At 43.1% G+C, this 72,089-nt stretch overlaps 1 protein-coding gene across 1 annotated transcript; it reads left to right on the forward strand.

The window, feature by feature from the left end:
* Nucleotides 1-454: 454 nt before the first annotated feature.
* Nucleotides 455-48,042, forward strand: KDR (kinase insert domain receptor). The gene is made up of 30 exons (XM_053402338.1): nucleotides 455-801; nucleotides 7,498-7,588; nucleotides 8,126-8,322; nucleotides 9,568-9,710; nucleotides 10,097-10,265; nucleotides 11,975-12,129; nucleotides 13,361-13,535; nucleotides 14,591-14,702; nucleotides 15,378-15,541; nucleotides 17,670-17,826; nucleotides 21,681-21,804; nucleotides 23,102-23,210; nucleotides 24,816-25,160; nucleotides 25,505-25,651; nucleotides 27,001-27,132; nucleotides 29,891-29,997; nucleotides 30,437-30,572; nucleotides 32,107-32,211; nucleotides 33,936-34,049; nucleotides 35,178-35,266; nucleotides 36,201-36,345; nucleotides 36,756-36,856; nucleotides 38,479-38,601; nucleotides 38,717-38,828; nucleotides 40,126-40,225; nucleotides 41,170-41,275; nucleotides 41,397-41,548; nucleotides 45,134-45,233; nucleotides 45,315-45,403; nucleotides 46,200-48,042. The coding sequence occupies exons 1-30, from the start codon at nucleotides 729-731 to the stop codon at nucleotides 46,411-46,413; spliced, it is 4,086 nt and encodes a 1,361-aa protein (XP_053258313.1). The 5' UTR covers nucleotides 455-728; the 3' UTR covers nucleotides 46,414-48,042.
* The last annotated feature ends 24,047 nt before the right edge of the window (nucleotides 48,043-72,089 follow it).

The following is a 72,089-nucleotide window of genomic DNA, read 5'->3' on the forward strand; positions in this document are numbered from 1 at the left end:
AAAGGTATCAAAACTGCCAGGGTACAACCTATCAACAGGACTTTGGCCCACAGTTGCTTGAAAACTTTAAAAATAGGTCAGTTTCACACCTCTCTATCCATCACAACGGGGAATATGTTTGCAGAAACATGTGGTTGAACTGCAAGCCAATAACTTTCGATTTAGTTAGAAAGCAGAACTCTGACACACATGTAGTCCCAGTGGGAGCTAGAAAAGCGTGGAAATGAATCTCAGAAGTACACCTCCCAAAAAGGATTTTTATTGTATTTTATTTTTGCCTCTGGGTCTTGTGGCTGAAGCTCCAAGAAATGCACCCCAGAAGAAGAGGGGCGGCATTGGGGAGATACATCAGGGTCGGAGGCGGGGCTAGCGTGTCAAGCCCCTCCTCCGAAGGAGCGCTGGGCCCGGGGATTGGTCGGCACTGATTTGCAAAACCCCGCCTGGGGGGGAAGACTCTGGCCAGGCTGCTGGGGCATCGGAGCGCCTCGAAGAGAATCCGCAGAAATATTGTTTCTCTGCCCCGCCTAAGGAAGTGCGCTTGTCGCGCCTGCTCCGCGGATCTTCTGGCTGGCTGAAGCGGTCGGATCGAAGGCAAAGCGGCTGAGGCTTTGGCCCCGCAGCTGATGTCTGGGCTATAATAGAGATCACCCGGGGTTGGGTAGCTTCCCCTGGACTTGACCTGCTCTGCCACCCGCGTTTTGTTGTGGTTCTTGTTGCTCCGAGGAGACATGGAGCTGGCGGCGGGAGTGGGACTGATCCTGGCGCTGTGGGCTGCCGCGGAGCCCGGGCTGGTTGAGGCGGGTAAGAGGAGCGCACGAGTGTGTGTGTGTGTGTGTGTTGTTGTTGTTGTCGTTTATTGTTGGGTTGTTTGGTGGATAACTTAGCCGATCTCCTAGGGGCTCCCCTTCCCCAGGATCCAGGGAATCAGCTCAGCCAAGCTAGATTGGCACAGATCACACTCACACACACCCCACCCGCCGCCTCCCCAGGTGCCGAGGAATTCCCTGGGTTGGGGGAAGAAATAGTCTGCCGTAGGATAGATGAATTTGGCGCGCGCGGGGGGGGGGCGGGCTTTTTGCACAAAGAAAGGTGGAAAGAACCAGCTGGAAACGTAGCCCCTTTCACTGGAACGAAGCCCCACCGAATTCAGCTGCACTTACTTCCGAGTAGCCGTGGCTAGGATTGCTCTGCTGAGCACCGATGTTCCGCGTTGTCTTGCGCAGCACCTGGCGCACGGATCACCAAAATGCGCAGGTGATCTTGGCGACGCGGCACGCGACCCTTCCGCAACATGTTGGCTTCTGGTCATAGAATTGGAAGGGGTCCCGAGGATCGTCTAGTCCAAACACCTGCAATGCAGGAATATGCCGCTGTCCCTGACGCGGGGATCGAACCTGCAACCTTGGCGTTGTCAGCACTGCGCTCTAGCCAACGACGACCAAGGCCCCATTGAATTCAGGACGAGTGATTTCCGAGCAGGCAAGGCTTAGCCTTGTACCGTATGCACCGGCCTGATACAGCTGACCTGAAGCTACTTTGGTTATCCGGATGAGCTGGAGTGGCCCAGCCTTGGGGGCTTTCTCTGTCTCGTTCTCTCCCTCCTCCCCTCCGCATTTCAGCTGAGCAAGGATGTGGCTGGCTGAAGGGCTCAAACTTCTTCTTGGGTCTTTTTTAGCAGCAGGGAGAGAGGCTGAGGTTGGAGAGTAAGGAAGAGAGGATTTAGGGCCCAGGCTCCAAATCTCCTCCTGTCCCTCCAGAAGGATCACCATGGGTTCTCCAAGAATCCCACTTTCAGGTCCATTTCACACAAGTGTCCCCACCCCCAATCCTTTTTTTGTGTAAGGGTTAAAAAAAATTGTAATCTGTGTTTAGATTCGGTGAACCGCCCTGAGACCTGCAGGTATAGGCCAGTATATAAATTCAATAGATAAATAAATCTATTTTAATATTTTAAATAGATTTTAACTTTTCTGGGACAGGAGCCCGCCCTCTTTGTCCTCCCTAAAGTACCACTCACACTGATGGTGCAATATTGACCATGGCACTACGCCATCATTTGCAAATAATGTGCATGTCTGCACATGTTCGTGTTGGTCTGTTAAAAAAAAAACGGACCACAGGGAAGCACTGACAATTACAGGGGCAGGGATGGACATGCATGCAGTCTTCACATCATCCTTAATAATATTAATATTGATGCTGTTATCACAGGGTTGCCAAATTTCAAAAAGTGAAAATCCAGACACAAACGTTGTTGGCAGTTTTTTTGGCTAAGTTGTTGAGCTTTTTCGGGGGAGGAGGGGGCCAAAGTTGGTGAGCTTTATCGTTGTTATTATTATCATCAGTGTGTATGATGTGCTGCTTTTTATACATCTTTTCCCTGGCTCAGAGGTGACATTCATTTTGTGAAATACCCCCTAAAGTCCTTGCCAGTCTTGCTTTACCTAACCCTTTGGGATTATTAACCCATTGACGCTGCAACCAGTGATACCAGTAGTGACACCACTAGGACCGAGGGCGGGGAGCGTGCAAAAGGCAGGGAGCCCATCTGTAGTAGAGCAAACGATGCAATGATAAATGGAGCCGGAACCAACGACAGGATGAGACAATAAATTATAGATTCACCACCATCCATCTCCCATCTTTAGTTCCACAAAGGGCATCACTGAGACTAAGAATGACAGCAACTAAAACTGATGGAATACGCAGAGATGGCGAAACTTACCGGAAGAATAAGTAATCAAGTTGAGAGACTTTTTTTAAAAAAAAACAGAAAATGTGTTGAATATAAGAAGACAAATGGTAAACAATTAAAAGCAATAGCAGGATTGACATAAGCCAAAGCAGTAAGAAATAACTTAGAGGAAGTATAAAGGATACATTTGTGAACAGGTTTGAATTGGTGATGCAGTAAAAAATAGGATATAAAATAAGCAACTGCAGAGAGGGAGGGAAGCCGCAGAAAAGGTAAGGGAATAATTTCTATAGTTGAAACATTGTAAAATGCAAAAATGCAAAATAAAATTTAAGAAGAGACTTAAGGATGAGAATGCTGACAGGTTGTGCCAATCTCTGGGCTGGTAAGAAGGCAGACAGGTGGGGCAGGCTCAGGGCAGGCAGAGGTTTGTGGCACAACACCCCATTTGCCCTAATGGGCCAGTCTCCACTGAGCGCTACATCCTATGGCAGCAAAGTCCATGACAAAGGCACGCATTTGCATGTTCTAAATAAACCATTAGCGCCGTGCACATGCAAAGGTGACAATGGTGTGAGTTAAAAAACAAAAGAGAATGCAACAAGGGAAAAATCCAGCCAAACAGCAGTACACTACCTGGGATAGCTCAGTCGGCAGAGCATGAGACTCATAATTTGAAGATCGTGGGTTCAAGCCCCATGTTGGGTGAAAGATTCCTGCACTGCAAGGGGGGTTGACTATAGAAGACCCTTGTGGTCAGGGCTGGATTTATGGGGCCCTTTATATAGCAGGCAGAGCCCATTACTTACACATAGGAGCCTACACAATACAAAACACTGTTGCTGTATGTAGGTTTTATTTTATTTGTTTTTTATCTTATATTTTGGAAACGTACATCCAGTTTTATCCCCCTTAAATTTGTTGGAGGTCCCCAAGAGAGTGGGGCCCTAAGCTATAGCTTGTTTAGCTTATACATAAATCGGGCACTGCTTGTGGTCCCTTCCAACTCTATGATACCACTGACCAAATGCTAACCCATCAAGGTGGGTTGGCGGAAGGAGATTCTTGGGAGATTTGAACTAATCGTTCGAACTGCAATGAGGTTTGTACAACAACAAAGGAAAGCAGCAGCAAAACAGAAGGACCGTGATTATTTGAAGGAGGTCCCCAGGACACAGCTTCTGTGGCCATAGGTAGATTGAGGTCTACCAAGTGGCATCTAGTTTTATGTTGTTGGTGCTAATGATGAGGTGGTGAGCATCGCAGGTAAGGAGCAAACCACTCGTGCTGCTAATGGTCTGAAGGGCTAAAGGCAGTGGCAAACCTCGGCTCCTCAAATTTCAGTGACACCTTGTGCAACACCAAAATCTAGCACCCCTGCCTCTCACCTTCCTTAGGGTGTCATAGTTGTGGTGTCTGCTGCAAAGCCCCAAGAGTTCAGCACTTGGTGCGAACCGACCAATCACGCTCCCCTTGATCTGCCTTTGCTAAAGGACTCTTTTGGCTTGCTTATGGTGCTTTCTTATTGAAAGCTGGATAACTGGAGTGTTATTGTTGCAGTGCTGTTCTATGTGCTGCATAAAGTATGGTATGTGCTGTGCATTAAATAGGTGCTTTCTCATATTGGTGAGCAGAGTATCACAGCTCTGGGAATATCAGCCTCCTGATTTTCCCATTAAGCCTGCTTTAAGAAGTTAAGAAAAGACCTACAGAATCATACCAAAGGTCTATCTAGTCCAGGCTTCTGTTTCACACAGGAACCGATCAGATGCCTTTCAGAAGGCCACAAGCAAAACCATTGGGTCTCTCCTCATGGTTATTCACCAGTGACTGGTATTCAGAGCAAGATCAGAAAGGAAGAGCTAGACTTCTTGACTATTTTGAACAACGTTAGGTTTCATATAATTTACTTTTTCTTTTCAAAATCCCCCTCCCCTCCCCCTCCTCCCACACCCATTATTGCTTGTTTGGCTTTCATTGGTGATATCCAACTGGGAAGATACCGGTAAATCTATGCTTGGCACCATTTCTATCTTCTCTGAGCTTTTGTGATCCACATAAATATATGAATTTGGCAGGTTTGCTCCAAGGATACCTGAGATGAGGGATACACTTTGTGCACAATCTTAGCAAATGTTTTGTGGATATCGATGCCAGATAGCAGTGCAGAGTCCTATGCCTGTTTACTCAGAAGTAAATCACAGTAAGTGGGCCTAGGGCTGCAGCTGTACAGTTCTTGCTGGATGGCTGCTGAGTTTTAGGGATCAGTGAAACAACAATTAAATAGTTAAGAAGATAGATGTAGTTTCAGCAGTCGCAATAAAATGGCTTGGAGAAGAGAAATCCAAGCAGATTTCACCACAGAGCAGATGATTTAGAATTACTGTTTATTAATATATTTACTTTAATGCTAGCAAAAAATAAGCAAATATGAGAGAAGTAATTTCATATTAATAATAAATTTAGGATGAAAGGACAATGTGAAGTTGCAATTCTAGCTGTACACTTACCTGGGAGTAAGTCTTTTTGAACTTAGTGCTACTTTTTCTGTGTAGACATGCTAACAATCCTATAGATGTTTTCTAGCGTTCATTTTCCCCTTTGAGCCAGTGGCTGCCAAAACAGAATGTAAAATCTGTCTGAGTGACATACATGCAGATAAAAAGCAACTCATGAATGAAATATTCTGCTGTAGCCTAATAATTATAGAATAATGGTTTGCCAATGGACCTTATGACATTCCATTTTGTCTTTGAATTACAGTCTTTCATAGCAGCATATTTACATTGCATTTTTTCCTTCCTCTCCCTGTATTTGAGTTTTTCTTTGGTATTGCTCATGGAACAGAGTTCCTGTTTCAAGTGACATATCAGATATGAATTACTAAAAGCATCGTTTTGGAATCTCAAGCGTATTTAGAAACCAGGGCTTCTGTTCTGGAAAGCCGTATTCTCGACTTCCATATGTATGAATGTGACTTCCATTATAGGAAGCTGTCTCATCCCTGAGTCAGAAAATTGGCCCGCCTAACTCAACATTGTCTACAATGACTGGCTCACCAGAGACTCAGGCTTTCCTGGACCTACTTAGAGATGTTGAGAATTGAACTGGAGCAAATGAGGTCCTTGACCACTGAGCCATGGCCAGCATTGAACTATGGATGCACTTTCATTCCTGTGGGTCACTAATCTGGCTTGCTGGACTTTGCCATTGCCATGAGAGCTGACTGCGTGCCCTAGAATGTGCCCAGTTATTTTCCACTTTATTGAATATTGTGGGAGAAGGATCAATAGTTGCCTTTTAAAAAAAGCTTGCCTGCCATTCCATTGAGGGGGCATCATTTGAAAACCACTTGTTAACCCACACAATTAGTGCAACGAATGCTTGGAACATCTTACCTAAATGCTTAGAACATCTTCCCTGAAATGGGTCTTGTAGTAAGGTTGCCATATTTCCCAGACATAGCAGAAATACGACATTCGGAACCAGTGACTGGGTGAAAATTGCTTCAGTGTGTGGGAAAATCCAGACATATGGCAACACATGTCGGAATTCTAGCTCAAAAAATGTCATTTGTTTTAGAGTTTTTGCAAAAAAAATAAAAGGAAAAAAGCTCAACTTTTGTGTATGGATTTTCACTTTTTGAAAGATGGCAACCCTATTTTATAGGAACAGATGAATTTTAAGCTCCGTGTAATTCTCAGCTCTTGGGTAGCAAAAGAAGCATCCTCTAAAAATCTGAGCAATAGGATTAAGTTAACTTCGAGAGGAGTTACTACAGCTTCCATCAACTTCTGTTCTGGTCTGCAACCCCTACCAGCCCCCTGCCCATGCTAGCTGGGGCTGATAGGAGTTGCAATCCAAACCACATTCATATACAGTGGTACCTTGGGTTACATATGCTTCAGGTTACATACGCTTCAGGTTACAGACTCCACTAACCCAGAAATAGTGCTTCAGGTTAAGAACTTTGCTTCAGGATGAGAACAGAAATCATGCTCCGGCAGCGCGGCAGCAACAGGAGGCCCCATTAGCTAAAGTGGTGCTTCAGGTTAAGAACAGTTTCAGGTTAAGTATGGACCTCCGGAATGAATTAAGTACTTAACCTGAGGTACCACTGTATGTTCATCTTCACATACACAAACTTTGCTGTTCATAGCTGCAGTGGGATCAGCCAGCTATTTTGCACACCAGACTCTCCCAGTTTAAAGACCCCTTCTTTAAGTCAGTAGTCTAATGCTTATATTGATGTGTTCCTCAGAATAATGTCGAATGAGGCTAATTAATTGGAAGCACTGGCAAATGATGAATTTATAATTAATTGGTTGTTGTTGTTTTTTAAAAGTAAGAAAAGAATCAAGTTGTTCCTGAGAGAATGAGATCATCATGTAGAGTCAAGTTCACTTCGTTTCAATGCCCCACATCCTTTAGTTAGACCTTGAAGTTAGCGGTGCAACAAAACAGGAACTCCACCCTTGCTGTATGAATTGCAGAGCTGAGTTGCTAGCCTCTGACCATCTGCCCATTCTTCCTGTTATGACAGAGCTCATGAATTTCTGTATGATGTGTGAAATCCTTCCTAATTTAACTCTTCAAATGCACAACCCCTATCCCATTGACCTGCGTGGATCAGGCATGGGCGCAGAATTTTCATACGAGTGAGTTATGTATGATACATATAATCACATTTTTGTTGAGTGTGTGTAATTTGGCACGTTCTTTGGTCTGGGACTGGGGCAACCCACTCAGATGGGCAGGGTACAAATAATAAAATTGTTACTTTTATTGTTGTTATTTTGCAGGCTCATCTGTTTCATTGGATCCACCATCCCTTAGCATCCAAAAATCTGTTATTACTGTAACAGCCAATGATACGCTACAAATTAATTGCAGGTAAGGCTGGGGCATCACATTAATGGTTGTGTTTATAAAGTGTGTGTTCTTCTGAATCACTTTCCCCCCTTTTTACTGTGACTTTCTTTGCTATCTTTCCATAATAGATGATAACCAAACGAGAAACATGTAAACAAGGAACCAAGGAAAATCCAAGTGTGTCTAAGCATTCCTGGTTCACCTGTTTAAAGCTTTAGGGCAGAGGTGGGGAACGAGAGGCCTTGGGGCTACATGTAGCCCTCTAGGCATCTCCTTGCAGGCTCTTGAGATTCTCACTTAGCCACACCCTTCCTTGGCCCTGATCTACCCCTTCCTTGAGCACTTTTGCGTGGCTGGAATGTGTCTTTTAACTGATAATGTCTCTTGCTGATCCCCATATTGAGTAGGTCAACACAGCTCCCTGCAGTTTTGGACTCTTCTTTAGGGTGCATGACTATGGACTCCCCTTGGGGGCATTGCTATGGGGTCTGCCATGATCAACTCCTGCATCATGTCAGAGTTTACCATTACTCATACCTCTCATTTTTTCCACCTTAGTGGTGAAAGAGCTTTGGAATGGCTTTGGCCTAACAACCAGACCAGTGCTGAAAACCGAGTGACGGTGACAGACTGTATAGACAATGTCTACTGTAAGATGCTCACTCTTACAAAAGTAACAGGCAATGACACGGGAGCCTACAAGTGCCTTTACCAAGACAACCATACAATGTCAAGTGTGTATGTTTATGTACAAGGTAGGTGCTGACCGGAGTGGTGTTTTCCCCCCTATTTAACTGTTTGGGAAATTGAAGATTAAAGCTGCAGTTCTATACCTTTGCTTGTCCTGTTGGAGAAATGGGACTTAGATCTGAGTAAACATGCATAAAGTTTTAAGGGGCTTCATAGAGCCTCACATACCCACACTCTCTTGTGAGCAAAGAAACTTATTTGTTGACCCTGGCATTTCCTATAGAGAGGACTACAGCTTCCATTCTCAAGGCAGACAATGGGTGCTTGGGGCTTTCTATATTTATGTTTATAATTGATGACAATAGAACTGTAGAGTTGGAAGGAGATCATCTAGTCCAATGCCCTGCAAGGCAGAAATAGGCAGCCATCCCATACAGGGACCAAACCTTGGTGGTCTCAGCACCACACTCTAACCATCTGAGCTATCGAGGCTAAATTTATTAAAAGTTTCTATATATTAAAATAATACCAAGATGGTGTACAATAAAACCACTCAGTAGAAAGCAACAATTCAAAAACGATTCCATACCCAATAAAAACAATTCAATAAAACCTACATATCCCAATCGCAGGAATTATTCGGTATCAAAATTAATTGTTTCCTTGGTGCTTGTAATCAGCAGTTAACACGGTAAGCTGGAAGAGCGGTAGCCGACCAAAATACTGAGGTTGGGTTCAGCAGCAGGGGGTAAACATTCTGGACCTGAAGGCTGCACCACCGGGTGGTAGATGTGGCCAAATCCACAGCATGTGTGCTGCTGCAAAAGCCACACACATCACATGCACACACCAGAGCACGCAAACATGCTGGTGTCTGCATCAACCACACATGGACATAGGCCAGACACAAGGCCTACCTAGGAGTTGGTGCAGGCCCAGTGGGGCACAAAAATCACGCCTCTCCACTCTGGCTCAGCTCCTCTGGCAAGAGAGCAAGGACGCCTCTGGCCAGACAGGATGTAGATCACTCTTTCTCCCATCCTCGGATCAATCATCCGGTTAGCAGGGGAATGAGGTAATCTCAGTCCTAATCATTGTGTTCAGCCGGGCAGAGAGTGCTATGATCAGGATACAGATTTGTTGGGGGTTCCACCTGCCATTAGCTCCCCTGTATTAGAACTCCAACCTCCTAACACGGAATCACTCGTTTGCACTGTTGTATATCATTTTGCTTTTAAAATTAAGAAGTATTTGCAAACTGGTTGTACTGTATTTATCTGATCCCCACCCCCACCCCCTACCCCCTGCAGATGTTACAGACCTTCCCGATGGCCAGTCTCCGTTTGTGACTTCTGTTAGTGATCAGATTGGTGTGGTATATTTAACTGGAAACAAAACTGTGGTGGTACCGTGCCTTGGCTCCACGTCAAATCTGAACGTATCTCTGTATGCGGTAAGACAAAGGAATTGCTGCCTTTTGTCCATTATTTTAGTAGTTCTCACTCATGGCATCTTGAAGGGTACCAGAGCCATTACCATCCTCCCATTGATGCTGAGCTCATTGGAGTGGGGATGGAGTAGGGCAAGGAGGCAGTAGCCCCTTCCTCCTTGACCTGTCCCATCCTTGTTCCAACAAATGCAGTGCTGCCACCAGAAAAGCATCTGCTGTCCCCATGACTAATTGCTACCAACACCTTCACACTTTCTTTACATTTGGAGGAGGGGTTGATGGCAAGAGACTGTGTTGGCGGGGTGGATGAGAATGTGGTGGACAACTTGGACATCCTTTCAATCCTCTGAGACAGTTTAACCGATTGATATATCCTGGTGTCCATGCAGAAGTACCCGGAGAAAATATTTGTTCCTGATGGCAAATCGATTACATGGGACAGTCAGAAAGGCTTCACTATTCCCACCAACTTGATCAACGACGTGAGCATGGTCTACTGCAAAGCGAAGATAGATGGCAAAAGTTACCAATCTGTGATGTACATTGTGGTAGTTGTAGGTAAGCCATTCTGTGGCCATCTTATTTGTTACTTACATTTTGTTTAGCTTAATGGAAGGGGGTTCAGCAGAACAGCATGAAGTTGTGTTGCTTAACGTAACCATCATCTTTCTAAAACTAAAATGGTATGGATTTCAACTAACGTGGGTGTCCGATACTGTCTGGGTGAGAGTCAGAGGAAGAAACATGTCAGGGTACTGCCATCGGAACAGGCTAGGGAAGCAGAGGGGCAGTTGGATTACAGGGAACCTCTGAAAATCTTGCGAAGCACTTCCTCTTCCTGTGTGTGAGGAAAGCCACACCTCCAGTGGGGAAGAGAGGAAAGGACCAGAGGATGCTGCTGGGAGATTCAGCACCGCTCCTGGCCAAGCCGGCCAGGAGGGAAGCACGTCCCTTCCGTCGCCCACCCTGCACAGAGGTGTAAAATGCAAAAAAGGAAGGAAAAGCTGGAGGTGACGAAGCTCTTATGTTGGGGGTGGTCCTGGAAACAACCACTCCCGGATTCTGCTGGTGATTGAGGCAGACATGAACTTGTGGCTCTGCACTGAAAATAGTGCTGCACCAAAATAAAACCTGTAAAAGACAGGTCGGAGTCCCAACTGATTACTCATGAGCAACCACCACTGCCATCTGACTAAACCCAACCAGTGGTGTGCAGTCAGTGGACTAGGCTAGTCCACTAAATGTTCCTCTGGCACCTCATTCCCAAAGCTTGGGAAACTTCTGCCCAGTTTAGGGAGGGAGGTGCAATGCTCACACGTGAAACATTCCCCGCCCCATCACCCTCTCAAGCTGGCGCCTCTAGCCCTAACTATTCCCCTACGAAAATTTCACTGCATATCGCTGAATCCAACCACATTCCTTAAATTAATGTGAAAACCAGCAGAGGAGAATCTCTGGTCTGCCAGGCTTTCCCATTTGGATGAGGCTGTTTTTCCCCAAGCGATGACCACCTGCTGTACGCCTGAGGATCAGCTGTCAGGGCTTGCAAAGGCCTAGGCACTGTTTGAGTGCCTCACTTGTAGTTCTATATATCATTTAATGTGTCAACATGAATAGAAGTTATTAATGTTGCAGTTGTTGTATAAGGGATTATGTATTATGTTGTATAAGGGAATGTAATTGAAATTAATAAGATTTTGGAACGCAGAAATAAAGAAAATATTCAAACCATTAATTCAGTATTTGAGTAATTGGTATTAGTAATTGTATTATAATTTGGTACTGTTATAATGAGGCTATTATTGGATGGTAATTGAAAATTAATAAAAATTATTATCAAAGCAAAAACCTATGCACTCTGTTTTGCAAGTGCAAGTGCACATGGTTTAAAACCATGGAGGCAAAAATGAGTTCCTGGTGTAATTATGACTCCAGGTGTGACTCCAGGTGTGTGGCAGGTGGGCAGAGCGGTAGCTTTGGGAAGTGAGCCATTTTATAGCTGATTATTTTCATTGGATTTGTTGGGTTATATCAAACTTACCATACTCAAAGAAGACCCACTGAAACAAACTTAGTCAAATGCATTTATTTCAGTGTGTCCTCTCTGAGTGTAACTGAAAATATTCATCAGTAAGATCAATCCACACCCCAAACCCCCTCATTTATCTGAAATTTCACTGTTTTGGTTGCCTCCAAGAATGGAGACAATTTTACTATGTGGCTTTGGTTCAACTTGTTATTCCTTCATTTCCCCCTTTTCTACTCAGGATATAAAATTCATGACCTTATTATGAGCCCTCCTCACCAGGTAGAGCTGGCTGCAGGGGAGAAGTTAACGCTAAACTGCACCGCAAGGACCGAGCTGAACGTGGCAATTGTGTTTGAATGGGCCTACCCATCAAGCAAGATGACAGCAAGCAAGGTAACTTCCCTTTAAAGATGGAACTCGTGGATTGAAGCCCAAAGGGTTGTCGGTTCTTTGCGTTGTTGCTGCCTAGCTCTCAGAAATGCATGGATAACAATGATACGCTTGGGCTCATTAGAGTGCCCAACTTTGGGATGATTTGTGTGTAACTTAGCGGCAGTCACTGAAGCATTTTCTAGTAGGAATTGCCTTAGGATTGTGGTGGGAGGAATGACTGCCCTCCTCAATGGAAGCTGCGGAGCACCTCAGCTAGCCCCATGCAAGTGTGCAGTTGGTAAAAGGCTAGCTGCTCTGTTGACATCAGCAGTCTGCACCCATGCCAGAGTCAGCTAGACAGTCGGCAACCACCACACACACATACAGGGATGACTGATTCACGTCCTTCCTCCATTGCTGCCTTCTCAGGGGCACCAGTAATGCTAGGAATTCCTTTCCTTCCTGAGGGTAGCCAATAATTCCTACTAACATAGTGCTCCATCATAGTGCTGGAGAAGATATATTCAGAAAAGCACATGGTGCTAAGAATAAGGGCAACCAAATGCAAAAGAGGACATGTTTCATACAGTGGTACCTCGGGTTACATACGCTTCAGGTTACATACGCTTCAGGTTACAGACTCCGCTAACCCAGAAATAGTGCTTCAGGTTAAGAACTTTGCTTCAGGATGAGAACAGAAATCGTGCTCCGGCGGCGCGGCAGTAGCAGGAGGCCCCATTAGCTATAGTGGTGCTTCAGGTTAAGAACAGTTTCAGGTTAAGTACGGACCTCCGGAACGAATTAAGTACTTAACCCGAGGTACCACTGTAGTTGTTTAATAGCTGTTGAGGCAATTTTCCCCGCCACAAGTGCAGATGTTCAAACATAGGACCTTCTGCAGAAATCTGATCTTCCTTCACAGTTGTCAAATGGTGGTAGCAGTAAGTTCACAAAAGTTACTGGTGTTGCCAATCCACCTGGATATGCATTTCCAATATAAATCATGAGTAGCATGCCAACAGGAAACCCATTTTTATCCAGATTGCAAAAGCTTCCGTACCTACTCCCCTGGGAACAATCTTTGTTCACCCGGGTGAGTAGCTGTTTACAGATCTGTCTATAAAGGCACAGGAGCCCTGTCGTCCACCCCATCTGTTCAACGTAGAAAAAAGTCCCCTACATTTTGTGTTACATGGGTGAGAGGAGGCTAAAGAGGTGATGTTGAAATCAATCCCTTTGAACTCCGTTACAGAAAAGCCATGTTGTAATCAGGGATGCAAAGACTTCATCTGGTAGCGAAGGGAAGAAGACGTTTGTGAGCACTCTCACCATAGACCACGTGACCGTAAATGATGGCGGTCAATACAGCTGCACCGCCTCCAGCAGCAGTATGACTAAGGAAAACAGTGTTTATGTCATCGTCCACGGTAAGGCATCCCCCTGGATTTGATACTTGTGCAAAGAAGATTCTGAGGGAGAAGAGACTCTGATTTAAATAAACCACTAGTAAAATCAAGACCAGTAAAAAATGACATGTTGGGGTGGCAACACTCGCCTGATCTCTAGCTGGTTGAGTCGCTGCTGGCAGGTAGAAGAGGAGGGGATGAGTTGACAGCAAGGTCGATGCGGTGCAAACACGTTGGCGGGAGCACCAGATTGGCTCTGCTGGCGTGTTTGCGCTGTGCTGAACTTGCTAGCCTCCCCTTCTACCTCTTGTAAACAGTAGGTCACACAGCTGACCTGAGGTGAGCAGGACCACTATGCTGATTGAGATAGCTATTAAACCAAAGTCCAAGGATTTCCTCAATCTTTTATAATTACGGGCTTTGTTTTTGGAGGAGAATGAGCTGGAAACAAGGGAGATGTAAAGTACAATCCTATAGGCTCAGCATGGAGAACCCCTGTCCACCGAGTCAAGTTAGTCCACCAGACCATCCCACAGCCATGCACACCTAATGTTTGGCAGGCAAGGCCATAGTTGCAAAGGAACAATCGGGTCGTTTTCCAATTGAAGCCAATCCCTGTTTATTCACCTTTACTCAGCCAACTATTGTTTTCACCGCTGCCATGCATGGTTGAAATGAACAGGAGAAGCAGACCCAAATTTCTGGACGATACTGAGGGTTGTATTTAATAAAGATCAGAATAGCTCTATTAAAATTAATGGGCCTCGGTTAGCTCTGCCATTGAATTTAAGTGGACTTTTTTGAGTAAGATTGAGTAAGGAAATGCATGCTGTGATGTCATGGCACTCCCCCGTGGCTGCCAATGATGCAGAGCAGGTGTTGAGAAAGGTATAGTAGAAGAACAAAGGGACATTGTGTTGGGCTGCCAGAGTACAGAAGGTTCCTCTTGTTCAATAGATGTTGCCATTAGTCTCAATTTGTTTAAAAAAATCTACATACAATAAGAAAACCTCTACTTCTGGAAAAGAAGAAATCTGCTATCTAAAAACTCTTGCTGCCTTCTTAAATTCCGACAGAAAAACCTTTCATTGTTACGGGCAGAATGCAATCTTTGGTGGAGACAAGACTGAACGAGCCAGCTAAGATTCCTGTGATATTCAAAGGGTACCCACCTCCAGATGCAAAATGGTAAGAACTGGAGCAGGTTTTTCTATAACAAGAGAGCCAAAATGGTATAATGCCTCTGGATATACATTGTCCAGAAGAAGACACTGCTTTGCAGAATGCTACTTATACAACTGCTTTGAAGGTTTTTTGTTTGTTTTTACAATCAAGCAATATATAATTTTTATGCAATACATACATACATACATACATACATACATACATACATACATACATCTAAATGTAAAGCTTCTATAAAGTAGGGCACATGGATGGGAGAATCTCCATTGAGCCATGATGAATAATCCTACCTTGCAGGACTACTATAAGAATAGAGTTTCTTTGATACTTTATCCCTGAGATCTCCAGAAAAAAATGTAGGATATCAACAGAGGCTTTTAACCTGACCTGATAGTTAAGATGTTTAGCTTTCTGGGATCCACCTCCTTTTGATGATTCTATACTGTTCGCTTATTATAATGGTTTTATGCAGCTTACTGGTTTTTATAATTGTAAATGTTTCATATGTTTTTATAATTCTATTTAATCATGCTGTAACTCACGCCTGGGACCTTATGAAGGGTGGGCAAGTATTCTTATGATGAAATAATTCAGTAAACCTATTCTGCCTAATTACATTCTATTTTTTAAAGCCCGCCAAGCAAACACTTATGTCTTTGTTTGCTTGTTTGTTTGCAGGTATAAAAATGGAAAACCCATAGCTGCAAATCGAACGCTTAAACTCGGTTACTCCTTGACAATCACCGAAGTGAGCGAGAGAGATGCTGGGAATTATACCATCATTCTGACCAATCCCATTAACAAAGAGCAAGAGAAGCACACCTTTCATCTGGTTGTGAATGGTAAATTCATGTCTCCTAAATCCTTGTTTTCTTCAGAGGGAAAGTCTGCGTCCACTGAAGTCAGTGACAAGCTGCCAATGTGTGGGCATGCTCTGGTTACATCAGCTGCTGTGGGGAGTGGCTTTTATGTGCATGTCTTGATAGGTCAAAAAGTTGGAATGGTGCCCCTCAGAATACAGAGCTATGGCTACCAATCATTATTACCCTAAGGCAGAGATGGATGCAGCTCTTAATTTTGATTTATCTCTGTTTCTCTACCACCCCCAATCAATTGTTTGGCATGCATTTCCCTTAATATACAATTTTTGCATGCAATTTTGCCTAATTCATTTTTTTCCTAAGCAATTTCCTCTAATGCAAAGAATTTTTGTATGCTATTTCCTCAAATATATGCATTTTTTGTGTGCATTAGTAATCCTAATAGGATTTACCTACCTTTTTGGGGGGTGGAGAAGTGTGAATTTCAAAGAATAGTGGCGCTTTGGTTCACACATTGTATTGGGGAAGTGTGAATTAGGTAGATTTGCATTAAAGTGCAGAGCCAACCAATTTCCCCCCCCTTCCCCACCTGGGGGAGGGGGAACAGCAACATACATATATATTAAAACAACCATCCCGTTAAAACATTTTCTAGAGTGGTTCTAAACACCGCAATCCAGTGTCATTTATTTTTTAAACACATTTATAGCCCCACTTCACGGGCTAAAGCTACCAAAGCAGTATACGTGGTGTACAGAACAGAATAAAAACACAGAAACTTAAACTCTAATCTGTTAAACAAACTCTGAAAACAACAAAACAATTTTGTCAGATGTAAAATTGATCTTCTATAAACTACACGGTTTGCACCTCAGAGAAAGCTCTCCTGAACAACAACAAAAAAGTCATCAATGGGTGCCTAAACATCGTGCTAGGCACCTGTCTAATTCTGGCTGGTAACTGATTTTGGAGAGCTGGAACTACTACACAAAATCCCAGTTTCTAGTACAAGCTAAATCATACTTCTGGGGCATCTGGTACTCTCAGCAGTGCCCCATCTGATGAGCACAGTTGCCAGAGATACAGTGGGCAAGTTGGGTTCCAAGTTGCTAAAAGCAGAACCTTGAACTGTGCCCAGTAGAACATTGGCAGTAGTGCTGGGTGCCAAATCATTGACTCAGTAAGCCTTCTGTTATTATATTTTTTTCACCACACCTCTCTTTGTGTTGCCTCAGACAGGCAACAAAAGCTGTTGGTCTCTCAAACCCCAGGTGGGCTGCCATCCATTGCGCTTATTTTGCTTGACTCCAACATCCACCTCAGTTTATTTATTTGGAAGACTTTTGATTATCCAGTTGTTTCACAAAAAGATTATTTTTTCCATCACGCTCTGTGTGTGTATGTAGGAGTTGCCTTTGTGTCCTGCTCTTTTCCTGTCTTCGTTGCTCTCCCTGACTTCCGCACATCGCGTGTCCTTCCCCTGCTGTCCTCCTGCGTCTCGCCCATCCTTCCTGACACCCCCCAACTGCCCCATTCATTCTCACCTCCTCAAATTCCCCCTTCATTTGGCTGCTCAGGAAATATTTCTGCCTGCTGCATCAAAAGTATCCATTTTTTTAAGCACAATAGTATCCCTTGGGTTATAGGGACATGGGTGGCGCTGTGGTCTAAACCACAGAGCCTAGGGCTTGCCGATCAGAAGGTCAGCGGTTCGAGTCCCCGCGATGGGGTGAGCTCCCGTTGCTTGGTCCCTGCTCCTGCCAACCTAGCAGTTCGAAAGCACGTCAAAGTGCAAGTAGATAAATAGGTACCGCTCCGGCGGGAAGGTAAACGGCGTTTCCATGTTCTGCTATGGTTCGCTAGAAGCGGCTTAGTCATACTGGCCACATGACCCAGAAGCTGTACACCAGCTCCCTCGGCCACTAAAGCGAGATGAGTGCCGCAACCCCAGAGTCGGCTACGACTGGACCTAACGGTCAGGGGTCCCTTTATCTTTACCTTTATCCCTTGGGTTATTGTCAAACAGTGATGGTAGTTTTGTGTCCTGTGTTTTGAAGAACACCCTTCTCTTCTTTTGTAACTGCTCACTGTGAATCATTGCTGATTGCCGGAACCCACAAATGTAATTTCCTATCTTTTCCTCCTGCAGTTCCACCTCAAATTGGGGAGAATGCACTTCTAGCTCCTGTGGATTCATATAAGTATGGTTCCACCCAAGCCATAACATGTACAGTATACGCTGTTCCAGCCGTGGCCAGGATTCAGTGGTACTGGCAGTTTGAGGAAGAATGTACTTTCAACCCACAGTAAGTACAACACGACTTGCCATGGATTCAACCCTAAAGTTGGTATTGCTTGGAGACTCTCTAGAAAGGGTCCAACTACTTTAGTATCTAAGGGACGCAGGTGGCGCTGTGGGTTAAACCACAGAGCCTAGGACAGAAGGTTGGCAGTTCGAACCCCTGCGACGGGGTGAGCTCCCGTTGTTTGGTCCTGGCTCCTGCCCACCTAGCAGTTCAAAAGCACAAAGTGCAAGTAGATAAAAAGGTATCGCTCCTGCGGGAAGGTAAACAGCGTTTCCGTGCGCTGCTCTGGTTCGCCAGAAGCAGCTTAGTCATGCTGGCCACATGACCCAGAAGCTGTACGCCGGCTCCCTCGGCCAGTAAAGCGAGATGAGCACTGCAACCTCAGAGTCGGTCACAACTGGACCTAATGGTCAGGGGTCCCTTTACCTTTACTTTAGTATATATTTTTCCTGGTTTGGATCCAGTGTGCCAACGAAGCTGCCTTATCCCTTTATAACAATCCATAAGATCAGCTTAGAGTGCCCTCTCTTGTAATGCTCTCTGTATGCCAAATCAGAAATCTCCGAGAAGCACTGGCAGTGTTATCAGACCCATCTCTGACTTCCCAAATTTCATTGGGCATTATTACCTGTATCAGCTGCCTAACTCAGACATGAGAGGATATCATGGTTTCTAGCTAGGAAAGCAAGTCACAGTGAGTGTTGGGTTGGTGCATTCTTCATTTCTCTTCTTTAGCGAGCCTCTTCTTTCATCTGCTTCAGGTTTCACTCTAACCACAGTGTCTGGTGAAATCCAAACTCTCCCCTCCTATTTATCCTCATCCCTAGAATGCACACAGCACTGAGTTCTGGCCAAAGATGTTTTTTTCAATTTATTTTGCTGTACCTTATTCACTGAAATAGGTCTTTGGTGCAGTGAAGCGGGAAAGTAAAACCTAACTTTGGGCTAGACTGGAGGAAGAGCAGAGGCTGTATAAAAATATTCATTTCCACCCCTTCCTGGCAGTCGACACAACTTCCTCCAGCTCTGTTATGACTCTGTGAATGTGAAGCACTTGGGAATTGGTTCCAGCAACACAGGCAGCTAAACACCCAAATATTTTCACTCTCAAGGGCAAAACGTGCATCATAGGAGTCTCTAAATGTGTATCTATCTATCACACGCTTCTCTGTTAAGATTGGGAAGTATTATTTTTAACGGATGGCTTAGTGCACTGTTAGGGTTATTTGTTTGCTTATTTTAAGCTGAGCTATATATATATATCCCAGGGTTCTGTACAAAGTTGCTCAAGATGGCTGACAGTATAAAACCCACAAAACAATTGTTTTAAAAAGATAAAAAGCTACTAAATATTTAGGAAAGCTGTTTGTTCCCTGTGTGTTTGGACACTTCTTATGATATCATAACCAAATTTTGCATGATGGTTCCTGAGATCAAGGAGTGGATTGTTGTCTGTTTGGATACAATGGGAAACCATTTTGAATCAAGATGGCAGGCTGAACCTTTCAAAACTCTACTATTGTTAAGCATTTATTTCTACACTGATTTTTGTGTGTGGCTTCTTAGAGTTCCTGAGCAATGCTGTTAGCATTTAATAAGCAGAACTCTTACACTTTTACCCACAGTCCTCCTGGGCTATGGCAAACCCTCCAACATTTCTCCGATGAAAATAGGGATGTCCCATTCCATAATTAAAATTTTACTATTTATACCCCACACATCTTACTGGGTTTCCCCAGCCACTCTGGGCCGCTTCCAACATATATAAAAACATTTTAAAAAACCTTCCCTATACAGGATTGCCTTCAGACAGTTCAGAGGTTGGATAACTCCATATCCTCCAACATTTCTCCAATGAAAATAGGGACATCTTAAGGAAAAGTGGGATATTCTGGGATCAAATCATAAACCGGGACGGCTTCTGTAAATCTGGGACATCCCTGGAAAATAGGGACACTTGGAGGGTCTGGCTACAGTAATGCATTCTAGTTAATAGTGTAATCATATATATGTGTGTACTCCGAAGCAATTTAGCTCCCTGGGACTTAGTCCCAGGTAAGTGTCTATAGGATTACTGTCAATTGTATTTATGCAGCATAGGATTTTAACTCTGGACAACAGCCAACTCGCAATTTTGTTGTTGTTGTTTGTACTCGTGACAAATCTGTCTGTTTTCTTTCTCTGATTTCCCTTATGGCGACCCTTTGCTGAATTTGACACTGTGCCTTATCTCTGTGAAAGGGCATCTCAGAGGAAGTGCCTTGATTGATGTTGGGGATGATAGAAAGAGCTTCTGACCAAGGGCCACTCCACTTCCCTTATCTGTGCTTCACACAAGGCCAGACTTCCTTTCGGATTATTATTATTTTTTCAAGAAAGAAAGAAAAAGGAGTCAGCTTTCCTGTTGTTTTAAAAAACGACTTCCACTATCTTCTTCCTTTGGTGCTAGTTATTTCCTGCACAAGGCCCAGAATCCTAAAGAAATACTTTAAGGAATCCAGTAATTTCTCTGCTGCTCTCTGTCTGCCTTTAGAACGGAATCAACTCAAATTGTCAAAGTTATGAATCGACGTTTGTTTCCAGAATAGCTTCTTACCCTCCCATCAGTATCCTGATTGAGTTGACCTAGTTAGTGGTCTCATGTAGGACTTTACCTCTAGTCTAGGCCCTGGGAATTTCTATTCTTATACCAGCAGCAGCATCTTGGGAGGCTGAGTATATAGTTTGAGATCTTCTTTATTACAAATAGGATCTGCAACAAAAAGTTGTGGTGTACCCTCTCCTCCTGAGTAGAAGAAACCTCTGTTCAGGAGGTCGGCCAGCCAGCCTAGGCCCTCCTTCAAGAAATTGTAAGCCAGGTATCTTCAACCTTTTAAGACCCAGGATGCACTTTTAACCCAAACATGCATTTGGGGACCCATTTCTTAATATTCTTCCACAGTAAACTAATGTTCCTGTAAACTAATGTTCCATAGTAAACTAATGTTCCTGCATCAGGCTGTGACTGACTAATGGGTCCCGATCCACCACTTGAAGCTAGATGGGAATCACACTTCCTCCAGTTGGGGGGTTTTCTTGTCAAACAGACACTCAACAGTCCATGGTCCTAGGAAGCCACTGGTCTAGCTAAGGCCTCAGTTGGCTGTTCTTTTTGGGTATGGTACCCCCTTTGTTGGGTGGGATGCGGGTGACGCTGTGGGTTAAACCACGGAGCCTAGGACTTGCCGATTAGAAAGTTGGCGGTTCGAATCCCCGTGACGGGGTGAGCTCCCGTTGCGCGGTCCCTGCTCCTGCCAACCTAGCAGTCTGAAAGCACATCAAAGTGCAAGTAGATAAATAGGTACCACTCCGGCGGGAAGGTGAATGGCATTTCCGTGCACTGCTCTGGTTCGCCAGAAGCGGCTTAGTCATGCTGGCCACATGACCCAGAAGCTGTATGCCGGCTCCCTCGGCCAATAAAGCGAGATGAGCACCGCAACCCCAGAGTCGGTCATGACTGGACCTAATGGTCAGGGGTCCCTTTACCTTTACCTTTTACCCCCTTTCTTGATTACTCCAGAGTTCACCTGCCCATGCTGATCCACCCCTATTATTTCTTATCAGCTCCATTATGGCTCCTGTCTTGTTGAAGCTCAACCACCTGAGTTCAGTATAAGAGGGACTGCTGTTCCTTTCTTACTCCTCCTTCACAGCTTTCATAGGGAGTCTAGTGGCCTGTAATCCAAGTTTGCAGTATGAGAAAGTTCTGTCCCGGTGCCCGATGTCCCTGTCTCTACCTTATGGGCATACATATTGGGCATTTGTTGATACGAAACTTGAAGGTGATGTTTGTTTATGTGTTCTTTTCCACTCAGCCAAGCTGGACTGGGGAACAATCCTTACGCCTGTAAGAAGTGGAAAGACATAAACGACAGAAGAGGTGGAAATCAAATTGAAACAGAAAAAACACAGTTTGTCGCTATTGCTGGGAAAATGAAGGTGAGGCAGTCATTATCTAGCTCCTGTTTGAAACGCAGAATGTGAAGGAGTGTGGTCATGAAACTGAGATCCGTGTGGTCCAGTGAGGGAGACTTGGACAATGGAGCCTTGGTGTAAATCCCAGCCCTGTTATATGTCAAGGTGGCGTCAGGTTTTCTCTTTCAGCCTCAATTTTTCACCTGTAAAATGATAGTGGCATACCTCGTAATCTTGTGTGTATTTACGCCGAAGTACATCCCATTAAGTTCAGTGGAACTTGTTCGCAAGTAAGCATGCACCTGTAATATTTTAATATAAATCCCTAAAATGTGTCGACACAGACACATGCTTTGAAATGCACGATAAAAATGAGCAAACAAATTGGGGGAAGACAAGGTAAATACAATTACGAATTAGAATTAGAATTGCAAATTATAAAAGCCTTCAGAGGTGGAAATGTTTAAATCATGGCAGGAGGGATTTCAAAGTGATTTAACCGCAGCTTACTGCATGTGGAACTATGATAAATGGCATTTGACCCTTCCTTGGAAGACTTAACAGCACAATCCTATGCCTCTTCCCATTGACCAGGCTCACACATGTAATACTAAGACGTAGTGTGAAAGTGGTGGTTCCTGAATAGGAGATTGCAGCTGCTTTGCTCCTTTTCTTTTCCTTCTCTGTCTGTGCTCCTGTGAGTGAATTAAGAACCCTCAAGGAACATAGGAAGCTGCCATATACTGAGTTAGACCATTTGTCTATCTAGCACAGTATTGTCTACATTGATTGGCACAGGCTCTCCAGGATTTCCCTGTCCTATCTGAAGATGCCTGGGATTCACCCTGGGACCTTTTGCATTCAAAGCAGATCCTCTACCAGTGAGCTTACAGACCTCCCCCTAAGTGTGTTTAGGGTTGACGTTTATGGCTGAAATCCTAAGCAGGCAGTACATCCTGTTGAAGACTTTGGTATAAATAAGCTTAGTGATGACCACCATATTACAGAAAGAATGCTGGAGAAAGTTGTCTATTTTCAGTTTTTCTTGATTCAATATCTGTACTGACAACAAGATCTGTGTTGGCCATTGTAGGAAGATGGTTTAGGAAGGTTAAACAGTTTCACTTTTGTTTGCCAAAATGGGTAACCAGCTGGGCAAGGAGGCTTCAGAGACCTAAAACAATGGTTTAGCTGTGTTGCCTTGGGATTTACGATAGCCTATAGCTTCATGGTGATATATTCGGCTGACTTACTGTGTGAGATTTAACCAAATCCTTTAGTCCCTGTGAGGTATGTAATGGCTCGACTTGTTCTCTTGTAGACTGTAAGCACCCTCACAATTCAAGCAGCAAATGTATCTGCTTTGTACAGATGTGTGGCTAGTAACAAAGTTGGAGAAGGCGAGAGGGTCATTTCCTTTCATGTTACCAGTAAGTATAGCTCAATGATTGTGTGGCCATTGGCAAAATGGATATGTGTTTCATTAATGCTGCCCGTATATAAAAATGTCTCCTAAATATATGTAAGACTGCTAGGATATGTGCAGGGAAGTTGAACGTTCGCACTAGATTTTCTTTTGAAACTTGTGCTATTTACCATTTCCTTTAAAAATAATGATATCCTAGAATGGTTCTGTAAAAGTGCTGTTCGTCTTTAGGATCATTTTTACTCTTTTAAGATGGAAACCAAACTTTGAGCATTCACTTCCTATTCTGATTGTGAAATGTGAAATGTCAATTAAAATTACGATTTTGATGTAGCAAAACAGAAAACGGTGCTTTTATATGAGCCATCATGTTAAAGCTGGCGTAACTTCAGTGAGAGTAATCCAGGATTGGAAACAGATTTTTACTCCTAAATTATCCATGGTACAGATGCAGAGGTAGAGCAGGATTGGATCTAACCCAAGCAGTATCTCTGATATACTGCCAAGTCCAGGAATGCTATAGTCAGTGCTGACCATGGATCCAGTTGCCCCTTTCTCCCCAGAGGAATTCAGTCACTGCCCACTTTGGACAGAATGATAAGCCATAGTTTATTGTTATGGAAATGATCAGCAGCAAAACTCATGCTCATGCAATCCCCTTCTCCCCTTTACTCCTCTGGCGTGGCCAGGAAGAGGAGTTTGGAAGCTTTCACATCTGTTTTAAAACAGCCACAGTTAGGTATCATATCCTAACTCAGACAAACTGCAGTTAGTCTTAACTAACCATAGTTAAGGTTTAACACAGTTTAGAGTTCAGAGGCAGAGTGCTATTAACCGTGGTTCATTGAAATGGGAATCAAAAGCTTCCCATCTCCTTGTGGGTTAAAGGAGGAGAGCAGGATGGACGATCCCCAGACATTGCTTATTGTTGCATTCATACCAGGCCTTTGTGTGAGGTAGGAAAGATCTGGTGATTGGAGTTACCAAGGGGTGGAGCCTGATTAGAAGTATGTGGTTGTCTGTCTTTACATGTAGTCTTCTCACAATCACTGTGGTGGAAGGGCAAATCCATTTCGACTGTTTTGGGTACTACACAATTCATTAATGAGTACAGAGGAGAATGTTAGATTTCCTAAGCATTTGATTCAATCAATCAGTCTTTTCCGAATGACAGTCAGTGGGCATTCTGTTAGCAGGTATTTTTTGTTTTGAGTTTGGATTGCTTTGTGTCAGCACCAATACAAACCGATCATATTAGGCAATTAATATTAAGCAGATGCATTCACTGTATTGTTTTCATTGATTGCCATTTTATTTTATTTTGCATATCCTTTAAAAACGGTTGGTTTTCCTTATATTTAGATTATTATTTTTTAGCTCAGCTTCTTTTTAGCATCTGATTTTATTGGTAGTTTAATGTCTATTTTATATTGCTTTAAGAAAACTGCTTAGAGGTTTTGATGACTAAGCAGTATAGACACAATTAAAATAAATATAGTAATGAGCTGGAAATTGAAGTCTAGTTCCAGAATGAAAGTGTTAGCTGCACATCTCAATACAAAATGTTTCTCAGCATGACTGATCCCAGTTCCTCCATTTGTGTTTGCAGGAGGACTTGAAATTAACCTTCAGCCTAAGAGTCAGCCAACTGAGAAGCACAATGTCTCCTTGCAGTGTATGGCAGACAAGTTCACTTTTGAAAACCTGACTTGGTTTAAGCTGAGTCCTCGCGCTTCCATGGTGCGGCTTGGCAGGCTGCCTTTGCCCGTTTGCAAGAACCTGGACGCTCTTCAGAAGCTGAATGCCACAGTTGCGAGAGCCAATGGAGAGAACATCACCATGGAACTCATGCTCCATAATGTTTCTCTCCAGGACAGCGGGGATTACGTGTGCATAGCCCAGGACAAAAAGACCAAAACACGACACTGCCTTGTCAAACACCTCGCTATTCAAGGTAACCCATGGAAACCCTCTTGTGTCATGATTGTGACTAAACTCATAAAAAACTCATTTTTATGAGTTTAGTCATAATAGCTCAATTCCAGATTAATCTATAGGTTTTGAAATCCACGTAAAAATGTTAGTTTAAACATTCAAATGTATTTCCTCCCCCTCAAAATAATTCATTTTAAAATGTATTTTGATAATAGTTGGGAAGTGCAAAAGTCCAATCTGCTATAGATGTTTGGTTTGTACCTCATGCTCCAACAGCACCATGACTTACCAGCTGCTTCAGAATTGTAATTCAAAAGTTGCATTTTTAAATCCTGAATTTTTTATCCCCCACCACCACAACAGAACCAGTGGCACCTGCAATCACCCGAAACCCTGAGAATCAGACAACAAATATTGGTGAAACTATAGAAGTATCTTGTGTAGCAAATGGAATTCCTTCTCCACTCATCACATGGTTTAAAAACAACGTAACCCTTGTTGAAGATTCAGGTGAGGCTGAGAGTTTTGTCCTGTGGCTAACCCTTGTTGCTTACTTTTACATTTCCCTATTGATTTTGTAATTCCTAATTTATTCCTTGACCAAGAAGTACATTTTGCATAATGTGCTTTCTGTGCTCCTCATATTCGGTGGGACACACTATTAGTTTTATCAGCCTTTATTTTTACCATTACCTGTTGCTTTGGTGAATGAGCGTTGGCGTTGTGGCTTTAGGCTCTGCCCCCAATCTACACATATGCGCTGAACCCCTGGACAAAGATCTCCATGCATACAGTTATGTGCACAGAGGCCTCTGTCTGTGTGCTCAGAGGACCCTGAGGAGGACCCTGTACATGCATTCAACTAACCTGCTTAGATTGGTTTTGAAACATCCTGCTTCAATCTGTGCACATTCATTTCAATATTAGTCTCCATGGCCCTGTATTGTTTTGAGGATCAGATGCATCATGCCTCTGCATCCCAGAATAACAGTGGGAGAGGACCATTGCCCTCCTATTCTGCTTTTGGGTTTCCCATGGGCATTTGGTTGGCCATCATAAGAAACAGAGCTGGGCTTGGTAGGTCCAGCAAAGCTTTTCTTTGGTTCTTAGAGAGCTTTATAAGTGCGCTGGATATGGAGAATTCTGCAGGTAGATCGGGGCTGGCACAATACATTTGGCTGCCTGAGGCAAAGGACAACATGCTCCCCACCCCATTTCAGCTGCCTGGACTGTCAGTGGGATAATGCAATTGCATAATGTCCTCCAGTGCACTTGAGGACAGCAGGCTACTTTAGGGGCTGAATGCCCCTGATCAGGGGAATTCGGGAAAGCGGGGAGCTGCCACTGCTGGCCCCCAGCATCTGTCACCTGATGCAGTTGTCTCACTGTCTAATGGTACGGCCGGCCTTGATAATCAAATTCCATCCAGCCATTGTAAAATTAACCAAAGGGAATATATAGAGAGATAGCTTTTGCCTGTGCTGAAGACATGCCCTTTGATCTGAAAGCCCTTTCCTAATGCCAAATGTGTGGTTAGGCTTTCCTTGCTCACATTGTCAGAGGAACTCCCCTCTTTATCATTGGGGTCTTTGGCTAATCTTTATCACTGAAAGCAGGTTCTGGGGCTTAATCCTGGTGAGCTCTGGTTGAGATTAAATGAGGCTCATGGCTGGATGGAAGAGTCAAAGTGGGGGTTTGGAGTGTACAAAATGCAGAGCTTCTGTACAAGCCTCATGAAAGATAAGAAAACTCTTACAAAATTCCACGTTTATCGGCGTCTTTGTCTGAAGAACAAAGACCAAGTCAAATTAACAAAGGCAATGAAAGAAACATTTGTATCTGTGTCTTTTTTTTATAAGGTATTGTTTTGAAAGATGGGAACAGAACTCTCACCATACGGAGGGTGAGGAAGGAAGATGAAGGTCTCTACACTTGCCATGCTTGTAATATCCTAGGCTGTTCAAAAGCAGCTGCGTTTTTTGAAGTAGAAGGTTGGTATGAACCACGGGTCTCTGGGATTTGCAAAGTGTTACTTTCTGCTGCATTTATATTTTACTCTCATAGAAGCATAAAATTTGACAGTACTTCAGAGATCATCTAGTCAGTGCAGAAAATCAATTACTGCAGGGTCTCGATAGTCCTCTCCTTCCTGGTTTAAATGTAAATGCGTGTTGCAAGCTCTTCTTGCAGAAAACCGTTGAGCTCACTGAGACATATATGGTTTGTTGAGTGGAATCAGGGCTAAAGGAAAATGAGTTTGTAAGAACTGTAGACCAGTCAGGGAGACAAGAAACTGTGTGGTAGCCAAGAAACAAATACAGTGGTACCTCGGGTTACAGATGCTTCAGGTTACAGACGCTTCAGGTTACAGATTCTGCTAACCCAGAAATAGTGCTTCAGGTTAAGAACTTTGCTTCAGGATGAGAGCAGAAATCGTGCTCCAGCGGCGCAGCGGCAGCAGGAAGCCCCATTAGCTAAAGTGGTGCTTCAGGTTAAGAACAGTTTCAGGTTAAGAACAGACCTCCGGAACAAATTAAGTACTTAACCCAAGGTACCACTGTAAGCCAAAGTGTCAAAATCCAAACAGAAAAGACTAGGAGGATGCTAGGTAGACCACAACAAGATATCTGAGTGGCTCCTTTGGCTTCATTGAAGTAAATTGCGGGAACAGTCATTTGTGTAAGTGGTCCCCCTAAAATAAATATTTCCACTGAACCACATTCACTCATCAAAGATCTCAACCTTCTGTTAAAATCTCTGATCAAATTTCTTGTTTTGCATATTAACAAGCCACCCCTAGACACAATTTTTTTAAAAAAAGAGTTGTCGGCTAGTGAAAGAAACCTTGCCCCAGCGTGATGGCCTGCTGAGGGTTTTGTTTTTATTTTTATTTTAACCAAGCAATCCAAAGCTATATCCTGTTATTCTTACAGTCCGCAGCAGGATATTGAAGGGATGTGCCATGTGACATATTTTTTTGTGTGGGATGGAAAGTGCCTGTAAATAGACCTCCATGTAAATACGTGCTTTCGGTTATCCAACAAACGTGACTTGCTGGAGCGTAGCCTACTTTGGCTTGTAGAAATTGAAACATGATTGTGAGAGAGTGATTTGAATGAGGGAATTTATCACCCACCTCATCGCAGGCTGTCGATTGATGTTAAAACAATAAACCAATGTGAGGCACAGATTGCGTGATGGAAGAGCTGAAATATACATCCATGGGGTGAAGAGTGAAGTTCATGGTAGAAATGAGTTCTTTTGATGTTGATTGCAGAACCGTTTTTGGTGCTGATAAGCTTAATCAGTGTTTTCCAGGGTAAACTGCCCCATAAGAAGCTGACTTAAATAAGACTGCTGGGCCATCTATCTTAGTTTTGTGTACATTGATAGACACCAGTTTTTAAGTGTTGCAGGCAGGAATCTTCTCAGCTCTACCTGAAGATGGTGGGAATTGGGCCTACATCACCTTCCGTGAGCTATAGCACCTTGTCTATAACAAAATCAAGTTTAGGCACTTTGACATCCTAAGAAAATATTAAGATGGAGTCTCACACTATAACAGATACTGAAACTCTTGGGCATTCTAATCTTTACACCTGGTCAAGTTCCTTTGTAATCTGTATAGAGCCTCCTACATCTGTTTCCTATGCTGGTGAGGTCACCCTTCAACATTCTGGGATCTTGATTCATTTACTCCCAAGGAGCGCTGTCTTCCTCTAGCAATTGAGTCCTCATTTAACAAAATCTCATGCCCAGCCGGGTTTACCTTTCCCAATTGTTTCCACAGATCCTTTACTAGTAGGGATGGGAGATAAATTCACTTCAGTTTGCATTTAAAAAAGCAAACTTAGCCAATTTTCACTTTCCAAAACACAGCCTTCCTTCAATATTTGCATGTTTCTGAATTTTGCCATGCAGTTCTCCAGCCAAGTAATGCTGACAAAAACCACATGTATAAAGTATACACTTAAATGCATATGTTGGTGAAAGCAAATGCATTTTATTGCAAGAGATTCCTTGCAGAAATGTGTGTATAATTGTCAAAAATGTGTTAGGAGAATTCACACTGAAATGTTGAGAAATTCATGGAGAATTTTTCAAAAAAAGAAAATCAAATTGATGTAGAAGTGTGGAAAACTTAATTTTAAGATAATAAAAATGAGAAACTGAGAGACCTGAAATAAACAGATTTGTTCCTCCCTCCTTATTAGTTACCCAACCTTTCTTGATATAATACTGCTTGTTGGCTTCTATCCATTCAGAGCAGTATAAATAAGTAATATTTTGGAAAATTTATCTGGAGACAAAAGGCACAATCCAACAAAATTAAAGCACTTTTTAAATCCCAGGGCTTTCTGTGGGAACATATGATTACATCTAAAAGTGCTTAACTTTGACTGGATCTGCTCAGTTCTTTACTCCCTGCTGGGAGACCAATATTACCACATACCAGTGTGCACAACTTGGTTTATTTCATAGAGTGAGGAGATGAATCAGAGAATGCCTTGACTGACCAGTATTATGGACTGCTCTTCGGTCAATTCACCTCGAGTTCCAGTGGAGGGATTTGTGCTGTGTACTGAAGTGTCCTACATACACTTTCCCTTTAACACATTTTTGTCTTCGTTGACTTGCTACGTGTTGGACTCCTAACATTTTTGTTCTCAGACAAGGAACTCTTTCAGTACTTCGGCTCTGGCCTGCTCTGGGCTACTATCAATGAACTGTTCGATTGTCTCTTCCCAGGCACTGATGAGAAAACGAACCTCGAGCTCATTATTCTGGTTGGAACGGCGGTAATTGCCATGTTCTTCTGGTTGCTCCTCGTAATCATTCTCCGGACCGTTAAGCGGGTAATGAAACCATTCTCCCACTGTCACATCGGCATCAATCTTGCATGGCAAATGAAAACTGATGGGGACTCTTTTGTGTTGTTTCTTGCATTGTCTTTAAATCAACAGCCGCATTTTTCCCTCTTGGTACCATCACATTCTTTCCTGGAATTTGAGGGCACATAATGTGCTTTTTAATTGACCAGGCATTTGGTGGAGGGGAAAAAGAAGAAGAAGACCTTTTCCAGAAATTAATAAAGCAAGTAATTAACAATGATTTGTGGGCACATGCCCTGCGATGTTTCTGGGGGGAAACTGCATACTTGCATTCCTGTGGACAAAAAAACAAAAAAAAGTTCCAGACATCCATAATGCCAGTAAATGTGACCCACCGCTCATTGCCCAAGCAGTAAGGATAATTGTATTTAATTTGCACGACTACTGCTTTTATTTTTTTCAGGCCAATGGAGGAGAACTAAAGACTGGCTACCTATCTATCATCATGGATCCTGATGAAGTCCCTATGGATGAACAATGTGAACGCCTCCCTTACGATGCCAGCACATGGGAATTCCCCAGAGATAGGCTAAAGCTAGGTGGGTCTCGTTACAAATGAGCAAGTGAAATGTCCCTCTAAACTTGAAATCAGAGGCTGCTTTAATTAAGTGCTGGTTTTGGAAATGCGTGATAGAATCATAGAATTGTATAGGAAGAGACCCTGAGGATCATTTAGTCAAACCCCTTGCAATGCAGGAATACAGAACTTGTCCTATACGGGGATCGAACCTGCAACATTGGCACCACACTCTAACACATCTGAGCTATCCTAATATCTAATATGGAGGTCACTGTGTGCTCTGATTGGAGCTTGAAACTCCTGGTTCACTATCCACTGGGGAGCACCATGTTTGCGCTGAAACTTTCAGGTTTGCAAGAAATACCTAGAGTGGAGTTGGAATTTCCCAGGAGACTCCTTAGGCTTTAATTTCATAACCAGACCTCAGCACCGGATTCCAACCAGGTCTTGGGAACACAAGATATTTTTGTAATTTTTTAAAAAAGAAGTAATCATAAGTGTATGCAAAGTAACATTCCATTGTCACAGAGTGTCAACATCGTAGTGGCACACTTCTGGGGTGCTGAAACAGTGCTTACAAATTAGAGGGCCTAGTTTCCCTGATTCTGTTGAACTGTGCTGCCTACTGTTCCCCAGTTCAACAGCCTAGAGACAAAATCACTTGAGCCTAGTGGTGCCCAAACTTTTTTTTTTTATGTATTGGATGTTTTGTGTTATAATTTGAATTCCATGGATTTCAAGTTGTATGCATTAAAATTCAAGAAATAAATGAAGCAATAAAAATACAATTAAAAATCAATAGGAGCAGTGCTCCCCCCCAGGGGGTACTCAAGGGTACGCAGTCTCTCTTTTCGGTTAAAAAGTGTGAAATTTACTGTAGCAACTTCACAGTGAGTACAGGCACCTCCTTTTCTAGGAAACAAAGCACTGAATATAAGCATTTAATTTACTAGGTGTGCCATCTTCTCTCTATAACTGCAAAGCCCTAGACAGGTCAAGGGTCACCTCTAAATGAAGCTTGCAGACCATTGGTGGTGTAGTGGTTAAGAGTGGTAGTCTCGTAATCTGGTGAACCGGGTTCGCGTCTCCGCTCCTCCACAGGCAGCTGCTGGCTGACCTTGGGCTAGTCATACTTCTCTGAAGTCTCTCAGCCCCACTTACCTCACAGAGTGTTTGTTGTGGGGGAGGAAGGGAAAGGAGAATGTTAGCCACTTTGAGACTCCTACGGGTAGTGATAAAGCGGGATATCAAATCCAAACTCTTCTTGGTGGACCACAGACCACAATTAGGAACCCTGTGCTCTAGACTTCTTGTTTTGATGCCATTTCCAGAAACGTTGGTCGACACTGAGGTGTATGTTTTGCTGTAACACAACATGTGAGGAGGCAGGATTCTGCTTTTATGTTTGCTCCCTTTATAGCTGTGGTGCTCTCTGCCTTCATTGTGGCGCGATCCACCAGCCTTGTTTGCTAAAAACGTAGCCAGCTCCCTTCAATTGCTTGGACAGTAGAAATATTTTGAAAGTTTATCTTTTTGTTGAATTTTGTCTCCAGGTAAGCCGCTTGGTCGGGGAGCCTTTGGCCAAGTGATTGAAGCAGATGCATTTGGAATCGATAAAATGACTACCTGCCGGACTGTTGCAGTCAAAATGCTTAAAGGTGAGGCTCGAGAACTAAAATTCACCTATGAAGGATGTTCTGGGCAATCAGCATTTGTTGATGACATTGTAAGACCTCAATTGGTTGTAGCTGTTGGATATAGCTACAAGATATAAATTTGCCAATCTTTTCTCACTTAGTTCAACCTAGGGGGTGAGAGGCTTTCATAACAGTAATAGAATATTGGGAGAATACTGTATATTCATTTTTATTGTATTAATTGTTTCCATTAAGCAATGAGTTTCTTTCTCCAGTTCATTAGATTGTTTTGAACTTGGTTAGAACTCCACACATGCTTTCTGCCCACTGTTTATGCCAGGCTTCCTCAGCCTCAGCCCTCCAGATGTTTTTGGCCTACAACTCCCATGATCCCTAGCTAGCAGGACCAGTGGTCAGGGATGATAGGAATTGTAGTCTCAAAACATCTGGAGGGCCGAGGTTGAGGAAGCCTGGTTTATGCCTATTCTCTGTTAAATTTCCATTAAGCACATTAAATTCACTATGCTTTCTTTGTTAAACTAAGATAAAATACCATCTTGCTCCCTCTTGTGGCTTCCTTCAAGCAACCCTCACAGTAGCTCTGTACAATAGCATCTGCTTTGCATTCAGAAACAGTGGCATAGCATGAGGGAGCGGCAGGGGGGGGTTCATGGGACCGGGTGCAAATTTCTGAGGGGGTACAAACAGGTGCCCTCATGATAGGAACTGGAGCCCTCGAGACTGGAACTGCCTGGAGGCAAGCTGTGCCTGGGCTGGGTCTTTGGGGCTGGGGTGTCTCCTCCTCCTCCTCCTTGTGGCCAGAAAAGGGACGCATGCATGTGACCTGCCCCTAGGCTGGCTGAGAGGGAGGGAGGGAGGAAGAGGAAGGCAGGAAAGCACTGCCAGAGCCACATGCATTGCCCAGAGCACCTTGTGGCAAGGACAGGAGGGTGAGGTGGCACAGTGGCGCTCTTGGCTTCGCATTTCTTTGCCTTACCTCTGCTCCCAGGTTGGGGCTAGTTTGAAAGGAGAAGCGCACTTGTTTAGATGCTGGCTGGCGAAGGGACTGGCCACTGCCTAGTCCACCAGGGTGCAACACTTGCCCTGCCCTGAGGCACCGGTAACCCACACTATGCCCCTCTTCAGGAAGTCCCAGGTTCAGTCCCCTACATCTCCAGTTTGGGCTTTGATAGACTCCTCTCTAAAATTATAGAGCCATTGTTGTTGTTGTTGTTGTTTAGTCATTTAGTCATGTCCGACTCTTCGTGACCCCATGGACCATAGCATGCCAGGCACTCCTGTCTTCCACTGCCTAGCGCAGTTTGGTCAAACTCATGCTGGTAGCTTCGAGAACACTGTCCAACCATCTCATCCTCTGTCATCCCCTTCTCCTTGTGCCCTCCATCTTTCCCAACATCAGGGTCTTTTCCAGGGAAAAGAGGGAATAGAGCCACTATTTTCCAGGGAAATAGAGCCACTAGCAGGCAATATATAAACAACACTGAGCTATGTGGACCAGTGGTCTGATTTGATATAAGGCACCTTCTTAGGTTCTTAGAAATGCTTTCATAAACATAGGCTTTAAGTTCGATCACACAAGATTTTGCTCACTAGTCATAAAGAAGCCACACGGACCTGTTGGATTGTGTGGTCCCTTCCCATCCTACTTGGAAGGAAGATGGCAAGCGGACTTTTATTGCTACTCAATAGACAGGACAATATCTATCTTTCTTTTTCATTTATAGAGGGTGCAACACACAGTGAACATAGGGCACTGATGTCGGAGCTCAAAATCCTCATTCATATTGGTCATCATCTCAACGTGGTCAATTTACTTGGGGCCTGCACAAAACCGGGAGGTAAGTGTTGCTTTTTGCGACTTTGTGGAGAGGGCATAGCTCAGTGGTGCTCACTGCTTTACCCCCCAGAGTCTGCCATTAACGGGTTTCAAGCAGCTAGGCCTGCAGAGACTTCTGTCTACAACCTGGAGGTCAGCAATCAAGAAAAAAAAGCCACAAAAATTGGTGTAACAACAATAGACACAATGTTTCGTAAAACAGAAATGCAAATAACAACAAATCAGAGCTTTCCTTCCTTGGTTGCAATGTGTATGTGGGGTAGCATTATTTGTTCCTTTCTGTGCATTCTTAGAAAGCCACTTCCAGCTGGAGGGGGGAATGCATTCACCCTGCCCATTCCTGGCCTGTTATAGCAAAGCTAGGCCTTATTGCAGCAAATGCATGAACCCAGTTTCTCATTGGCTGAAATAATGGTGAAAGGTCGAAGCCAAGGTTCAGGTTCAGGAGGGGAAGTTTCACTAGGCAAAGAACCTATTGATTCTTTGTGCCTTTGAGGTATTTAACTTTAAAAAGAAGCTCTAGGTTGAGAAAGATACAATGGAGATTTATAGAATCCCGCAGAATTATGCTGGGTCTATTGATTTGCCCTCCCATTTTAATGCTGAATATTTTGCCACTGGGTTGTTGTTTTTTTGCAGTTTTATACCCTTTTCTCACTGTTTTATTATTATTATTAGTTTCTGGTAAACTAATCAGTGTCTTTCTGGTGGGGATAAAATATTTAAAATACTTTCAAAAATGTTGCATGGGAAAGTGAGAGCAACTATATAATAAAACATATACAGAGGAGGCCTGCACAATTGGACACCTACCAGACAAAATGAAAGGCAAGAACAGATATTTTCATTCATCCCTGGTGTGTTTTCAGTGATGGTAAGGAGGGCTTCATTCTGCTTGCTGGACCACACATTTTCCAGGCGTGATGTGGAGCAGGGGTGAGGAACTCCAGATGTTGCAGGACTCCAACTCCCATCTCTCTGAGCATTGACCATCCTGCTTGGAGCCAATGGGATTTAGAGTTCAGCAAGATCTAGAGGGCTACAGGTTAGCTACACTTGATATAGGCAGTTGCTAGAGGAAAGGCTGCGAGAAAGTCCTCTAAATCTTGTTCTCATTTTGTTCCTTTAGGGCCACTCATGGTGATTGTTGAGTACTGCAAGTTTGGAAATCTGTCAGTGTATTTGAGAAGCAAGCGGAGTGATTTTGTTCCATACAAGGTGAGGCCTGCATGAAATGTTTTTCTGTTTTTCAGTTTTAAGATCCTTTTGACTTCTCTACTGTGAGATCTTTTGGATGTGAATAGGAGTTAAAATAACTGGATAAATTCAATGATATATGGAATGCAGTTATGAAAAGGCAGTTATAAAAATTATAATGTCTCATTAGTAATTTTTCATTAGTTGGAAAAACTATTACTTATATACCTATATTTTGTATTGTGTCACAATTTCAAGTATTCTTTTTGTTTGGTTTTGGTTTTTTGCTTTCGTTTTTGTCTGTTGCTTTATTTTCTCACTGAAATTTTTCAATGAAATATACATATTAAAAAATAGGAGTCAAAATAACGATTTAACATTTCTAAGTGAAACCTACACTTCTGTAGGCTGTATCATGGCCGACATGGGTTTATACCTTCCTTAACACTTTCGTTTGCAATTACTGTGTGGACATCTCCATTATTCTCATGGTAGATTACTAAATTATACTCTGTTATATCATTAGGAAACGCTGATGTATACTGTGTTCTAGGAGGCTTAGTTTGGTCAGAATCGAGAATACTGTTCCAGAGTTAACACTCAATACATTACTTCTGGTAAATGAGCTGCCATAGCTGCTAGAGGGCCTTGGAACTTTGTGCTTTGGGTCTACCCGTGTACTATCTGAAACCGAAAAGGCACGTTGGTTGCCAGATGTGAAATATATTGGCATTATTTTCAGCTCTCCTACCCCACTGCTCATTACATTTGTCTCATCAATATTCCCTTTTTAACAAAGTTTGAGTTTTCACTCCTTTATTTAATGTCATGATAGGATAATGCAAGTTCTGTTGTCCCCCTCTCTTCTTCTTCTTCTTCTTCTTCATCATCATCTCCTTCTTCTTCTCCTTCTCCTTTCTTTCTCTTTCTTTCTTTCTTTCAAAAAACTTTGTAGGCCAATCATGCTCGGTACAGGCAGGGAAATGGTGAAGTCTCTGCAGACCCGAAGAAACGCCTGGACAGCATTGCAAGCAGCCAGAGCTCAGCCAGTTCCGGCTTTGGAGAGGAGCGATCTCTCTGCGATTTAGAAGAGGGGGATGGTGGGTTTCCGTCTTACGTCATTATCCATGGCTTTAGAATATTGAGATCAAAGTGTGTTTCCTTGGCTTCCCCATTCTTATAGGATTAGACCTGTACCATTCGCTGATAATTCGCTGACAATTTATGAATGTATTTTAAAATAAAATATGCATTTTGTATCTAAAATACATATGTTATATCCTTCATTGTGCAGCTGTTGGTGCAGTATGGAAGTTTCCTCTAACAATATGACATGCTGAATCACTAAGGGTAACTCCCACTGCACAGCTCCAAGCATCCCTATACCTGGAAGCCAGAAATGAAGGAAGGAATCTGAAGGATGGGGTTTCTGTATACTAAGTGTTACCTGGTGCTAATCAGGATGTGCAGTGTATTACGCATTTATATACATTGACCTTTCTCTTTGCAGCAGCATCTGAAGATCCTTGCAAAAACCCACTAAGCCTGGAGGACCTCATCTGCTACAGCTTCCAGGTGGCCCGGGGGATGGAATTCCTGGCCTCGCGGAAAGTAAGGCATTTCTCTTGGGAGGGGAAATGACATTTGTCGGATGACTGCATGGCACTGGAAACAATTGTGATAAGGATAGTGCCAGAGTTCACTCAGTGTTGCTGTACACTCTGATTTAAAGCAGTTGATATTGCAAAGTTCTTTGGTTAAGATGTCAGCACTTGTAAATTCACCTGTCACCAGGCATACATTGGCCTTTAATTCAGAGTTTTTTAAGTGCCTTACAACAGGGGTTTCCAAACTGTTGTCTGAGGACGTGGTCCATGAGCTTCATTCGTCAGCTCTGCAGCATAATAATAATAATAATAATAATAATAATAATAATAATAATAATTTATTATTTATACCCCGCCCATCTGGCTGGGCCTCCCCAGCCACTCTGGGCGGCTTCCATAGAAACCAAAAATACAGTAAAATATCACACGTTAAAAACTTCCCTGAACAGGGCTGCCTTAAGATGTCTTCTGAATGTCAGGTAGTTGTTTATTGCTTTGTCTGTGGATTTATGGTTAAAGATGGGGAGATGGCAAATCCCTCACTTCAAATACTCATATTGATTTTTGTTGTTGCTGCTGCTTTTATTTCTTTATGTTTTATTGTATTGTGGTTTGAATCCTACGGAATTCAAATTGTAATTCAATAAAGTACAGTATATAAGAAATAAAATTCAGGTTTTTTAAAAAAATCGTACAGCATCTAATGCAGAACATTACAATTGCTAAAACAGTCAGAAAAATCATTACGTTGGACCACCAAGACTCTCAACAATTTTCAAGTGGTCGGTGGGGTGATGTAAGCAATGGTTCTCAAACTCACATCATCTGTAAAATACAGTGGTACCTTGGTTTAAGAACAGCTTAGTTTATGAACAACTTGGATGAAGAATGCTGCAAACCCAGAAGTAGGTGTTTTGGTTTGTGAACTTTGCCTTGGAAGCAGAACATGTTCTGCTTCCTGTTGAGTGTAAATTGAGTTCCCTCTACTATGGGAAAGCACGCCTTGGTTTAAGAACGCTTTGGTTTAAGAACGGACTTCCAGAATGGATTAAGTTCGCAAATCAAGGTACCACTGTATACTGGATTCACCAAGAAACACACCTTCAAAACAAAACAATTGGCCCCACTGCAGCGAGAGCCAGCATCTAATGTTCTACTCCACAGAGCAGTTGTTGGTAGATGTCTCTGTATGTGTGAAGAAGGGAGAGTCCAGGTGGAGCAGGCTCTGAAGTCTTCTTGGTCTGTCTCTCTTGCCATGCCTACCCCATAATTGTGTTGCATGTACTATACCTCCACAGTTGCATGTACTATACCTCCACAGCTGCATGTACTATACCTCCACAGTTGGTACTGCTTGTTTGAAAGCGTTCTCATGTCAAGTCTTCCCACACATGGAAGGTCTATGGATGTGTTTTCAAATATTTATCTTCTCTCATTTATCTTCTAAGGCAGTGAAAAAGACTGTGTCTCAGCATGAACTCTGAGTTTCATTTAAGCCTTATTGGGACATTCATTTTAATAACCCACAAAGTGCTGAGCCTTGCAAGGAAGCTACCAATTAAGACAAGGTTAACAAAGCTCTTTGGAACAACCCAAATAACAGGCCCATTGTTCCTCTCCTTGCAGTGTATCCACAGAGATCTGGCAGCTCGCAATATCCTCTTATCGGAGAAGAACGTGGTCAAAATTTGTGATTTTGGATTGGCCCGAGATATCTACAAAGATCCAGATTATGTCAGGAAGGGAGATGTAAGTTTCTTTCTCCGAAATAGTGGGACATTTACTTGGAAAAGATATTAACAATGACATTGTGGCATATATTTAATGCTTCCTTTTGTCTATGGCTTTGCTAATAAACATTTAGGCTAGACTACCCCTAAAGTGGATGGCACCGGAAACCATTTTTGACAGAGTATACACCATTCAAAGTGATGTTTGGTCCTTTGGTGTACTGCTGTGGGAGATATTTTCCTTAGGTAAGTCACATTACTTTGGGTACCCAGGGTGAAATCCCATGAGGCCTGGGAGGGCATCTTATGGGCCATAGGATGTCCCCAACATCAGAGGCAGAACCCTGACTTCTGAGAGGGAGATCTGGCAAACCAGGTGTCAGAACTCCAGTGTCGGAAGGGCCAAAAAATGTTTGTTGAGGTGGTTCAGGGTCATTCGAAGGAGAGCACATGAAAATGCTTGGATTCAGAGTCATTTCGGTTCCCCAGTAGGCCAGGGAGACATTTAAACCAGCTCAGCAGCTAAGTCTTTTCTGGTAATTTTTCTACCATTGTTCCCAGTGGGAGAGAAACTGCTCAAAGAAAAACAAAGCAAAAACAGAGCAACGTTGGCAAGGCTTTAGATGGCTGCTTAAACTACCTTTGCATCCCTTCCCTCCTTTCCCATAGGATTTCATGGTATACTTCTCACATTTTGATAACAGAGTTAATGAATGCAATCTCCTGTAGATGCCTATCCGTGTCTCCATAACTTGCAGGCAAACTAGTTCATGTTTTTCAGCTACAGAATAGAAAATGTATTTGTAGTCTGCACTCTGTTAGTCCTCAGTGAGAAAGCAAGATGGGGATATAGAGTGGGCTTTAAATGAGCTTTACCAATATTCCATATTCTTTTTAATCAAGATAAATAATTGCTTATAATCTTGCTCTAATAAAACATAAATGTATTCTCTATGGATAAGCAGTTGTATAATTTTCTTGATGTGCCCAATCTATCTCAAGGAAACTTTGCCACTGCAGTTCTTAACAGGTCTCACTTCTGGCAATAAGCATCCTTTTCCTGGTTGGAAATTGGATAGTTTTCATCGATGGTGATTTACTGTTGTTATTAGTAATATGATGATTGATTGAATTTATATACCACTCTATACCCGGAGGTCTCAGGACGGTTCTCTGCTTGATAATGATAAGGATGGTGACACTCTTCAAATTTTACATCATCTCCCCCTCCTTTCTTTTCCTTCTTTTCCTTGCAAATGAAAAATTTCAAATTAATAATAATAATAATAATAATGAAAAATGAGAGCTTGGCAATATGAAACTCAGATCAAATATCTGCACATCTCAGGAATATTCTATGACTGTTGTTCATGCAAATAGTTATTTTATTTCCCTGTCCAATGTAAGTGAGTCTCTCTAGATCCAGTCTAATTGAGCTTCTATCATTTTAGTTAGCTCTTATTTCAGTGAATTGACATATATTCCACTGAAAATCAACAGCAGCATCTTAAGCACCTTACAAAAAGGAAATCTGTCATTTCAGGAGCCTCGCCATACCCTGGTGTCAAGATTGATGAGGAGTTCTGCAGAAGACTGAAAGAGGGAACAAGGATGAGGGCGCCAGACTATACAACACCTGAAATGTAAGAATTTTTACTGATGCAAACATGCCTTGTCTCAGAAATGGATAATTTACTTAGGAGAGGGTCAGAAAAAAAAACCCCCATTCTAATTCAGCCACTAGTGGCCAGTGGACTCTTTTACTAATGGCAGGGAGGAAGGAAGCGCAATAAGTCAAATATTTGGTCACAGTCAGCTCATACATTTAAAGAACATTCAGGGCATATTTATAGCACATGTCTTTGCCCAAAGCATCCTGGGAACTGCGGTTTACTCCTCACAGACCTACAATTCCTAGCACCCTCAACAAACTACAGTTCCCAGGATTCTTTGCGGGAGGCCATGTCCTTTAAATGTGCTTTAATAGTGTAAATGTGACTTTTCTCTTGTTCTGGCAGTACAGTATTGACCAGCTTGTTGCTCTTAGCTATTACCTACCACTATGGGACGCAGGTGGCGCTGTGGGTTAAACCACAGAGCCTAGGACTTGCTGATCAGAAGGTCAGCGGTACGAATCCCTGCGACGGGATGAGCTGCCGTTGCTTGGTCCCAGCTCCTGCCAACCTAGCACTTCGAAAGCACGTCAAAGTGCAAGTAGATAAATAGGTACCGCTCCAGCGGGAAGGTAAACAGCGTTTCCGTGCGCTGCTCTGATTCGCCAGAAGTGGCTTAGTTATGCTGGCCACATGACCCGGAAGCTGTACGCTGACTCCCTCGGCCAATAAAGTGAGATGAGCGCCACAACCCCAGAGTCGGCCATAACTGGACCTAATGGTCAGGGGTCCCCTTACCTTTACCTATGTCCAATAAATGTGCTTTAATTGTGTAAATATGACTTTTCTCTTGTTCTGGCAGTACAGTATTGACCAGCTTGTTGCTCTTACCTACCACTAAGAAGCAGAATACGATCTTGTCCTGGGGCATATTTTGCTTTGTAACACTGCTACCATTCTCTTATATCTCCCAGGTATCAGACAATGTTGGACTGCTGGCATGGGGAACCCAAACAAAGGCCCACTTTTTCAGACTTGGTGGAACATCTGGGAAACGTATTGCAAGCAAATGTCCGCCAGGTAAAGTCATGCTCTAAAAACTACTGTAAACTCCCTGGGGTGGGGATGGGGAAGTGCCTCCAGCCACAAATCCTATATGTATTTTTTTAAAACCCTATTTTTGTCTGTCTTTCTACATCAGGATGGTAAGGACTATATTGTCCTCCCCCAAACTCCGCTGCTGAACATTGAAGAGGATTCTGGGTTGTCCCTGCCAACCTCACCTGTTTCCTGCAGGGAAGAAGAGGAAGTGTGCGATTCTCAATTCCATTATGACAGCACATTAGAACTGAGGTTTGTAGCCTAATGAGAATCCCATAGGGACTGCTAGGCATTTCCCTCTCTGCCAGATTTTTCTTTGAAAGTGGGGATCGTGGTGAGAAAGAGGAAGGAGTTTGTGCTGCTGTGTCTTTATATTTAGCCATGTTCACTAGGCTGCAATATTTGTAGAGCAATTCCATACTCTGATTTCACTGGGACCAGAGGGGTGTGTTGCCGCTATGCCAACGGGGGGTGGTCACTGCATCCGGCTCAGGAGGTGAGGAAGGAAGCACCCAAATTGAAAATGTAAAAATTACAGGCATCCACAGAAATGCTGCCCACGGTTCACCAATGATCCCAGGCAGAGGTTCAGATCCCTTAATGCCTCTCGCAAGGGAAGCTTTTGGAGCAAAACTTGGAAGGAAGAAGGGACACAACAAGGGAGCCATATAGCTCCCCGAGTCTTGCAGCCTCCACAGGCAGCCGTCATGCTCAGCGCAGTAGGTGGATGGAAGAGTATATGTTCTACAAAATGGACGCCCCTGGCTCAAACTCCATACTAGAAAAAAGGGGAAGTTCTACACCTGTGTACCATGCACAGCCTGAGCTAATCAGGATGAGTGCTGCATGGACCTGGTGCTTGTACTGAGCAATCAGATCTTTGGGTCCATCTTCTTGCCCTCATGTGGGATCTAGGGTGGGCCAGTCCCATGCTGCTATTATTATTATTATTATTATTATTATTATTATTATTATTATTATTAACAATTATGCAAAAATAGCATGAATATTTATTATTACGGCTAAACAACCAGCATACAAAAATTTCAGCGTAAATTTCACATAAACATTAAAATGGTCAATGTGGAATTTAACAATCAACATACTAATTCAAGAGACTTAAAATATGTACCCAAGGAAATGTAAACTGCATTAAAAGATTTCATAAATGAAAGAATTTGACCCTGCTGCATAAGATCCCAGCAAGCCAAAATAGTCCCTTTAAACAAACAAAAACAAACAAACAAACAAACAAACACAAACAAACAAACAAGGAACTTCAGGATGCTTTTTTATTCAGGTGAGAGAAATAATCAGTAAGCATTTGCAAGACTTACTATTCATCTGTAAAGTACCAAAAATTGGCCACACGCTGTACCGACTATTGCCTAAAGTGATGTCCTGTAGAGTATATGAAACATCCTTGCTTTTGAAGGCATTTATTCCCCCCCACCCCGCCATCAAGGCCCCAAGATAATATTTTAGCAACGTAAATATGCCATTTGTTCAAATGTTCTGCCTCCTAGAAAGAGCTTTTCTGGTTTATCTGTCAGAGGTGCCATTCTCAGATCACCACCAAATCTGCCGTGGGCAACTTCTATTTTAGGCTACCTATCAGCTTTCAATTTCAGTGCCTTACTTTGGCGATGGAGGTAGCTGTTGAGGCCCTCTGCAAGGAGAATATGGAGCGCTGATTGTCAGAGCATTGGGAATGCTTCCAGCTCAGATGGTTTTCTTTGGCGAAGGGGAGTTGTGGAATGTTCGGTGCCAACTTCAACAATTCGCTTGGAGGGCGGAGGGTGTGTGTGTGTGAGTTTGCTGAGTCAGCTGCTGCTGCCATCTCCAGTGGGGTCAGTCCAAATGAAAAGAATTATGAGCGTGACCCAGACTTCTTTGTTAGTTTGCATCTTAAAAAAGAGAAAAGATGCTGAAAAACAGTAAGCCACTGAAGTTAATTTTTTATTTTTAGAAAAGATTGTCTCTTGGTTTTCTTCAGAAGAATGCTTTCAGAATCAAAAGTAAAAAAAAGAGGCTGTTTCATACAGACACTTTGTTCTGTAATCAGTCATGGTTTCCATGCTTGGGGCAGATGGATCACCTGAAATTTTTACAGTGGTACCTCTGGTTATGAACTCTTCTGGTTACAAACTCCGCTAACCCGGAATTAGCTGTTCCTGGTTGCGAACTTTGCCCCAGGATGCAATTGGAAATCGTGCGCCAGAGACTCGCGCGCAGTGGGAGGCCCCATTAGCGAAAGCGTGCCTCAGGATAAGAACGGTTTCTGTTTAAGAACGGACCTCCGGAATGAATTAAGTTCGTAACCAGTGGTACCACTGTATGATTATGATGAAGTGTCTGCCATAAACACAAGCCAGAAGCCTGCCAGCCTCTGCTCAAACCTTACTGACAGACTTGAAGTGGGATGAAAAAAGTTCGCTACAAATGACTCCAGATCAGTTCAGGTTATCAAAAGCATGGTCAAAGTCATTGGTTGCAGAGAAATACCTCATCAGAACCAAATGCATATTGCTTTCCCTGAACTCATGGAAAGTATTTGGGAGTTCAGGACAACAGCCATTTGTGATCCACCAAAGCAAACTGGGACACAAATTGTTGCTTCACTACTCTCTATCTTTGCATCCTGGGCAGGTAGGCAGGTAGCTGCTGGTGAGCTGCATTTGGCTCAGTGGGTCACAGGTTGTGCTGATACTGAAAAGCTTGAGCAGAGCACTCTTATCAGCTATATCAAAGGTCACCACCATGGTGCCCACAGGCACCAGTGTACCCCACCAATACCTTCTATGGTGCCTGTTATGTATTCAGTGGGGTGTGTTTGCCTGAGCTTGAGTCTGGACTAAGGATTCTGAGCCCCTGTGTTCTGATTCGATACATGATATCCAATCACAGAACATTTCAGAATTTGGGCCTCTGCCATTGGCCCTTAAACACTGAGTCATGATTCGCTGCTTGGAAGTTGAGACAGCCAATAGCGTTGGGAGTGGGAGTGGCCCAGACCTTCAGAAATCTATATAAGCTGTGGCTTTGCCCCTGTTGTCCAGTTCTGTTAGTTCAATAAAGGTTCTTGCTGTTATCACTGTGTCTTGCCTCGTGGGAACCCACCTACACTTCAGTGCCTGCAAAGGTCTCAGTAAAGTCTCAGTAAATAACCCCTTAGAATCCACAATGTGTGAGATATTGTTTGCTCTTCCTCCTCAGTTCCTGTTTGCATTGGTTGGGCCTATGCTCCACCGAACACCCCTTCTTAAACATGCCCACATTTCATTAGATTGCAGGAATGGGCACCCTCCCTTCTATTTTGAACAGAACAGAGGTGCCAAGAGTTGCTTCCTGGGAATGAATGTGATGGTGGCTGATGTCAGTGCCTTTCTCCTGTTGATGGGCAAGTGGGGAGGGATGTCTCCCTCATTTTGTGGTTGGTGGAGGTTGGTTGGTCTACTCGGGTGAATGGGGTACTGCCCCACCAACTTCAGTCTGCCCTCAGTTGGCCTCCAACTTACCGCCATCTTCTTTACAGCAACTCAGGGGATGACTCTGCCTATTATTGACTCTGGCTCCACCTGATACTGATCTCCCTGCCTTCCACTCTACCAGGGACTTTGGCCACCAGCCAACACTGTTTGTGATACTCTTAGGCATGGCAGCCATTTTGTGTTACTTCATGCCCCATGGCAGCTGTTCCATTATGCCACTCCACCATGGCAGCCATTTTGTAATATGCTCTCATAATTACAAAAAGTGCCCATTGGCGCCCCCCTAAACATTAGCAACCCCTGAACTTACAGGAACACTGACAAAGGCAATATATTTGTTTTCCAGTCAGCACCGCAAAGGAAGTAAAAGAAAAAGCCGTCCTGTGAGCGTAAAGACCTTTGAAGACGTTCCTGTAGAACCAACAGTAACAACAGTGGTTCATGACGTAAGTCTTTGATTTTGCTTGTGCTCTTCAGTCCTCATTGCACTTTGCCATCGATTGATCAATTTGACATATGTCTTTCAGGATAATCAGACAGACAGTGGGATGATTCTTGCCTCGGAAGAGCTAAAGGCACTAGAAGATAAATCTAAACAGCTGATGTTGCCCTTTAGGTAAGAAGGGGCAAGTGAGCAATATGTGTTTGTTTCAGAATGGTTTAGAACAGGAGTGGCCACTTGAAGATTTTATTTTTTGAAAGACTGAAGACAGCACCTACCCACAGACTTACAATCCAAAAGACATGGCCCAGAAGGAAAGAGGGATGGATAGGGAGGAGGTAAACAAGGGAACTCAGGCACCCATACTTAAAAGTTACCTATAGTGACAAACTTCATGTCGGGGAGAAGAGGAGCCAACTGGGAACAGGTATCTCAGCAGGGTCAATGGAGCCTCCCACCCCTCCCAGTGCCTGATGCAATGGTGGTGGGACGCGGGTGGCGCTGTGGTCTAAACCACTGAGCCTCTTGAGCTTGCCAATCAGAAGGTCGGCGGTTCGAATCCCCTCGACGGGGTGAGCTCCCGTTGCTCTGTCCCAGCTCCTGCCAACCTAGCAGTTTGAAAGCACACCAGTGCAAGTAGAGAAATAGGTATCACTGTGGCGGGAAGGTAAACGGTGTTTCCGTGTGCTCTAGCTTCCGTCACAGTGTTCCACTGCGCCAGAAGCGGTTTAATCATGCTGGCCACATGACCCAGAAAGCTGTTTGTGGACAAACGCTGGCTACCTTGGCCTGAAAGCGAGATGAGCCCCGCAACCCCATAGTTGCCTTTTTCTGGATTTAACCATCCAGGGGTCCTTTACCATTACCATTGGTGGTATATGCTTATCTGCAAAACAAAACAAAAATTGAACTGGGGAAAAAATTGCAGAGCGTGTTGTGGAATTGCTAATTCTGTATTTTTATTTTGCAGTGGCCTGGTCTCCAGTAAAAGTAATGAGTCTGTTATGTCTGAAGCTTCAGATCCAACAAGTGGCTACCAGTCAGGATATCATTCAGACGATACAGACACTACGGCATACTGTGGTGAAGAAACAGAACTTTTAACTCTCAGGAAAGATGCTTCTCAGACTTGCAGTGCACAGGCCTATGGCGCTGGGATGCCTCTTAGCTCACCTCCCGCTTAAGAAACCCTCCAAAAGAAGGAATAACTGGAACTTGCACCAAACATGGCCTTTTTCTTGAGCCAGTGGCATGTGATGCCCAAAACATCTACATTCACCAGACTGGAAAGTGTATGTGTTCTTTTACTGCATCTTATTTGATGAGAAGGACCCAAAGTGTCTGTGGAATACTGGATCCAAACTCATTCTTCAAGAAGCCTATCAGTCACCACCAAGCACTGCCAGCGCTATGCCTGTTTTAGAGTGCCTGGTTACAGTGTTGTGAACTGTGAGGTGTACATGAAGTGGAATATTGATACAGTGGTACCTCGCAAGACGAATGCCTCGCAAGACAAAAAACTCGCTAGACGAAAGGATTTTTTGTTTTTTGAGCTGCTTCGCAAGACGATTTTCCCTATGGGCTTGCTTTGCAAGACAGAAACGTCTTGCAAGTTTGTTTCCTTTTTCTTAACACCGTTAATACAGTTGCGACTTGACTTCGAGGAGCAACTCATAGAACGCGGTGTGGTAGCCTTTTTTGAGGTTTTTGAAGACTTTGGTGATTTTTGAAGCTTTTCCAAAACTTTCCCGACACCGTGCTTCGCAAGACGAAAAAAATCGCAAGACGACAAAACTCGCGGAACGAATTAATTTCGTCTTGCGAGGCACCACTGTACACTACATTTCTATGCAATGATGTGAACATGGAATAGTGTTTGGCCAGAACCATTTGGATTTTCCATTTCGCCAGTGCCTTTCTTGTCTTGCAGGAAGGTGCTATTGCTACTTTGCTGGGCTCGTTGAACTATTTCCATTTATTTCTCTTCAATTAAAGGGGCCTTCAGTCTAAATCTTCCTGGTGGATACTGGCAAAAAGCAGAGGGACTATCCCTCTTACTGAAAGAGGTCCTCTTTTGCTGTGTGGTCCTTGATCAGCTGAGGTTCCATCAGTGAATGGTTCACACTGAAACAGACAATTCTGTCTTGGCTTGGTCAGTACATATAGGCTCAGCTAACTGACCCTGGAGTTTTACCTTGTGTTTTTGTGATCCTTGTTTATTTGGTCGCTCTTGATTTACAGAACTGTGATTCTTGCTGGGGAGAGGGGAAATCCTGATGTAGTGCCAATGTAGCCCAGCAAATAGCATTATCAGTAAGCTCACATGTATCACAGACATGTTGCATAACTAGCTGCTCAGATTTTGACTACTGCTTTTCAACCTAGGAGTTGTTAGAAAGTTTTCTGTGTGTTTGTATGCCAGAGTTTTTAACACGTGCTGTAAATTACAATATTCCCTTTTTTAAAAAAAAGACATTGTGAAACTATTTTGACTGCTCTTACCTTTTGTATTTTTTTAATTCAATACTTGTATAAAATTTCAAAACTTGGGAAGCTATGAGTTATCAGAAGTGGCACATAGAGTATTTATAGCCTGGTTGCGTAGAAAGAAATGTAATATATTGTTGAAATAAATATATGTTATATATAATGAAAAATGTGCTGTTGGCTTCAAGCATATTCTGAAAACTTGTTGTGAATATATATGTGTTAGGGCTGATTCCCAGGTTTCTGTTTGTCTTGCCTCATCTTCTTGGTAAATGCTGTAAAATTTGAGAAGACCTGAATTAAAATGTGTGAGAGGCTCACTTTTACATCAGAATCATGGCTGCCTCCAGTGGAGGATAACCATAGAAATATAGAGTTATATGTATTTATACAGTTATATAACCTTATACAGAGTTAGAATATTGGTCCATCTTGCTCTCTACAATGACTGGCATTGGCTCTTCAGGGTTTCAGATGGAGACATCTACCTGGAGACGCCAGGAAATGAAACATAGACCTTCTACATGCAAACAAGTGTTCTACCACTGAGTTATAGTCCTTCTGCAAGTTTGGGCGTGTGCCAAGCCTCCCAGAAAAAGAGAGGGCCCGCTGCTGTAACAGTGCTGTCATTCTCATTTTGGGCAGAGTATTCAGTAAGATTAAGGGATGCGGGTGGCGCTGTGGGTTAAACCACAGAGCCTAGGACTTGCTGAACCAAAGATTGGCGGTTCGAATCCCCGTTGCTCGGTCCCTGCTCCTGCCAACCTAGCAGTTCGAAAGCATGTCAAAGTGCAAGTAGATAAATAGGTACTGCTCCGGCAGGAAGGTAAACAGCGTTTCCGTGCACTGCTCTGGTTCGCCAGAAGTGGCTTAGTCATGCTGGCCACATGACCCGGAAGCTGTATGCCGACTCCCTCGGCCAGTAAAGCGAGATGAGTGTCGCAACCCCAGAGTCGGTCACGACTGGACCTAATGGTCAGGGGTCCCTTTACCTTTATTCAGTAAGATTAGATACAACCTGAGGATTCTCAGTTTGATTGTCCAGCACTGAAATAACCTAACACCTGGTTTTGAAAGGAAGTTGGTCTTACTTCCGGTCTGACATGTAATCCACATCAGGAACAAGTCAGAAAATGTGTTGATCTATTTAGCACTCATCTGCAGTTCTTTTCTTAGGCATTTTCATGGAAAGGCACCTGGCCTTTGAATAAAAACATATATATTCTCAATGCAATATTTTTGGCAAAGCATCTGTTGGGTCACATCTGGCTCAACAGATGTCAGATTATACAATATTTTATTATGAAATGTAAAGCAACTTCAACTCAGTCCAAAGAATTTTGACTCATGATAGACTAGCCCTCTGTCACATAATTTAAACATTTAACTATGGGGATTTAGGTCATATGATACACTCTTTTAGAGCTTTGGGAGGGGAGGATTGTTGACTCTCACAGCTCCAGTTTACGTATGTTTACTTAGGTGTGTAATATGATATAATCAGTTCGAAATATACCTCGGCAACCATAGCTTGGGAAATGGAAGTGTGCATCATGTGGTACTATAGTTATGCACACACATTTACATTTGTGTGCATTATAGACAAAATGCAGATACTCACACCTAGTTAGAGATTTCACTTCTAGAGCAGGGGTAACTAATGTGGTAGCCTCCAGATGTGTTGGGCCACAACCACTGTTATCCCTGACAATTGGTCATGGTTGTAGGAGTTGATAAGAGTTGTAGACTAATGTCAACATGAGGGGACCATGGTATTTACTCCTGTTCTAGATCGGCACATAAGAACATAGGAAGGTGTCTCATATGGAGTCCATGTAACCCAGTATTAATACAGGCAAGAACCGATTTATGTGTGTCCAATAGATACGCAATCATGCACTTGCGCACAGTGCCAAACCCGGATGTGACCTCAAAACATCACCAAATCATCACTAAAAGGGTGAAATAGGGGCTGCCCTAGTTATTTGTTCTATTGTTACCTGATGTATTGCATTCACCAACCTGCTAATGACTGTTATTGACTAAAAAATGACAAATACCTCTACTGCTGAGGACATTTTTATTCTTCTGTATCTAGATATTATTCTTGACAATAAATTAAAATATACAAAAAGAAAAAGCAGCCCCCTCCCCCAACAACTTAAACAAAGTGCTGAACACGGACACTTTGCCCAGTTGGTTAGAGAAAACCTCTGACAAAACACCCTCATAATATTATTCTCAGTTTTAGGCCTGGGTTTTTGCTGGGCTGGGAACTGTGATTTAAATCTCACAGCATCCAGCATCTTAGACTGATTGAGTCCTGGGAATACCTCCATGGGGTCATTTTGGAAACTAGCAGGAGCTCTTTAACAAATGGTTCTGATAAACATCTCAGCATCTCTGAGATAAGAAGTTGTTTAATGGGATTATGGGAAGTTTGGCTTTTGTAACCACAAAGCTGTGCAGTGTAAAGCATAATCCTCACACAGATGTAATGAGCTGTTAACCCTATCAGGATCACAATGAGATATATTCTGCTAACTCACCAGTTACAGGTCAGATGGGCCCCAAACTTAAATGATTACAACCTAGCATCTTATTTAGGCAGTCATGTGATACACAATGCAAAGTGGAATACTTGAAAATGTTTTGTTTGCTTTTAAAAATATTCTTTTATTGAGTTTTACATTGCAAATTTGAATTCAAACATTAATCCTCTAGGATTCTCTGAAGGCTTTGACTCCCCTCCACCCTTCCATGGTTACCATTTTTAATCTTTTTCAACTGCTTCACTTATTTTCTCTATTTTTCTTAAATAATCCATTTCCCCCCTTTATTTTTAGTACATTACAAGCGTTACTCAAATCCTGCCAAAGTTTTTAGTTGTTTACAGTGTTCTCTTAAATACATTGTAAATTTTCCCCATTCCTTGTTAAAGTTATCCTCTTCCTGGCTTCTGATTTTCCCAGTCAATTTTGCCATTTCGGCATAGTCCATCATCTTCATCAGCCATTTGTCTCTGGTCGGGACTTTATCTTCTTTTCATGTCTGGGCCAGTAGTATCCGCGCTGCTGTCGTTGCACACATAAATAACACTGGGCAACAATTTTTTACTTTTTGAATGTTGTCTAGATTTCTACAATTGATTTCGGGTATTTTTGCACTGCTGAATCAGGAAATGGCACCCGTTTCTCTCCATCAGGTCAGGTTTTTGTGCTATGTTGATTTGAAAAAAATCAGATCTTGTCACAAAATCGATTACATTTTTGTGGCATTATCAGCTGATTTTCTTCAACACATATCATCCTAAATATGTTTTTAAGAGAAAAAAATGTTTTTCCAACAACATATATTGATTACCTGATAGAAACATCAATTACTGTAAACTGAATGGTGGGCATTGATAAAGGTAAGTACACGTAAATTGCATGTTGCTTCACCATTTTTCAAACTTCAGGGCTTGAACTTCTGTTTCTTGGAACTCCTGGAATGCTCAGCAGCACGGAGGTCTCTCTTCAGAGTCCAACAGTAGTCAGCCATCATGACTGCATCCCAGCGACCCTGATACCTGGTCTCCATCTCTTTCATGTCCTGATGGAATCTCTCCCCCTGCTCGTCACTCATTGAACCCAGGTTCTCAGGAAACCGGTCCATATGTGAAAATAGGTAGTGCATCTTGACGCTCATGTTGCAGCCCAGGTTTCTGAAAGCAGTCAGCATGTTGTTGACAAGTTCTGCGTAGTTTCTGGCCTTATTGTTGCCCAGAAAGTTCTTCACTACCAGAACAAATGCCTTCCACGCTTCCAGTTCCACTTCGTTCATTGAGTTTCCGAACTCTGGATCTCTGATGAGCTGACGGATCTGAGGACCGCCAAAGATGCCATCTTTCAACTTCTCCATGGTCAATCCTGGAAAAGCCTGGCACAAGTAAGTGAAGCAGTCACCATCCTTGTCCAGAGCCTTGGTGATCTGCTTGATTAAGCCAAGCTTGATGTGCAGCGGTGGGAAGAGTATTCTGTCTCTGTCCACCAGAGAGTCGTTGATGACGTTCCTTTCTTTGCAAGGCACCAATTCCTCCCACACAGGCCAGTCCTTCTTCGTGTAATGCTGAGCACGGTCCCTACTATCCCACACGCACAGAAAACATGGGTACTTGGTGAAGCCAGACTGTTGTCCCAACAAAAAGTTCACCATCTTCAGGTCAACACAAATAAACCACTTATGCTGATCATAACCAATTTTCTCCAGCACATACTTCACCGCTTCATAGTTCTCCTTCAGTGTAGTCGAGTGAGCCAGGGGTATAGAGGCAAACTGGTTGCCGTTGTGTAGCAGAACACATTTCAGTGATTGCTTGCTGCTGTCAATGAACAGTCTCCAATCTTTGGGTTCGTACTGTGGCACTCCAAGCTTGAGCAGAAGCTGCGCAATATCTGCACAGTACACCAAGTCCTTCTCTTCCGAGAAAAAATGGAGGTACTCTTGATGCCTGTTGCGGAAGAAGCTGATGCGAGCCCTGTCAGAGAGGAGGTTTTTTTCCTTCAATCTGGATGCCAACAGTTCAGCAGAGTCCTTTGACAAGCTGAGGTCGCGAACTAGATCATTCAACTCCTTTTGGGAAAATGGATGTGGAGCATCATCTTCAAGAACCACTTCTTCTTCTTCATGTCCTTCAACACTGGAGGTATCTTCATAACTAATGTCAGGAAGTTCTCCGAAGATAGGCACTGGAATTTCATCACAATGAGCTACAGGACGACGTGCTGATTGAAGATCAGGATACTTGAGGCTGCTCCGGTTCTTTCTGTTGATCCCAGTCACATCAACAGCGCATAAGTAGCAGTCAGTGACATGGTTTGTCGGCTCCCTCCAAACCATGGGAATTCCAAAGTTCAGACTCCTCTTGCCATTGGTCCACCCACGTAGAGTCTCGGTGCATGCCTTGCACACCATGTGTGGCACCCAAGCTTTATCCTGGTCACCAAGTTTAATACCAAAATAAGCATGGTAAGCAACTTTATGCTTTGCAGCACCAATTTATGGAAGATTTCAAGGTTTTATGACTTCAAACTGATCCCTTTTTGACATAATCACCCAGAACTATCGGACTTGAATACTTCTTGTCATTAAAATAATCATTTCCAATCAAAACAATTATTCGACATGGCATTTTACCCCCACCGACTTCTTCTAAAATGCTCCACACAAGCGTACATGTGAACAAAAATGTAAAAAAATGACATGTGGCCATAGCTCAAAAACTTGACCCGATTGAGCAAAACCAATGTGATTTTTGGATTCAGCGCATCAGATTTGTCCTAAATCAACTGAAAAAACGCAGACAACAAATTTGTTGTTGACCAGTGTAATCGTTTCTGCTCCTTTGGTATCTCTGCACCTAAAATTCCCAATTAAAAAGCCTCTGTTTTTTCCACAAACAATATTTTAAACATTTTTTCCAACTCATTATATATCATTTCCCAGAATGCTTTTGTTATCTTGCATGTCCACCACATGTGGTAGAATGTGCCTTTCTTCTCCTTACATTCCCATTTGAAGCAGTTCTATACATCTTTGCTAAGGTATTAAATACCTTTGATACATCATTTTCATACTTGAAAATGTTTTGAACCATGAACATTGACTGATGAGTGTGTGTGTCAGTGCTTCCCCCAGTTGATGCACCAGACGTCCCCAGTTCCCCCTCGACAGTGGCGGCAGCGGCAGTCTCAGCAGCCCAGAGCCAGCCTGGTAGCACAGTTGGCTCTGGCTGGCTTCAGGAGCTGCTCGCTGCTGTGATGCCCGCCATTTTGCCTCACCGGAAGTCCCCATATGATGTGACTTGTGCCATTGAACCAATCATGCAACATTCATTCCCTGCTAATAAATCTACAACACTTAAAATATAAATCAGGGGCCATTAAATGAAATCCGGGGACATTCCCGGGACGGATTTTGTCCAGAGGCAAATTTGTAAATCCGGGGACTGTCCCCGGGAAACGGGGACGTCTGGTAACCACACACTAGGTAGCAGTGGACTTGCTGTGTCTGGGTGGAGCCAGGAGTCTTCTGTCACTCTTCAGTACTTGTTTCAAGAGAGACAATAAAAATAGTTCTCTGGTTTCCTGACTGGTGAGTCGTTTCAGCATTGCATGATAATAGGATAAAGCACAAACCACCAGAATGCTAGCAGGCCTTGATAAATCCCCACCTTACGATGGGCCAAAGTGGGAAGCACAAACCATTAGGATGGGGAAATGCAGCTATTAGTCTGCACTAAAGCTTGTTCAATGAGCTTTGCTTTGCGGCATAAAACTTAATGCACTGGCTATATGGGAGCCTTCAGGAGATAATTTTACAATAACAGCTCTTGGGGAGCACTTAAATGTTTAGTTTTAAATTACAGTCGCCAAGATTCCTATACATTTTCTGATAAAACTATTAAACTGCCAGTGACTGTTTAGTGTCACAGCTTGGTTAAGTACTAAACCAGCATGGCGTATGCAGATAAGGCAAATGCAATTATAAACACAAAGACCGGTCATATTATTAAATCAATGGCCTTTCCAACCACCTCCTCACATTAACTCTGCTATTTCCTTGATGAAGATAATTAGGTCTTATTAGCAATTTGCAGCTCACATTAATTTTATGGATATTGCAGATAGTGCATCTGTATAATAACATTGATTTGCCACAATGATTATAATCTGGCTGACGCCATCTTAAACGTGAAGATTTACGCTGAGAAATATTGATGCTCTGGAAGAGAAGAGGTGGAACTGCAGGCTGAATAGCCATCTCAAAAAGTTACGGATCACTTCAAAAATAGATGCTCCCTCTCAATTTCCTTTGGTGCCATCATGTTGTGATGCTCTGCTGCACTTCATAGCGTGATGTACTTAATGATATGTACAATGTTATGTTTTGTACTTAACTGATAGACATGAAGGGCCATTGCTCAGTGGCAGGGCAGCTGCCTTGAATGCAAAAGGTCCCAACTTCAATTCCCAGCATCTCAAAGTAGGGCTGGGAATATCCCTGCCTGAAACCCTGAAGACCGGCTTCTAGTCAGTGTTGACATTGCTGAGCTAGAAGGACCAACAGTCTGACTCAGTTTTGGGAAGCCTCCTCTGTTCCTATAATAATAATTTATTATTTATACCCTGCCCATCTGGCTGGGTTTCCCTATGAACTGGTTCGGATACCCAGCCCTGCCTGTAGAAGTTGGACTGGAAGTTTAATCTGACTTCAACACTGGAAGCAACCTGCTTCCAATAAACCTGAAGGAGCATCTCCACCCCCATCGTTCTGCCTGGACACTGAGGTCCAGCTCCGAGGGCCTTCTGGCGGTTCCCTCACTGTGAGAAGTGAGGTTACAAGGAACCAGGCAGAGGGCCTTCTTGATAGTGGCACCCACCCTGTGGAACGTCCTCCCATCAGATGTCAAGGAAATCAACAACTATCTGACTTTTAGAAGACATCTGAAGGCAGCCCTGTTTAGAGAAGTTTTTAATGTTTGATGTTTTGTCGTGTTTTTAATATTCTGTTGGGAGCCACCCAGAGTGGCTGGGGAAACCCAGCCAGATGGGCAGAGTATAAATAAAAAAATATTATTATTATTGCTCCTGTGTCTGAGGTCAGTAGGCTTGTTTAGAGGGTGCAGAAAGGCCATGTGGGGACCCACAGCTCTTTTCCTTAGTGCCTGCCACCACTAGTCACTCAAATCAATGGCCAATATATATTCATATTACATGAGCAGAGCAATGAATGCACACAAACAATGCTTCCTGGAGTGTGCTACATGGACTGGCTGTGTCTCCCTGCTCATCCTGTCTTCGCTCACCCAGTCTTTAATATGCTATGATAAAACAGCCCAGGGCAGTAAAAAGCAACCACTGCTGCAGTGTCTCAAAGGATGTGAACAATCTCCTCAAGGGGAACCACCATGATTGTCACCCACCATCAAGCACCCGAGGCAGCTGCTACATTTCTCCTAATGGTAGGGCTGTCTCTGTTCTTTACATATTATGGAAGACAGGATCAGCAGAACCTGCAGAGCTACATGGCAGGGAGTCACAGCTAACTCCTACTCTCAGCTGCATGAAGTTCCGAGTGTGGATTCTGCTTGCCACATGCAGTGCCTTGCCATTTTAGAGGCACACATCAAAGCCTTTGCTGCTGGTGGAGACAGCAAACAAACAAACTGTAGTAAAAGGGTAAAAGAAAATGGGGAAATAATCCATAATGGATTGAAAAAATGTTTGAAAGTACTTTTCCAAAAAACCAACCAGAGTCTTTTTTGCTGGTGATAATTCAGATGGAAATTCCTAGGTGTCAAAAATGGTTATTTATGTATGCCAATATTGCAGCCCGTGTTTTGTTTGCCCAAAAATGGAAAACGAGCAAGGTCCCAACTAAAGAAGAATGGCAACTTAAACTGACAGAATATGCGTGGCTTGCAGACTTAACATATAGAATAAGAGAACAAGAAGAACATACATTTAGAGAAGAGTGGGAAACGTTTATTCAATATATGGGGGAAAATTGTGTACATTTGAAAATGTTGGCAGCATTAAGACAAATTCAGCAGCGTAAATAAATTTTGATGGATGTAATAATGGAATACTGAATGGTTTAGTTTTTGTAAAATATGCAGGGATTTATGATATGCAAAACGAACCATGGAAAGAGGAGAAGGGAAGTCATTGATATTTTAAGGATGTAAAAATGAGTATTCTAAAATGTAAAACAGAAAACCTTGGAACTGGACACAGAAATGAAAAAAATGTCTACAAGATTCCATTAGGTGGCTACCAAGTACCCAGTGATTTCTTTCTCTTTCTTTGACTGGGGTGTATCTAGTACATCTGGAAAAGAATTTAGCCCATGGTTTTCAATCTTTTATTTGTGAATGAACAATGCATTCTTAACATTTCAGAGATATGGCAAGGACATCAGGACATCAACAACCTTCAACAACTGATGTAAAAGGAAACCTACTACAGATACAGGAACCACTAAGTTTCCCATGCATTCTAAACAGATCGGGAAGAAAGCAATTGTTCTAACTATAGATATCCTGTAAATTTCTACTGTCTTGGCAATGCTATTATATATATAGATATATATATTAAAAGGTTGGAGAGGGAGCAACAAAACCATTATTTAATGAATTTGGTGGACAAATTGCTCTGCTACCCATTCCACATTTTCATTTGTAGATTTTAAACACCAGAAATATTGGCACAATTCTTTGTGTGAAGTACAGTATTGCTAGAAAATGTACAATTCTGTTGCATGACATAAAATTCTAGTTCCCCAAAGGTGAATGACACAGATGCATTCTAACTCCGGCAAACTCCCATTTCTTTCAAAGAGTCTCATTCCTTGCAACTAATTAATATAAGAATTAGCATTTATAGAATGTTTTTCCTGGGTGCTCAAGATTACCCGAGTGCACTTACCTCAATAAGCCTATAATGCAGACTGTATCATCATAATCTCCATATTAAATATGAAAAGCTGAAGCGCAGATCTAACAGCCTTCCTAAGACCAGTCAGTCACTTCACAGCTGAGTAAAAAGTTAAGCCAGGGAGCTCAAAACTCACGTTTTTAATCAATAAGCTTATTTATAATGTCAATGCTCCTCATTTCCAGGTATTTTCTTTCCAATAATATCTAATTTAGGTCTTCTATAGGCAGGAGTTTTTCTCCCTCCCACCCCACTTCTACTCAGCGCTTGAGGTTAAATTCTAAGAGTGTGTGGGACACCCCTAACCAAACATTTCACCTTGGAGCCCATCCTAGGCTCACCATTTCCCCCATCTGATCTGTAGTGGGGCTGCTCTTGAGACTGACCCAAAAACTCCAGCGGGTGCAGAATGCCGCGGCGAGACTACTTACGGGGTCCTTGCTGTGGGATCACATTCACCTGGTGCTATACCAGCTGCACTGGCTCCCGGTGGAGTACAGGATCAGGTTTAAGGTGCTGGTTTTAACCCTTAAAGCCCTATACGGCCTAGGACCCTCGTACCTATGGGACAGCTTCTCTTGGTATGTCCCACGGAAGACCTTACGGTCTTCAAATAAAAACACCTTGGAGATCCTGGGCCACAAGGAGGTTAGGCTGGCCTCAACCAGAGCCAGGGCTTTTTCGGCAGTGGCCCCGATCTGGTGGAATGCTCTGTCACAAGAGACTAGGGCCCTGCAGGACTTGACATCTTTCCATAGGGGCTGCAAGGCAGAGCTGTTCCACCAGGCCTTTGGCCAAGGCACAGTCTGACCCCCTCCTTCGGTAATCCTCATAGAACTCTAGCCCAATGGTTGCCATTAATTTGATTCTGTATTGATTTGAGAATGCTGTGTTACTTTTATGGTTGTTAGCTGCTCTGAGCCCGGCTTCCGCTGGGGAGGGTGGGGTATAAATAATTGTTGTTGTTGTTGTTGTTGTTGTTGTTGTTGTTGTTGTTGTTATCAGGGCTAGCAACCTGTTCAGGTCCTGACAGTGATGAAAACACTAAGGTTCAAAATTGCCCAGAATGAGCAACCAAAATGCCCCTAAGAAAGCCTTATGCTCAGGGCGAACGAAGGATAACCGACATCCGGGGCAGGGCAAACCTACCGGCTGCACACGCATTGCGCCGCTATGTACGATGCATGCGTAGCGTTGCTAAGTATGATGCGTGCATGGCATCGCTACATAGGGCGCATGTGCGGTGTTGCTACAAGTGCCGTGCAGAAGGTGGCGGGATCCTCTGCTCGTGGCTGCAGCTGTGACGGAGGGATCCCACCACCGTCCGTAAGGTGCTTGGGCGGCGCCGGCAGCAAACCACTATGTACAGCACATGTGTGGCATCACTACACATTGTGCATGCATGTGGCACCACACATATGTTGTACATAGCAGTTTGCCGCTGGCGCAGCCCAAGCACTGTACGGACGGTGACGGGATCCTCTGCTTGCGGCTGCAGCGGTGAACAGAGGACCCTCCACATGTGGCTGCGGCAGCGCGATAGCTGCTTGCGCCACCGCTCCCGGGGGCGGCGGGTAGAGCACCCCACTGGGTGCCTTCTTGTCACCCCCCCAGACATGGCATCCAGGGCACACCACCTGCCCCCCTTGCAACGCCACTGCTTACGCTTTCATGTCCCATAGAGCAGTTCACACATGCACACGATCAGGTCAACGACTACAACGGATGACTCGTGTGCAAAACACCATCACAGATTAAACACCAGCTCCCTTCAGCTGCAACACTGTTCATTGGAAGTAGTTGACACATTCAGCAATCAGTGGTGAGATACTGAGTCTTGCATATATGCCAATGCACCAGTGCTGGCTGCACTGCCCTGTTGGGACTGGTAGGGCAGCGAGCAGAGAAGTCAACAGGAGGTGGAGCCTGGGGCAATGACAGGCAGAGCCACCTGACTCTAGTTTTGCCCCCGTCCTCCTTCCTGCAACCTTGAGGCTAAGGGGCAACCTTGAGACTTAGAAGGAGAAAGCTCATGGGCGCTCACTGCCATCCCTTGGGCTAGATGGGAGGAAGAAAGCAGGCAAGTGGAGGCTAGCTGAGGACAAACTGAGGTTTGTGGAACAGTGCTGCATCCATCCTCATGGACCAGCCTCCACTGCAATGCTTATTTGTGGTGGTGGGCAACCATACAGAACATGCTTCATGTGCAGAAGGTCCCAGGTGTTGACAGCTCCAGTTTAAAAGGGCCAGGTGACGAGAAAGCTCTGTGTCAGAGACATTGCCAATCAGAGCATCCGGTGCTAGGCTGGATGGACCAATAGTCCGACTTCATATTCCTTAGAGTTATTCATTCCGATGAAGGTCAATTGTGGCATATTTTTATCTGTCAGATGTGGAAAAAATTCCCCGCCTTGAAATTTTCCCTACTGGGTTATTGGGTAGAGTTGTTTTCTTTTTGTTTGCTGCGGAATCCCACTGGGGATCTTCAGTGGAAAAAACAACAATGTGGGCTGGAAAACAATACACTAAGTGCTCTCGCTCCCAAACAGCCCTGCACTTCCCTATCTAGTTAAAGGAAGCAACACAAACAAGACGACGAAGGTGAACCAAGGAACTAGAGGAAAAGGTTTCTGGTATTTATAAAAGGCCGAGGTTCACACGGAAACTAAATTACAACATTGAACCACCCAAATCTATTTGAGGATGCAGAGCAGCTTGCTGGTTTTCACGTAGCAGTTCCTGAGGCAGTTTTATAATATCTCTTGGCTTTCTCGTCATTTAGCATTTTTTTAAAAATGGTCATCAATAAAACCTCTTTATTGCTTTCAATAGTAAATAGCTAAGGGGTTTACTAAATGGGAAAAGTGTATGGAGCTGAAGTTTCTTTTTTAATTCACAGTGTAAGAATTTTACGCATGCACATAGAAAAGCAGATATAAATCTCATATAAGTTGCCAACTCATAATTTCCTGAAGAGACTGGTTGCTTAACATTTTCAGTTTAAGCCTTGGGAAAACAACCACTGAGAATTTTTGGAGTGGCCTTCTAGTTGGAAGGATTTGCCCCGTCTAAAGTCTTTGTTTTTGAGCCTGCTGTTAGTGGCTGCACCCCCTTGTCATCTTCTGAAATAAGAGCATCACAGCCCCCTTTGCAGTTTGTTTGGTTTATTTGTGGGACATTTAGCCTCTGTACTGCACAAGTCTCAAGAGACTTGTTCCCATCCCCTTCAGAAACCCGATTCGTGGCCTCTGGTTGTTTGTTTTGAAAACAAAGCTGTCAGTAGAGTCCTCCAATGGCAGAGCAGTGCATTTTAATTGGGTTGTTGCAGTGCTCTTACTCAATATCACGGCCAAAATGAGCGTGCTTGTCGGTGTTAATTGAGGTTGGCTTTAAATGTACTTTAATGGCGTCTAGGTGCTACCATTACAACCATTCGTACTACCAGAGCAGAGCAAAGTTGTTACATTTGCCACAGTAGCTGTGCCTTTCAGCAGAATTGTAATAAGCAGAAGTGTAATAAGCTGGTGTTAGCAAGTGAAAAGTCCATACAGTGGTACCTCAGGTTACATACGCTTCAGGTTACATACGCTTCAGGTTACAGACTCCGCTAACCCAGAAATGGTACCTCGGGTTAAGAACTTTGCTTCAGGATGAGAACAGAAATCGTGCTCCTGCGGTGTGGCAGCAGCAGGAAGCCCCATTAGCTAAAGTGGTGCTTCAGGTTAAGAACAGTTTCAGGTTAAGAACGGACCTCCGGAACGAATTAAGTACTTAACCCGAGGTACCACTGTATCTCCTTTAAAGAGCCTCGTAATAGATGCAAAATAAGCAAGTGGATTATTTTCACAGCAAGAGTAGGCAAGGCTCTTTTCTTCTGGACAGCTGTCAACTCTGTTGGTTATCTATTTTGCTGTAGACAGAAGTGGACAATGTGGTAATGTGTGCTGCACACTGGATCTCTGTCTGGCTGAGCCTGTGCAGCATACCAAGATGGAGAGAAGGTCATCACAGTACAGAGGTGCTGGCAAAAGTGCTGGGCTGGCTCTGCCGGCGTGTTTGCACCATGCTGACCTTACCACCACTGTACTCCTCCTCCTCCTCCTCCTCCTCCTCCTCCTCCTCCTCCTCCTCCTCCTCCTCCTCCTCCTCCTCCCAATATGCCACAGCCGGACAGAGGCCAGTGAACAGCATCACTTTGCCATTCCTTCTACTGCTTCCTGGAACCTTCTCAAATTTTGCTCCACTCTGCATTATGACAATGGGCAATCTACCATCTTGTTTTCTCCTATGGCCTTTGTCTTTTTACCCAAACTACAAATGTGAATTAGCTTACCAGGATGCTTATATTGTCATCAATGCTGCTTCGTGAAGGCTTGCTGTAATGGTTTTATAAACATTTAAGCTTTAAATCACCACAGTTTGTTTGCATTTCCTTTCCTTCTGACCTCATTGGCTTACGTTTTTCCGCTTCTGCACCCAAGTGCCAACTGAGGGCAACACTTCTGGCAAAATGAACTCTAGCGCATGAAAAACTAGGCCATAATAAATGCATTAGTCTCTAGGTGCCGCAAGACCCTTGGTTGCTTATGATACAGAATTCCACACTTTTTCCTAAGGAGATGCACAATATAATTTTGTGCTTGCTACTGCATAATTCTTATATCTAGCCTTGAATCTGGAAATGGCACTCTCCCATCTCATTCTTCTTCTTTGTCCTGAATCCCCAATGACACAAGCCTAGGATCCTGTTTGCTAGGATCCTGTAATTCACTGGTGAAGATAATACAGACTTGTCCACACTGGAATTTAATGTGGACTTGAAGTTGGTTGTGTCTCTAGATTTATTTTTGCGGCATCCATACAAGCTCCTCCTCATTCAAGTGGCAGCCCACACTTTCCCCTGACTAAATTAAGAGATTTTTCAAATCTGTCAATAATCCAATAAGTGAAGAAGATCCAGTATAAAACTGTTTGTTACCCGACTGCAGATATACAGATGCACATTGTTTGTGTAGGGTTCCTTTCACCGGGTGTCATCTATTGCCAAACCCTTGACTTCCGTTTTGTTTTCAACAACCCAAAGGAAAAGATGCAGCTTGCCTTCTTCGGCTAGCTTTTGCTGAAGGCACACTCATGAGATTTTTATTTTGAAAACAGCACTTTTGTGCAGAGTGACTTTTACACAAAATAGCTGTATTAAAATAAAAAATAAAAATTGCCTTTGCAGGTACAGGAGGCAGGAAAGAATAAAGAAAGGAACAGAAACAGCAGACTTTCATGTGCCCAGTTTGGAATGAAGCAGTTTTGTGTTGTTGTTGTTGTTGTTTACTGCTCCTTTGTGCAAATTTGGTATTTTGAAAAACTAGACTTTCATTTTTTTAAAAAGGGGCACATGAACAGGTAAGCAAATACCCTGTGCAAGCCCATAATAGACCTCCAGTATCTGGAGGGGAACCACCCATGCTTTATGGGGCAAAGCACTCAAAATAATCTGGGGCAAAGCACTCAAAATAATCTTGCTAAACCTCCACCTTAGATGAGAGTCATAGAAGGGCCTTTCCTTCTAATCTTAGGGAATGGGTAGGATGGTATCAGAGACAGCCATCCCTTATGTGTCCCAGACCTCTGTATCACAGAATTGTAGAGTTGGAAGGGACCCCAAAGTTCACCTAATTCAACCCTCTGCAATGCAAAAACCACGTCTAAAGAATCCCTGGCAGGTGGTCATCCAACCCCTGTTTCAAAACCTCCAATGAAGGAAAGCCCACCATCTTCTGAGGTAGTCCTTTCCAGTGTTGAAGAACTCTTACTGTCAGAAAGTTCTTCCTACTGCTTAGTTAGAATCTCCTATCTTGTAATTTGAGTCCGTTGCTTTGGGTCCTACCCTTTGCACTTAGCTTTGTTAAAAAATAATTTCATAAACTGGGTGGAGCCTTTGGGAAGGTCTTCTCTCTCATCCCTCTCAAATGTCCACCTCAGATACGTTACAGATAAAGGCCTGGACCAAAGCTGTTCAGGGCTTCAAAGGTTATCACAAACATTCTGAATTGCGCCTGGAAGCAAATGAATCTTCCTGTTCACATGAATCTCAAGACACTTTAAAAGTAACTTTAGACGCAAACTGCATGCTGAATCGAAGCCCTGGATGTTCTAAACCATTTTTTATTGTGTACATACTTAAGGAAAATAACAGATTGAGCTCTGACATCTGCTCAGTGTGACTGATAATATTTTCTGAGAAAATATTTTGACTCGGGAAAGGTTGCAACTAATGGCAGCAGACCAATGACTCTTTTACAAAATTAAGCTTCAAACTTTCCAGAGCAATTCCTTTAACCTCTGCTTGTTGAAGGACCCTTGGGGGGGCGGGGGGAGGAAGCACTATGTGTCTTCAAAGTTGCGTTCCTATGGACTGGAGTTACTTTAAAGATCATCTTTCTGTAGGTAAACAAGCTTAGCTTATGAACCACTTTAGCCAGTGTTTATCCAAACTAAAGTGTGAAGACCACAATTTAGGTAAAAGAGCATCAGTCGATTTCATGGGATATTAGCCTGTAGTTCCATAAACCAACAAAGTTGTAAGTCCTGAGTACTTCAAGCTGCCACAGGATAGTAAGAAGAGTTAGAGGGTGCAAGAAGAACAAAATAATATTTGTGAAATATACTCGGAGTCGAGTGTGGATTTCATGCTCTTTATTCAGCTCATAGTGGTGAGGAGGAATGGAAGTTGCCCCAGAATGTCTGCCTTGTATACATTATTTACACAATGGGCCCCACGTGATTGGCTAATTCCGGGATTCTCCTGTAGGCCAATCAGGTTGCGGATTCCCATCCACCTGGAGCTGGATTGGGTGGCTCCTGTGGACCAATCAGACTGCTACATTCTGAATCCTATTGTTCTAGGACCAATCAGACTGCTGCATTCTAAATCCTATTGTTCTAGGACCAATCAGACTGCTGCATTCTGAATCCTATTGTTCTAGGACCAATCAGACTGTTGCCTTTTGGATCCTATTCAACTCAGTACATAACAATTTGCTTTAGTTTTTCTAGACAATTAAAAATCAGTTGAATATTAGAACCCTGATGCAATCTTCAGTATCTATATTTTAGCTTTCTACTTGTCCAGATACTGGATAAACATGCTGGATAAGCAGAAATCTCACCATAACATGAAAGACTCGTCAGACTACCTGTGTGCTTGCTCAATCTGCTGTCTGGGTGTTGGCCGTTGGCTATGTCAAGAAGCAGTCTGTCCTTGTGGTTCTTAATCTTCAAATTGGTCTTGGGCTCTCCAGCTAAGGGGCTGACCTCTGCAAACATGGCCATCCGATCAACAGATGGCATGGCAATACATTCTGTGACCTCCTTTATGCATTGGACTGAGCACAGGTATAAGACACCTATGACACATCTACAGGTGTTTGTGTGAAAGTGTATTAACTTGCTGATATACCGACCACTTCCCATGATGTATCCAATACAGATACCCATTGGGATAAATCTCTCCCCCCCTGAAAAGGCTTGTTGCCTTATAGCTCAACTACTGCGTACACAGACTATGCACTTCTTGAACATGACACGTGGAATGTACAGCTCAGATATTTGTGTACATATGTAAGGCGTGCATATTGTACACTCGTTGGACGCAACACCTCTCTTTTCTGAGCAGACAACGCTGCAACCAAATCAGATTTCAGATGTAATTCAGTTCAGCTTTTTCTCCAGCAGCTTAGTGACCTGTTACCACCCAGTTACCAGGGTTTCCCCCTCCTTTAATAACCACAGCAGGGCTAAGAGAATGCAGTAGGGTGTGTGTGTCAGGGGTCAGGTTTACAAATGTGTTCCCTTTCCCCGTTGTTTGTCTTTCCCATTTTAACGTGTATATATTTTCAAACGATGCTTGATGTTTCAATAATTTTGAATGAAACTGGCTTTGCAAGGTATGCCAGGATAATGTTATATAAATAAATAAATATCAGGATGCACTGCCTCATAGAGGAACATAGCGGTATGAACTCGCTTGCCAGAGCCCCATTTTGTTGTACTTTTGCCATCCTGTGTTCTTTGTAAATCAGTTCCTTAAGCGCTTCGGTTATTAAAAAGAAACAAAAAAATCCCACTCACACAAAACAAACCTTGGCTACTTTCACACCATCAACTACCAACCGTGCCGGCTGCCTTTTGCTTTGTCATAAGCACCTGCTTTTAATTGCATTCTTCTACCTCATTTCACTCTGATGCACAGCATCAAAGCTATTTTTAATTAAACTTCTCCTACTTACGCCTAAGAGGCAGCTGAACTAAAGCGAAAGGCAACTGTGCCTGGGCACCGTTTTTGACAGTAATTAATTGCATGTATCATAACTGGAATATTTTCCCATTCACCAAGCTCGTGGTCATGGGAAGTGAGCAACCGCGGCTGGTGAGAAATAAATGTATAGAGCAGTTACAAACCATTGTTTCAGAGTAAAGCTATAGCTCCTGCAGGAAATATTTGCATTCTCAACTGTGGAATCTGCTTCCTCTAGGGATGGTGATAGCCACCAAGTTAGGCTATTTTAAAAGGAAATCAGACAAACCCACAGAGAACAAGGCTCCTAGTCATAATGGCTAGTCAGGACCAGAGGCACCATATGTCTGAATGCCAGTTGCTCATGAACAACAGCAATTGGATAAAACCCTTCCACAATCAGCATTCATCTGCCCACGGATTAATATCAGGCAAGGCCATAGATAAAGCCAATGTTCCATCAGCTGAGTAAATAGGTCTTTGCCAGGGTTGTCTATTTCTAATTGTTTTGATTTTGTTTCGAAAGTATCAGCAGTTCTTTGTATTTTAGTAGGGTTTTGTGTTTTGTTTTGCTTTGCTGTTTTGCTTGCACACCACCTTGAGATGATAATGCAGAAGGTGTTTCATACTAATATGGTTAAAAGCAAAATGGAGTAAGACACAAGAGATGATGTAAGGATGCTGGAAGGAGACAAGATAGTGAAGCAATAAGAGAGGGTGCTTTGGGTAGCTGGGTAAGGAGGAAGACAACTTAGGCCATGTTGCAAGTGATGTCAGAACCACAATTTAGGCTAGGGTGACTGATGTTAACGGTTAATGTGGAAGACAGTCAATTTAGAATCAGATGTGGAAGTGTTATCCCATTTCAGTTGCTAGAAGAAGAAGAGGAAGAAGAAAACCATGGGAGGTTTCTGTTTTTCTGATCCTACATGATTACACAGAGGTAAGACCAATTCAAGGGGAGTTATGAGGAATTAAGTATGTGGAGGTTTGCCACTTGAGGAGACAAAAGCTAACTCTGTGGTTATGGAGACACCTAGTGTTTGAGATGAAAATTTAGTTCAATTCCACAGCATGAAGGATCCACGCCTCCAGTTTTACAAACGCATTCATTGCTAATGAGAGCTATGAACTCTTAACATGTATTTTCTGCTTTGCAACCATGTTTTTAACTCTCCAGGAATCCTTTGCATCTTTACTTATCACTTTCTGTATAATAGATGTGGCTGACCACTGACTATTAAAGAATTTCAAGCACTTATTCAGTCCCCTGAAGCTCTCTTGCTCCCCAGCAAACCTACATGATACTGTGGTCTAAGAAGTTTGTAGTAAGAACACTGTAATCTTTGGCTTTCAATGTCAACAGCTGATGCATATGAATCAAGCCGATAATAATTCCAACTCAAATGGTAAAGGAGGGTTTATTCATTTTACTACACCAGAGTGCTCTGATTGTTTCAAAATAAGTAGGAGCAATCAAGACCTTGCATCATCCTGAATTAACAGAGGTGATCATCGGCTGAGAGCTTCTCTTCTAAAATAGTGTGGTTTGCTTCTTGTGGAAAACAGGTCAGAATCTGGCCTGTTTTAAATAGAGTCATCTTGCCTTAACTCGATTCTTCAGGGTCCATGCACAGACAAATTTACCTGCTGATATCTGCAAATCAAGCTGCCGTTAACAACCGGGTGGATGTGTTTTTGTCTCTCTGTCCACATCCCTACCTGGAAACTGTAAAATTTAGCACAGAACCCTACTCAAGGGGATAACTACCATGGAAATGTTATTTCCCCCCACCCCATACAATACATAACCACAATAATCATCACTGTGCTTTGCCACCTCCTCCTTGGCTGCTGGGTACCTTTCCCCCCAGAACATCCAAGCAAATAATAAGGTGAGTCTTTACTAAAGATTTGATTCAGTTCATATTAAAGGGCAAATTTGAACTTCCACAAATAATACCTGAACCAAAACTGAGCCATCTTTTAGGATTCGCTCACAGATATCTGAATTTTGTGATGCAGTTGTCCAACCAAACCATGTTTACAAAAATGTATATGTTAGAGGGAATTGGGCATTGAAAAGAACATACAAAAAGACATTACATTAGGGGGAAAGTATGGGCTCAGCTACATTCGTAAAGATAAAGCACTGTATATATGTTATAACACTGTGGCACCAGATGGCGCTGTGGAGTCCTGTCTTTCACCAACGGGATTTCCCTGTATGAAGTTTAACTGAATCACTTCTTTGATGTGTCTAGATTCAGCCTATATTAGTTTAAACTGCATGTAAAATGTGTTTTACATTTTACTTTTTTTTTTTACATTTACAGGGACGCGGGTGGCATTAGGGACGCGGGTGGCGCTGTGGGATAAACCACAGAGCCTAGGGCTTGCCGATCAGGAGGTCAGCGGTTTGAATCCCCATGACGGGGTGAGCTCCCGTTGCTTGGTCCCTGCTCCTGCCAACCTAGCAGTTTGAAAGCACATCAAAATGCAAGTAGATAAATAGGTACCGCTCTGGTGGGAAGGTAAACGGCGTTTCCATGCGCTGCTCTGGTTCACCAGAAGCGGCTTAGTCATGCTGGCCACATGACCCGGAAGCTGTACGCCAGCTCCCTCGGCCAATATAGTGATATGAGCGCCGCAACCCCAGAGTCGGTCATGACTGGACCTAATGGTCAGGGGTCCCTTTACCTTTAAAATGTGTTTATGAGGAGAAATTCATGCTAAAATGCTGATGAATTTTCATGAGAGTCACACACACACACACACCACAAACCAGTACAGAAATGTGGAAAACCAAATTTAAGATTGGAAAAAATGAGAAACAGAGAACTGAAATGCACAGATCCTTCCATCCCTAATGTCCACAAACATAAGCAGAGTACAGTGGACCCACGGGTTATGTTACCTTCGGGTAATATAAATTTTGGGTTGTGAATGCAGCAAACCCAGAAGTGTATTCTTCCGAGTTTCACCACACGCGCCTGCACAGAAGCGTTCTATTGTGCCATGCACATGTGCAGAAGTGGCGCCTCTACTCGCAGATTTTTCGGGGTACATATGGACCCCTGGAATGAAATACATTCAGATCCAGAGGGTCTACTATATTCTTCTCACGAGTGAGGAAACCAGAACTTGCTCATACTGATCTGAGATTAGGAAAGAGATCTTTTGGATAATATAAATTCCCAAACGTGTTAGAACCTTAAAAAAAAAAAAAACCCCACAAAACTAATTAAGCACCATGTGAGATGAGACAGAAGGCTTGCTAGTGACTAGATCACCAATTAGCTAATCAAAGCCATTAAGGAGTTCAGTTGTATGTTGTTGTTTACCAAGACTTTGGCTTCAAGTGCACGTGCATATAATTATATCTATTTATATTCTGCTGCTTCCTTTTAGTGCTCTTTGGGGGATATTAATGAATGGCATAGAGTCTTTGCCTCCCCACTCTGCTGCTTGGTTGCCACCTTTTAATGGGTTGCCACCTTTTAATGGGTAGCCAAACAACAAGCTGAATGCAACAGATAAAGGCTTTGTCTAGTAGAGCCCTTTTTAGGCCAGGAAAGCTTCACCTGTTGAATATCTGTTTGCAATATTGTTGTTAAAGATGCAAGAGCCCCGCTGAAACAGAGGCAGCAATATGATCCTGATTCACAGAACGCACAACATGCATAAAAAAAGTCCTAGTTATCATTTGCTGGGAACATAATTGAGTTTTAAAAGGTCTAGAGAAATTAATTAAGGGCAGGACAATGGTAGATATTATTATCTTCCAGTGAAGGTAGCTAGGAGATGAATACATGCACACATGCAAGAAATTAAAAATACATTATCCCCCAGAGCAGGAATCCATCAGATTCCATCAGCCTCTGAGGGCAGACCAACTCAATGGGTCCTCTACCTTTGCAAAGTAGAGTAGTTGCATTCAGCCCATATCTTAGCAGGGAATGGCATGTTCATGACAATGGACTCAAAGCAAGCTCTCCAATCAATGGAGCATTTCCCCTCTTTTGTCTGTGGCCACCCTAGGACAAATATCTGAATTCTGGATTAAATTTTCTAAATGAGGGGTAGCTCAAATTGAGTCATTATGAGGCTATGCTGAAGGTACCTGAGTATAATATGAATAATGATGCTCGTGTTGGTGAGGCTGTCTCCAAACAAAAAGGAATTTATGTCAACAGCTTTGTTTAGCATATGCTTTAGGCTGGAATCCTAAACACACTTAAAGTAGTTCCTCTAAATACAATGGAACTTGACTCTGACTAAGTCTGCATAGCAGAAGTCTTAAAGCAGAAAGGTGGGAATATCGTATTTTTCGCTCCATAAGATGCACCTGACCATAAGATGCACCTAGTTTTTAGAGGAGGAAAACAAGAAAAAAATATTCTGAACAAAACAGTGGATGTACGGTTTTTGTGGTTCATGCTGTGGCCACAGACATCATATGTGATTTGACGGTGAGTTTGGGGTAGGCCAATGCAAAAATCCTGAGGACCCATGTGGATCCGTGCTTTGTAACCACATTTTTGCGCCATTGCGGCCCCACGAAACAGTGGATGTGTGATTTTTTTGGTGCAGCCTGGTGCAGGCTGTAGCATGGACATGCTATGTGATCTGTTGGTGAATTTGGGGTGAACCAATGCAAAAATCCTGAGGATCCATGTGCTTTTACCTCCCCCCTCCCAGGCAGCCTCCTTTATCGCTAGAGTCCTTTATCTCCCCTCCTGATCCCTTGCTGATCAGCTGCTAAGCGGCTTTGTTTCATCACCCCCTTCCTTCTTTCTAAAAATAAAAAGCACGATCTGCTTTTCGCCCCTGGGCAACTCGGCTCCAGGGACCACGCATTCACTCCATAAGATGCACAGACATTTCCCCTTACTTTTTAGGAGGAAAAAAGTGCGTCTTATGGAGCTAAAATGTGGTACTTTGGCGAATATTTTAAGAAATATAACAATCAGATGAACTAAGTAGGGTTAGATATATGATTAGCAGTTAAAAATAACACTGCAAACCCAGAAGTATGTGTTCCGGTTTGCAAACCTTTTCGGAAGCCGAATGTGCTCCGTTTTGAGTGCCACACTTCCGTTTTGAGTGTTACGTTGAGGTCTGTCTGTTTTTGTTATTTTGCGTTTTTGTTTTTGCAGCTCTTTTTTGTTTCTTTTTGTGACTGTGCAGAACCCAGTTCAGCTACTGATTGTGTGACTGCAGTACATTGTTTATTGCTTTTAGTTTATGGATCAATGGTCTCATTAGATAGTAAAATTCATGATAAATTGCTGTTTTAGGGGTTGTTTCTAAAAGTCTGGAATTGACTGATACGTTTTGCATTACTTTCTATGGGATAGCGCACCTTGGTTTTGGAACGCTTTGGTATTGGAAGGGACTTCCTGAATGAATTAAGTTTGAGAACCAAGGTACCACTAAGATATGTATAATGCATAAATATATACATTTTTTAAAAAAGGATTGGGCTTAAAGTATTCTGATCTCACAAGAGAGCATTGTGTGGTCTCACCCAACTCTACAATTTTATGAGTCTATGGAGCTTTAAAGTGCATACCTGTGTCTAGAAACATAGTAGAAAAACAAGTATGGAAGAGCCCAGAGTCAATGGGGTTTTGTGTTCTTAATTCGGTATTGAATTTTGACTCTCTCTTTATGCAAATGTGTTATGTTTTGGAACGGACTCATAACATAGGTGGTAGGTGTTTAAGTGCTTGCGATATATATTGGCGACATCAGTTAAGGGTCACTGTTGAAGTGCTTGCTGTCACATTGATTTCAGCTGTGCCTGTATTTATTTGTTTTTCAAAGAAAGGTACTTACTCGTTCAATAGCACCTAACTCCATATGCATTGATCCTAGAATGAGCAGAAGGATCAAACGGTCCCTAAGAGCATTTTCTTGACTTTACCGTATGTCTTAGGTAAGATCCTGCCACAAGGAGGCAGTCTCTACCAGTGTGAAGTGGTAGCAACTGAGAGCCTTGGAAGAAACACATCTAGGAAAAATTCCACGGCTGGTGAAAGGAACTCCATGTGGTTTGTTTAAGCAAATGTTTTGGAAGCATCTGTATTTATTTATTTAGATTTATAAACCTGCCCTTCGTCAAACAGATCATAATACACAATCAAGTTGCCCAGATGTCATAGGGAAATCAGCGTTCCCAAACCTCGCCCCTGGTTATATTTATTTGGAAATAAATGCCATTTATTGCCATGAAACTTCCAGGTGTGCTCTTTGAGATTACTTTGGATCCAAAATGGGAGGTGTTCTTTGTGGACATTTTCTTTCTCTCCCCCACCCCTTAGGCACCCACTTTTGCCAAGTTTTCAGGGGCATTAATATGGGCAAACCCCTTCACTTCTTTCTCCCCCAAATTTATATGTAAAAAAATATGTTTGCAGCCCTAAATATCAATCAAACCTTTATTGCATTAGCATACAGCCATAGCAGGATAAGACAAAAATGCTAGAGAGAAGCAACCTAACATAATTCAAAACGATATTACTGGCATTATGACATTTAAATTACCCTAAGACAATAATGTAAAAATTTAGTTGCCAGCGCTGGGAATCTAAAATGC

Source organism: Podarcis raffonei, chromosome 9, assembly GCF_027172205.1.
Source record: "Podarcis raffonei isolate rPodRaf1 chromosome 9, rPodRaf1.pri, whole genome shotgun sequence".
Taxonomy (NCBI): domain Eukaryota; kingdom Metazoa; phylum Chordata; class Lepidosauria; order Squamata; family Lacertidae; genus Podarcis; species Podarcis raffonei.

What these genes read in the sequence shown, in the direction of transcription:
- KDR (XM_053402338.1), top strand. Translation starts at nt 729, where the DNA reads ATGGAGCTGGCGGCGGGAGTGGGACTGATCCTGGCGCTGTGGGCTGCC. An exon ending in TGTGTATGTTTATGTACAAG is followed by an intron (nt 8,323 to 9,567) that starts GTAGGTGCTGAC and finishes TACCCCCTGCAG; the next exon opens with ATGTTACAGACCTTCCCGAT. An exon ending in CCACCTCCAGATGCAAAATG is followed by an intron (nt 14,703 to 15,377) that starts GTAAGAACTGGA and finishes GTTTGTTTGCAG; the next exon opens with GTATAAAAATGGAAAACCCA.